Here is a 65,330-nt window from a genome sequence, read left to right as displayed (position 1 = left end):
GACACGGAGACAGAGACAGGGAGGGGGGAGAGAGAGACGGGGGGGGGCGGGGAAGGGTGGAGAGAGTGAGAGACGGCGTGGGGAGACAGGGCGAGAGAGACAGGGAGCGGGGAGAGAGAGACGGCGGGGGTTGGGGGAGACAGGGCGAGAGAGACAGAAGAGGGGGGAGAGGGGGGTAGGGAGAGAGGCAGGGAGAGAGACGCGGCGGGGGGGAGACAGGGAGAGAGAAGTGGGGAGAGAGAGAGTCAGGGAGAGAGAGACAGGCAGAGAGAGAGACAGAAACAGGGAGACAGAGAGATGGGGAGAGACAGGGAGAGAGAGAGTCAGGGAGAGAGAGACAGGCAGAGAGAGAGACAGCGGGGGGGGGGAGAGACAGAGAGAGAGACAGAAACAGGGAGACAGAGAGAGATGGGGAGAGACAGGGAGAGAGAGAGAGTCAGGGAGAGAGAGACAGGCACAGAGAGAGACAGCGGGGGGGGGGGGCCTCCCCAGAGGTAAGGCTCGGCCTGGGTAAGGATGAGCTGCAAACAGATGAACACGTGCAGCTGATGGTCCTGGGACCTGGCAGGACATGAAATGAATTCCGTAAACTGTGAAACATTCATCACAGGACCGTGTGTTCTGAGATAGGATAAAAATACCACCAGCACGTGGGGACACGCGGTCCAGCCCCATGGGTCAGCAGAGGGGCCTCCCTGCTGTGGGAGTTGGCGGGGCTGCCAACCCGCTGTGCGGGAGCAGGTGTGGGAGGGAGAGAGTGGAGAGGCAGCTGAGGGGAGGGGGCTGTGGGCAGCTGTCCCCAGGGAAAGCAGGGCAGTGCCAGGAGGGGGCGGGGAGGGGGAGAAGGCGGGGGAGGAAAGCGAGGACGAGACCAGTGGAAAGAGGACCCCGGGAGGGAACTCCCCACCGTCCAGTGGCTGAGACTCCAGCTCCCAGTGCGGGCGGCGCACGTTCAGTCCCCGGTCAGGGAACCAGTCCCACCTGCTGTAGCTCCCACGCATGCCGAGGCTAAGACTCGGCACAGCCAAACACACAAGAAGATGCAGGGAAAGCCGAGTGGGAGCGAGAGAGGACAGGGCGGGAAGGCAGCGGGAGCCTCGTGGGGGGAGATGGTGGGGAGAGCAGGAGAGGCTGCGGGGAGAGGCAAGAGCGAGTGAGGGTGCTGGCCGCTCAGTCGTGACTGAGCAGACTCTGACTCTTCTCGACCCCACGGACTTAGCCCGCCAGGCTCCTCTCTGTCCCTGGGATTCTCCGGGCAGGAACACTGGAGTGGGTTGCTGTGCCCTCCTCCAGGGTATCTTCCCTACCCAGGGGTTGAACCCTGGTCTCCTGCACTGCAGGCCGACTCTTTACCATCCCCCTGGTCTCCTGCACTGCAGGCCGACGCTTTACCATCCGAGCCACCAGGGGAACCCAAAGCGGGAGGGGAACACGGTTTAGGGAAGAGAGACGGGGGCGGGCGAGGGAAGCAGTGTGTGCGTGTGAATTCAAGAGGAGGAAACTGAGGATGGGGTGAAAGGCCGGGTGAGAGGGACCTGGGGGCGGGCCTTTGTGGAGAGATGGACAAATGGACAGGAGGTAGAGACGAGGCTGAAGAGAAAGGCCTCATCAAGCGGGTGTGAGCAAAGGAAACCAGCGTGGGGGAGATTCACGCAGGAAGGTGTGTGTGTGTCAGAGAAACTGAGGCAGAGGAGCAGGCGAGAAAGAGAAAAAAGATGGGGGGGCAGAGAGCATGAGGCACAGAGAATGGCAGGGAGGAGAGAGAGACCGGGGTCAGAGGGAGAGGCAGGGAAGAGAGAGAGACCCCGGGAAAGAAGGGCCCTCAGCCAGGCTCACGGAGGGGGGGAGACACAGGCCCCCAGTGAGTCAGGACTCAGAGAATCACCCTCTTCAGAGCCTCGGTTTCCTCAGCTGCTTCCTGAGACGGGGGAGGGGGTGGAAGAGTGCCAAGAAGGCGGCACATCGGGGAACTAACCACCCAGCTTCACCACCAGAGGAAGACCGAGCACTTTCTACCCTGCTTTTCCCTCCTGGTCTCCTTCGCCCCTCCCCGCCCAGACAGTGGCTGTTATGACCCATACATTCTCCCCCAATGAGGAAATCCAGTTGGAGCCCCATCGTTCATCAGTTGGCCTCACCCAGCACCACGAGGCAAATACGATGGGCCCTTCCTACAGCCACTAGACCCCTTGTGTCTGGAAAATTGAGAGCTTCCACTGCTGAGAAGGAAGAGGAACAGGAGGGGAGGGGTCAGGGGGAGAACACAGGATCTAAGGAGAGGTGGCAGTGTGAGTCGCCCAGCAGCCCAGCACGCAGTTGGTGCATAATTAGTGCCCCTTCCCTTCCCTTTTCTGGGGGAGAGTAAGAGCAGGAGAGAAGAGAGGAGGCAGCCAAGTGTGTGGAGGGCAGTGGGACACTGGGCTTTATGAAAAGCATGGCACACAGTTGGTGCTCAATCAATGCCCACTTATTCCCTTCTTCAGGAGAGAGAAGCCAGGTCAGAAGAGAAATGAAGAAACCACCACCAAGGAGGAAAAGCAGAGCAAGAAACAGCCTGAGGAGAGAGGGCCGGGGTGGCAAGAGCCAGGCATACAGTGGGTGCTCTTAACTGTTCGTTCTTTTCCTAAGAGAATGAAGACAGGAGGAAAAGGAGAGGAGAGAGGAAGCCCCAGCAGAGAAAATGGAAGCTGTGATGGAAGGAGATAGTGTAGGTAAAGCAGTGGGAATACAGTAGGCACTTAATAAATACCCACTCCCCTCCCTGGCTGCAGGGACAGAGGAGGCAACCAGGAGGAGGAAAGCAAGCCAAGAGGGTGAGAGAAGAGTGAGCAGGGCTTGTGAGGCAAGCCAGGACAGACAGACAGCTGATAGGAGCAGTGGCACACAGCAGGCACTCATAAATGCCCAGTCCTGCCCCAGGAGAGAGCCAATGGGGCAGAGAGGACGGGGAGAAGCTGGAGCAAGGAGCTGGGAAGAAGAGAGAAAGTGAGGAAGGGGATATGCTGTTGTGCAGGTGAAGTACACAGGAGGTACTCAATAAATGCATGTTTTCTTTCTTGGAGGAGAGAGACAGCAAGAGGAAAAAGAAGACACATGTGAAGCAAGCCTGGCCAAGGAGGTGACAGGATGGAGCAGAAGGGTGGAGGCAATGGCAGAGGAGGCAGCACAGGCGAATCATGGGGCAAAGAGGAGGCACTCAGTGAATGCTGTTCCCTTCCCAAAAGGGCCTAGAGAGCACAGGAGGGAGAAGGTGGCAGAAAGAGAGGAGCAGGAAGAAAGAAGCAAGAGAAGATGAGCCGGGGGGGCTAATTGCCTGGTATACATGACCCCATAGATATACAGTCCATGGAATTCTCCAGGCCAGAATACTGGAGTGGGTAGCCTTTCCCTTCTCCAGGGGATCTTCCCAACCCAGGGATCGAACCCAGGTCTCCTACATTGCAAGCAGATTGTGTACCAGCTAAGCCACAGGGGAAGCCCTGGTATACAGTAGGTGCTTCATAATTGCTCTTTCATCCCCAAGAAAGGGCAGGCAGAGCAGAAAAAGGGGGAAGTCAGAGATGAAGGAACGGAGAGAGTCAGGGGGCAGGGGGAGTGGAGGGAAACTGCCAGGCACACAGTCGGTGCTCCATAAATGCCCATTTCCTCTCCTGGCAGAGAGCAGAAAGAAGCATAGGACAGCAAAGACCACAGGTCAGTGGAGGAGAGAGGGCGAGAGGAGAGTGGAGAAAGAACAAGCAATTGCTTGGTATACCATAGGTGCTCAATAAATGTGTGTCCCTTGCCTTGGAAGAGAGCAGAGAGCCCAGAAAGACAAGGAGAGGACAGGGGAGGAAGAGAGTGTGAGGAAGGGAGAGAAAGTGTGTAAACTGCCTGGCACACAGTAGGTGCTCAGTGTATGTTCATTCCCTCCCTAAGGAGGAAGCAGAGTCAGAAAGGAGAGGAAATGGATAGAGAGAGAAGAAAGGAATTGGGGAAGAAAAGAGTGTAAGAAGAGTCAGGATTTGTAATTTCCCCAGCATACAGTAGGTGCTCAATACATGCCCATTTCCTTGCAGGAGAGACCAGGCAGTTCAGGAAGAAGGGAAAGGAAACTGGGTGGAAGGGATGGGAGAACAAAGAGAGTAGAAGGTGCAGAGAGAGTGTGTGGAAACTGCCTGGCAAACACTAGGAACTTAATAAATGCCCATCTCTTCCAAGGAAGAGAGCTGGAAGTTCAGGAAAAACAAACAGGGCACCGAGGAAGGGGCTTGGGGAGACAAGAGGGTGTCAGGACAGGCACAGAGGCATTCCACGTGCATCCAGCAGGTGCTCCATAAATGCCTGGCTCCTTCCCCTGCAGAGCAGAAAGCAGCCTCAAGGGGGTGGGGACCCCAGCAGGAAGAGGCCCGAAGGCGCGTGTAGGGGGGTCTGAAGGTGGAGGCTGAAGTCAGGCTTTTGGTGGCCCCCCCTCAGCTGCCCCGAGGACCATGGAGTCAGACAAGGGCCCGTTGTTCGGGGCCTGGCACCGCCTGGCGGAGGTTGGGGGGTGGCTACCAGCCTCGTCTGCTGTGTCTGGGGGACTCAGGCACTGCTTGCTGTCTGTCTGTCAGCCTCTGAGTCTGTGTGTCTGCTGCTCCGGGTCTCACTGTCTGAGTCTCCGGGTCTTGCACCCTCACCAGCCCTCCCCATCTCTGAGTCCATGGCGCCCAGCTGGTCTGCCTCTGTCTCAGTCCCTGTCCCCTGCTGTCTCTGGGTCTCCCTCTGCACACATCTCTCTGCCTTTCTCCCCATCTCCTCCATCTGGCTCTCAGCCCCTGTTTCTGGTGGTGTCTCTGGGAGGCAGGAACCCTGACCCCAGCCCCGGGTACCCGGGATCAGGGCCCGGGGCGGTGTTGCTGAGCTCAGAGGCAGAGGGGTGAGAAAGGAAAGGAGGCGAGAGGAGTTGGAAAGGTGAGGATAGACACAGCTTTATTCAGCAGAAATCGCAGCAGAGGCCCCAGGGTGGCTCCATCCGGGGCGCTGGAGAGGGGAGGTCAGAGAGAGAGGAGAGAGAGTTGGGGAGAGGGCAGGAGAGATGGAGAGAGACGAAGAGAAGCGAGGAGAGAGAGTCAGACAGACAAGGGGAGACGGGAGAGGGATGGGCAGAAGGGTCGGAGATGCAGAGAGAGGTGCAGAGAGAAGGGCTGGGCGGGGGACAGAGAGAGAGAAAGCGAGAGAGCGGGGAAAGCCACAGAGACAGAGAAGTGGAAAGAAAGAGACAGGGCGGGCACTTCCCTGGTGGTCCAGGGGCTAAGACTCCGGGATCCCACTGCAGGGTGTGCCGGCTGGATTCCTGGTCAGGGAACTGAGAACCCGCCTGCTGCGCGGTGCAAAGGGAGAGAGAGAGATGAAGAGAGAGGAGAGAGCCGTGGGAAGACAAAGCCCAGAGAGATGACGGGGGGAGAGAGAAAGAGAGAAGGACAGAGGTGGAGTCGGGGACGGGATGAGGAGAAATAGTAGTGGGGGCGGGGGTCCGAGATGCGAAGAGACGGAGAAAGGCAGAGGGAGAGAGACGGGCGCCGCAGGGAGAGAGGAGAGAGCCGGAGAGAGAGGCAGCGCCGAGAGGATGGGACGCGGGGAGGCAGGAAGGAGCGCGGCCCCTCTCACCTGGCATCGCCGGCGGCCGCCCCGCCCCGGCCCGACCGCGATTTAAGGGGCGCCCTGGGGGGCGGGGCCGCACCCCCCCACGGCCTTATCTGGCCAGACCCGGGCTCAGAGAGCTAAATCGGGCCTCAGCTGTCGGCACCCGGCTCTCGGGGGGCGGGGGGGAGGGGTGCGGGACAGCTGTCACCTCCCCCTGCACCTGCCGCCCCCTCCCCCTCCTGCAGCCCCGGGGCACTGAGACTCCCGGTGGGTCTGCCTGGGCCGCCCGTAACGGGCCATCGGGGATCCCCAGGGGCACCCCACCACCACTTGAAGCTCTGGGACCAGCGTGGCTGGGCATCCTGGGACAAGGAACAGGCTTGTGAGAAGCGCAGGAGAGCGGTGAGGGGGGGTTGCAGGGTCAGCAGGTGGGGGCCAGAGAGGCTGTGTGGGGTTGTCCTGCATCCACCCAAAGGGGCAAACAGTAGGCTCTCAACACGTGCACCGGCCCAGCCTGCTGGTGCTCTAGCCTGTGCAGAGCAGGAGGGGTGAGCACTTGAGGTGGGGCTGGGAGTAGGAGGAGGGTGGCTACCCGGACCCCTATGCCCCTACCCATGCCCACCCCCCAGGGTCCCACCCCCCAGGGTCCCACCCCCCCTGCCCTGAAGGCTCGCGCTCCTCAGACCATATTAGGCCACCACGAAGAAGGCACCTGGGGAGATCACTCAGGCCCAGGAATAGAAACACTCAGGGAGCCCCGCCAGGCTGTCTGGGGCCTGACAGGACAGGAGACAGGCACGGTGTCGGGGTGGGGATTGGGTCGCAGAGGGCCCAGGGAGACAGACAGACAGACAGACAGAGGCTGAGAGAGGTACACCCGGAAAGAGCGCCCAAGACAGGGGCACCAAGCAGGGGCCAGATCAGAGACTGGAGGAGGAGTGTGGGGGCCCGGGGGTCACCCCCAGAGTTGGGGTGTCCTGGGAGCCCGGCAGTTTTCCTGCATGTGCTGCTTGACCGCGTTTTATATTTATACATTTGGCTGCTCCAGGTCTCACCTGTGGTATATGAACTCTTAGTTGCTACATGTGGGATACAGTTCCCAACTGGGGAGACCAGGGATTGAACCTTGACCCCACCCCCACCCCTCCACCCCACTACATACCCCCACTGGCATTGGGAGCCTGGAGTCAGCCACTGGACCACCAGGGAGGTTCCTTGTGCAGCTTGACTTTTCACTTTTACTAGTTGCCCTTTGACCTCTGAAGCCTTGGGAGCCAGAATCCGAGTCTCCCCATCACCACGGGCCATTGCATCCTGCCAGTATTTGCTCCCCGCATTCCTCCTTGTGTCCCTCCACCCCCTTGGATGAATCTACTGCATGGGTGGAGCGCAGCCTGAGGCAGGGGCGGGAGACACCCTGAGTTGGGGCCCTGCCTGCCTCTCCCTGCCCACAGCCTCTCTGTGCCTCTGGGTCCCCCATTTCTGCTTGGCACCTAGTGAGGTGCCCCACGTTTGCCTCCTTCTTGTGCTTATGCTCACGCCTCCTGGGTCAGGCCCATGACCCCTAGAGCCATCTCCTGAGTCCCTGACCCTGGTCCTCTTCTGACGTCACCCAGCCTGTTATACCCCTTGCATCCCATCGAGGGCAATGTGCCCCCCGCAGCTGCTCTACCCCAGGGTCCTGTCTGTTGGGGTGGCCCCATGGTCCCTTAGGGCCAGACCCCGGGGTCCCTCCTTCCCTGCCCGCTCCCTCACCCCCACAGCGTGCCTTGACCCTCTTGTCAGTTCTTTTCTGCCCTCAGGGTCCTGGCTCAGCCTCATCTCCTCCCACGGGGACCCTCAGCCTCCTCCTGGGCCTCCAGCCTGCCCCCATGTGGCCCCAGAGAGGTCTTTCTGTATCCAGGACTGATCTGCCCAAACCCTGCTCACAGCCTCGCCCTGGGTCAGGTCCAACTGCTCTTGGAGGCTCTATGGGCAGTGGGCCTGCCAGGATCTACCCTTATCTCTAATCACCTCCTCCGATAGATACAGGAGAAATCTCCCTTAACATTCCAGGTCTCCTTGGGAGCTGTTTCTAATTCTGGAATGGCCCTTTCCCACTGGCTCCCTGGAGAGGGCCCCCCCAGCCTCCTAGAGCCAGCCTTGCCCAAGACCCCTCAGCTCAATCAGTTAAGAATCTGCCCGCAATGATGGAGACCCAGGTTCAATCCCTGGGCTGGGGAGATCCCCTCGCGGAGGATCCGGCAACCCACTCTAGTATTCTTGCCTGGAGAATTCTAGGGACGGAGGAGCCCTGCGGGCTGCAGTCCATGGGACATGACTAACACTTTCATTTTCACACTTCCAGCTCCTAGAGGCTACCTGTTTCCTGGCTTGTGACCCCCTCTTGTCTTCAGACACCCCCAGCCCCCCACCCCGAGCGTCCCATATAGCATCTTCATCACCTGTCTTTCTCTGAGTCTCCTCTCGTGTCTCTTCCTTTTTTTTTTTTTTTTTAAATTTTTGGCTGCACTGCACCGTGTATGGAATCTTAGTTCCCCAACTAGGTACTGAACCTCCTCCAAACCTGCAGTGGAAATGCAGAGTCTTAACCATACTTCACCACCACGAGGGAAGCCCCACTGCCTCCTTCACTTTTAAGGACGCTTGGGATTATATTGGGCTGACCCAGACCACGCAGGACAATTTCCCACCTTTGAGGTCAGCGGATTAGCCAGACTCACAGGTTCCTGGATAAGGTCTTTTGGGGCCACGACTGCCAGTTGGTGGACAAGCTGGGCGTTGAGAAGTCAACCCTCGCCTTCTCCGTGGGGCTCATCTCCCAGTACACTCTGGCCTGCACCGATTTGTTTCTTCCTAGTCTCCCCCTTGCGCCTTCAGAGGGCAAGGATTTGCATTGCTTTTCCCCTGTGCGTCCCCGCCCCACCCCCATGAGGAACCCGAGGCCCTGAGAGGTGAGTGTGTCGCAGGAGGTAGCCTAACCCGGTTAGGTCTCTCTGATAAACTGAAGGAGAGGGGTCCCCGTGAGACACGGGCCAGACTGGGAGCAAATTACTGGGTTTATTGAGGCAGCAGCAGCAGGAGGCCGGGCAGGGGGCGGGGCGTACGGGGCAGGGGGCGGGGCCTCCGCTGGGTCCACGAAGTGTCCTGCCCCAGCCCTGGTGCTTGCTCGGAAGGCTGATGTGGTCGTGGGAGCCGCTCCGGACGGGCAGCCGTGGGCCCCTCCTCCTGGGGTCAGTCTGCCTGCAGCCAGGAGCCCTGCTCCTCCACCTCCTTGGTTACCACCAGCAGCACCTCACACAAGCCCTGAGCCAGTGCGGCCGCCAGGAAGGCCCTGTGCCCAGACGTGGAGGGGGATGAGGCCTGGCGGAGGTTGGGTGGGGAGAGGGGAACAGGCCGCCTCCCCGTGGCCCCTCACCTGACGCCATCCTCGTCGCCCAGCACCTCGGGCGCCTGCAGCTTGGAGTCCAGGTTGTAGTAGACACCGTCCACCTGGCGCAGGGCCACCCAGTGCCGCCGGCGCAGGGGCAGGGACAGCAGCCCCAGCGAGACCGGCGAGGGAAGGTTCAGGATCAGCCCCAGCACCCGGGGCAGCGCCAGCTGGGACAGGGGCCTGCGGGCGGGTAGGGGACGCTGCCGTCAGAGCCCCGACCCTGGGCTGGTGCCTGCTGTATGTGGGGCCCGGGCTGGTAGCGGCGGTGGGAACCCCAGCCCACCAAGGGACTCACCTCCATCAGCCCACCCTTTGCTTCCTTCCACTTACCTGCTGCCCACCCACCCAGACCTCCCAGTCAGCCACCCACCCAACATCACCCTTCACCCTCATCTGCCTGACCATTCGTTACCCACGCATCATGCACCCACCCAGCCAAGCCCCAAGCACCACCTGCCCAACAACTCTTCCATCCACTCCTGACGCATCTACTGCTGATTCTACCCATCATCCATCCATTATGCACCACCCACCCATCCAAGCCTCCTAGCCATAGAACAGTCACCCACCATCCACGTTCTTCCCTGACCCACTCATCCACCCACTGATGCAATCAACCCGCAGCCAGCCAGCCAGCAGCCCAACATCTCCTTCACCACCCACCCAACTCTTCATCTGCTCTTTCCATTCGTCCATCCAGCCAACCATCTTGGATGTTTGGTACCCACTGCCTATCAAGTGAGGGCTTCCCAGGTGGCTCAGGGGTAAAGAGTCCACCTGCCAATGCAGGGGACACGAGAGATGTGGGTTCAATCCCTGGGTTGGCCTGGAGCAGGAAATGGTGAACCACTCCATTACTCTTGCCTGGAACATTCCATGAACAGAGGAGCCTGGCGGGCTACAGTCCATGGGGTCGCAGAGTTGGACACGGCTGACTGAGCACGTCACACATATCAACGATCCATCCTTTATCTTTCATTCACTCAACCACCCATCCATTCATATATCCCATCACCCATCCTACCCATTCACCATCCACTTACCCATCAATCTGCCAATCATCCATCCATCGGTTCACACCCTGACCATCCCTCTACCACCTCCCGAGCCCTCAGTGGGCCAGCTCCCCGTTATCCATCGCTGCAAACCCTCCACCCACCTGCCCCTACCTTCCTCCTTCCCATTCACCCGTCCCCTCCCTCTGCTTCGTCCCCCACCGGCCACCATCCCACCGCACCCACCGCGCCCAGCTCAGCATGCCTGACGCAGCATTATGGCCCGCACCTCCTTCGGTCCCACCACACAGCAGCCAGGCCCTGCCCCTGCAGGGCAGCCATGATCACGTTGACGTCATAGTTGCCGGTGCCCAGGAGGCTGCGATGGGGGTTCAGCCGGGAGTCTGGGGCCAACCTGAGTGGGAGGTGATCAGGGCCTCCTGAGTTGGGGGTTCCTGAGAAGGCGTCCCCCTCCCTCACAGAGCCAAAGCGTCCCAGGGTCCGTGAGTCATCCAGCCATGGATTCTTCCCTCTCTTCAACCCTTGCCGACTCATCACCCCCAGCCATGTTCCTCCTGTCCCCCAACACTCTCGTCCTGTCCTCAGCGAAGTAGGCCCTGTCCCCCACCCACAGCTCTGCTCAGACCTTGCCCTCCTCCTCCTGGACCCTCACCAGCTTCCAATCTCACCCCTCCTGGGGGCTCCTTCTACACACAGCACTGCCCCTGCCCCAGCCATCCCTGGCACCCCTGTCACCCCAGGAGAGAACCCCAGCCCCCGGCTGTCCCTGGCAGGATCTGGGCCCTGCTGGCTTCCTGGCTCCATGCCCCCCCATTCCTTGCAGCCACCTGACCCAGCGCATCTCCTATGCTCCTGCCCCCCCCCCCTCGCCCCCGCCTTCTCTCCAGCTGTCCCCCAGCCCACTTGTCTCTGGGCCCCGCCTCCTTGAGACAAAGGCAACTTTGTTCTGTCTCCGGGCCTTTGGGGGGCAAGGCAGGGGGAGGGGCCGGAGAGGGGGAAAGTTGTGTATTCTTCCTCTGTGTATCTGTTTCCCTGGCTTCCCTTAGGGCAGGGGCTCACAGCGGACTCATCTCTGAGTCTCCAGCAAGGCCGAGCCATGAAAGAGTTGATTGATTCCTGTTCTGAATGATGGGAGGGGGTGAATACATTCTAAAATAATCAGTCTGAGGGCCTGGGACTGGCCTGAGGATGGCAGGGGTGGAGGCATGGGAGGGCTGTGAGCAAGAGATGGGGAGAAAGGGTCATCTGGGGGCGTAGGATCACATGGGGGACTGAGTGGAGGGGAGAGACTGGAGGCTGAGGAGAGGGTCCAGAAGGCAGTGGGGCCAGAGAGGAGCAGCTCAGGCAGAGAGATAACAAAGAAGTGATGTTTGAAATCCTGAATAGTGAGGCGGCACACTCCAGGCTGCCAAGAAGAGAGAGCCGTGCCAGGCAGAAAGAACAGCCTGTGCAAAGGCCCAGAGGCACCATGTGGGGCTCATTCAGAGACTAGAGGGAATTTGTCTGGAAGCAAGCAGTGAGATATGAAGCTGCAGAGGCGGGTGGGGAGCACAGCACACAGGGTTTTGGTTATCAGGCTGGGTGCGGAGCCCGGGGCTTCTGCCAGGGGTGCTGGGGGAGCCCTGGGAGTCGGGGAGGGCAGGTGCAGTGCGGGAGCCCTGTGTAGCCGGGACTGAAGGAGATAAACCAGAAGCTGGGAGGTGGGAAGAGAGTGAGGATGAGGGCCCAGGTAAAAGGCTGAGGCCTGGTCAGGGGCTGAGGTCAGCGGGGTGAGCAGACGCCTGGGTAACATCTAGGTTTCTGAGTCCCAGAGTCCAGCAGGGCAGGGGATGAGGCAGCAGAAAGCCGCACGGCTCTGCCCCGGGCCTTGCTTTGCTCCGAGACCCAGGTGGGTGTCCCCGCCTCCGTGAGCCCTGCTTCTCCAGGGGTTGGGGTGGGTGATGGTCACCTCTTGCAGATCTCATCGGCAGCCTCCTGGCTGAAGAGCTGCTGCTGCAGGACGTTGTTGAGGGCATGCACGGCACAGAGCTCCAGGCGTTGCCGTTCGTGGTACACGGAGGGCGGGCTTGGCTGAGCTCCTGGGGCCTGGGACATGCCGTCCTCGGCTCCTGCTTGGAGGGGTAGGGGGAGAAGGTGCTTAGGAGTCTGGGATCTGGAAGCCCAACCTGCCAGCAGGCCCTCGGGGGCACCGTCACTGAGTGGGGGCTCGGGCAGCCTGAGGGGCCCCTGACTCTGGCGATCTCCTGGCAACAGAGTACCTCCATTCCCTATTTCTAGGAAAAAAGCTCTCTCTTCTCTCGCTTAGCAACAGAGGACCACTCCCCCCGCCCCGGCCCCCGCCACATCCCTAAGTGAATGGGTCCCTGTGGTGGTCACCTAGCAACAGAGAACTCCCCTCCCCTGTCCCTAGGTAACAGGCCTACTCTCTGGTTACCTAGCAACAGAGGAGCCTCCTCGTCCCCCTCCTCGCCCCCTACTAGGTAACCAGGCTCTCCTCTGGTTACTTAGCAATAGAAGAAGCCTCCTCCCCGTCTCTAGGTAACAGGGTCTCTTCTGGTCGCCTAGCAACAGAAGGCTCCCCCCCTGTCACCAACCAACAGAGTTCTCTCCTCCTGTCACCTGGCAACAGGGCCCTCTCCCCGGACACCGAGTAACAGAGCTGTCTCCCCGACCTGTACCCCAACCATGGCGCTCGCCCGCTCCGCTGCCTGGAAATGCCCCTCACCCCGCCTGCCTCTCTGTTCCCCCAAACCGGGGGCTCCCGCATCCCCCCGGGCGGCGGCTCCGGGCTCCGAGAGCGCAGGGCGGGCGGCACCGCGCTGACTGGGCAGGTGGGGTGGACTACAGCTCCCGGCGGCCTCCGCGAGCCGGACTACGATTCCCGGCGACTCCGGCGAGAGCGAGAGCTCCTCACGGAACGTCCGGGCAGCGTGGCCCGGAAGTCCGCTGTCGCCCCGAGAAGCCGGGACTACAACTTCCGTCGGCCCTTCGAGGAGTCCCGGAAATGTGCCCTAAATCGGTCCTCTCCTTCTCACAGTTCCACCCCTCCTGCTGCTCGGAAGCTTCTGGGAAAAGTAGTGAGGAGGCTCTCGCGATAGCTTCGAGGGGTGTTACTTCCCTGTACGTCCGTTCCCTGGGCTGGCGTCATGCCTAGCGTGACGACGCAGCGTGACGTCACGGAAGGGAAAGTGATTAGACACCAGACCACGCAGGGAGAAGAGCGTCCAATGTTTACTGAGACCAGAGGGATGTCTGGGGACACTGAGGCCAGGGCAGCAGTGGGTCGGTGGTGGTGGGAGGTAAATAATGAGATGAGGATGTCCTCTTGGAAAGGGGGAGGCTTCTCAGCAGAGATGGATCCCCGGCTTGGAGGGGAGCTGGCAGCAGCCTGCGGGGGAGATACGGGGAATGAAAGGCTAAGACAGACAGATGAGGAGAGACAGACACCTGGAAGAAGGAACAGACCACCGTGGGGACGGAGAAAGACTTAAGAGGGAGGGACTGAGACTCAGAGGGGAACAGAGACCCAGAGAGGGGGCCAAAACCTAGAGGAAGAGGGACAGACACCTGGCGCGTGGAAAGACTCACATATGTGCTAGAGTCCCCGAGAGACAGGGACACAGAGGCTGGGAGAGGAGACTTGGAGAGAGAGATCTATAAAGACAACGTCGTGGAGAAGAAGGTTAAGGAGACTCAGAAATAAAGATCAGTCGACAGAGACGGAATTAGAACTGCAGACTCAGACAGCCTGAGACTCAAGTTCCGCCTGGGGCTTGCGGAGAGGGGCTGCTAGTGCCCATGAGGAGCCTGGCCGTACCCACGAGGCTGCGCCAGAAGGTGGTGACGGTGGCAGAGCCGGTGACAGCGCCTGGCTCTGCGGGGTTCTCTCTGTGTGTGTGCACAGCAAAGCGTCGGCCTGTGGGGCCCGGGGGTCCGCTCAGCTCCACATCCACCACGTGCACGTTCTTGAGGCTAGGGCAAGCAGGGTGGTCAGTCTAGCTGGCCTGGCCCCAGCCCAGACCCCTACTCAGCTCCGCTCACCTGAAATCAGCCACAAGCACCCCGATCACACGGTCGAAGCCCAGGCTGGGGGCGGCCAGGGCAGCGGTCGCCATGGTGTTGGAGTTTCGGGGGGCGTGGGGGCAGAGCCCGCGAACAGGGCCTTCATAGAGCACAGCGCGAGGCCCCGTGCTGCGCATCGTAGCCAGGGGTCCCTCGAGCCGGAAGCCATCGGGGTGTGTGGCCATGGTGACACGGAGGCTCTGGTAGTGAGAGCTGGGGTCAGGGAGCCTGAGTGTGCCTGTTGGCCGCCTCTCATTCCCAGGGAGTGCAGCGGGCCCTCACCTGGAGGCCCCGGGCTTCGTCCAACCTGGTGACGTCCTCCGCGCCCCACAGGGCCCCCCGGGCCACGAACACGGCGTGGCCCCAGCGATGTGAGGCTTCCAGGAGCTGCCGCTCTGTGGCCTGGTCAGCCAGGGCTGAGGGGGACCCCACCTGGGGCAGATGAAGCGGGGAGCTGAGGTCAGGAGACGGATCCCACTTTAGGGTGGGGTGGCGTCAAGGCGGAAGAGGCGGGGCTCACCAGGAGATTGGCGTAGCGCAGGATTTCTGCCCCAGATTCCTGGATTATTTTGGGATGGGCCACTTCCACCACAACGTCAGGGTGCCTGGGAGACGGGAGAGAGGCGGGGAAGGCCTCGAAGAGGTATTGGACCTCCCCCTGCTCCCAAGGTTCCCTGAGTCTGTGGAGGTCTGTCATGTTTCACTCTGGCCTGGGAGGGGAAAGAGGATGGAGGCTTGTCCTGTTTCATGTTTGGGCGAGCGAGGACCAGAGAGGGTAAGGACCTTGCCTGAGAGCACACAGCACCTAAAGGAGGCCCGAATAAGAGTTTCAGAGAGTCCTGCTCTCTCATGGCGAGGTCACTGACCTCTCCCCGAGAGCAGCAAGGTTCTGGAGCTGGAGAGAAGGGGGTACGCTCCCTGCCATACGTCCTGCGTCACGGTTCCAGACAAAAACAAGTTCTAGGCCCAGTTCTGGTCCCTGAGTCAGCAAGTGGGAGACCAAGGACTGTCCTGGGGAGAAGCAAAGAGACTGAGAGAGGGGGCACATGTACCCAGAGAGAGGGGGACAGGGCCTCAGGGAGAGGGGACAGAGACTCAGAGAGAGGGGGACAGGGACCCAGAGAGGAGGACAAGGACCCCGGGGGGGACACAAAAACCGGGTGGGGGGCAGAGAATCAGGAGTCGGAGGACAGAGACCCTGAGGGGCCGGAGCCCCACAGTGGGGAGTGGAACACGCTTAGGCAGAATCAGCCAGGCCACAGATCAAGACAGAGATGAAAGGAATGTTGGTGGAGGACACAGGCTTTTGAGGCTCCAGAAAGGGCCCTGGGGGAGAGGCCCCGGACAGTCAAGGACTCACCGAGGCGGCCGTAGCCCACTATCCCCACTTTCCTTGGGACCCTGTCGAGGGCCATGCCCTTGAATTCAGTGGTCTGCGTCTGAGCTCTGCTGCCTGCTGCCCCTCTCACGCCACACAGGAGGTTTGGGCAGCGGCTGATCTTTGGACTCTGACCCTCAGTCCTCTCCCGAACCTTCCCCCTTCCCTGCGGTGGCCCAGAGGCGGGGGTGAGGGAGTGCTGCTTTGGGGGAGAAGGAGGATGGTGGGCAAGATGGTTTGGGGTTCTAGGACCCTGCGTTATGCCCCCCCCCCCCAGTCTAGCCTGTTCTTTCTCTGCATCACATCCTCCTGTCTTCCTGCTGATGTGGAAAATTTCCTCTGCAGTCCCCCGCCCCCCTTTCTGGCCGGCCAGGTTGTCATGGAAACTGCATCCTGCTTGGGTTGGGGGTAGAGAGGGTTGGGAGCAGGGGAGAGGAGATGGTGACGCTGGACTCTGGGCTCTGTCTGTCCCCTTGCTTCTGCATTTCCAGTCCCCATCTTTGCCCCACCCCAGCCACCACCGGTGCCTTGGCACCCGGGTTTCTTGTCAATGTTCCTCCTCAGCATTTTCCTCCCCTGGTTCTCGTTCTCTGTTTCCATCTCGTCTCTCTCTCTCTCCCATCGCTGTCTCTCCACCTTTTCCTGGATCTCCATCCCTTCAGCTCCCACTCCTGCCTCCTCTGGGCTGGCTACCATTCTGTCCCCAGCTAGGCTAGGCCCTCATCTCCCGCAAAGTCCGAGGGAGGCCTGGCCTGGTCATGCCCACTTCCCCACAAGGCAGCAGGAGCTGGAGTTGCGTTCATCTTAACCTCAGTGACCCCCCCCACAACGTCCCCCAGCTCCCATGGAAGGGGTCCATTCCCGCAGCCTCTCTCCAGATCTGCCTCCCACCAGTCTGCTCATTCTTCTGGTTACATTGACTTCTCACCTTTTATCCTCCCTGCCCCCAGCCAGGATGCCAGCTTATATCCTCACTCCCATGCCCGCCCCTCTCTCGCCACCTCCCATGGCCAAGGAGGAACCTGCGAGGCCTGGGGAGGCTCCTAGTGACCCCCCACCATGAGCCCCCACCACCGCGCCTCGAGGGTGCCTGGCATCGGAAATGGCGGAGGCTGCGGCACTCTCAGCTCCCTGCCCCCAACCACCACCTGGTACCCGCTGCAGCGCTGCCATAGCAACCAGGATGGGGGGGCGCCTGAAAGAGGACGAGAGAGAAAGAGAGCCTGAAAGGGGGAGCGAGGGAGCCAGGCGTCGTTCCAGAGGAGAGTACCCAGCAGACAGGCCAGACAAACAGGGCCGGGGACCCCAGACACGTTGCAGCAGAGGCGGCTGCCACGGGTGATAAGGGAAGAATTTGCTCTAAGAGCTCCAGGTGGGGGAGAGATAAGATTCTATGGCTCAAAAACAGGCAGGGAGGAGGCGGAGGGCCAGGAGCATGGACCCAGTCCAGGCCCTCTGGGAGCACACAGGGCCTGGGTGGGGTCCTGGGGGCTTCCAGCCCTCCTCACACCTCACTTGCAGTTGTGGACGCCACGGGGCCCAGCTGTCCTGTGCATGCACCAGGCCTGCCCTGTTCGCGGACCAGGGTGGGCGCAGGGGAGAAAGGTGGCTGAGACCCGAGCCGCTGCTGGGGCCGAGCCCCGTGTGTGCGCAGCAATGTCTGCCCGGAGCAGTGCCTCATCCTGCTTCCACTGGCCTCTGCTCGTCTTCACAGCATGCAAAACTGCCCTGGGGGACCTCTGGAGGTTGAAACGCTGGCACCTTGGCCTCCTCCAGCCCCACCAGCATCTGCCCGCTGGCCTGGCCAACCTCTGTCATTTGCTCCCACTGGCTGGCTCGTCTCTCTGAGGACTCTGTGTGCGGCCCCTGCCCTCCTGAGCTACAGTGTGCATCCGAGCCTGCTAAATCACCTCAATCGTGTCTGACTCTTCATGACCCCATGCACTCTAGCCGGCCAGACTCCTCTGTCCATGGGCTTCTCCAGACAAGAATACTGGAGTGGGTTGCCATGCCCTCCTCCAGGGGATCTTCCTCAACCAGGGATCCAACCCACGTCTCTTGCATCTCCTGCACTGGCAGGCAGATTCTTTACCACTAGTGCCACCTGGGAAGCTACAGCATAGCCCCCGCCTACTCCCCTGGCCTGGACTCTGCCTCGTGCCTCTGAGTTAACCAGGCAGAAGTGCAGCCCCCTAATGCCCAGCAGGCCCCAGCTGTAGTTTGAGCACCCTTCATGGCCCTCCTTCCCTCCCCTGCCGGCTTTCTCTGGAGGCAGTGTCTCCAATGGGTTTGCAGTGGAGACGGACCCTCTCAGGTTTGGCTCTGTGATGAGCTGAATTGTGTCCTTGCCTCCAGAAGCTGTGAATATGACCTTAGTAGGAAATGGGATCTTTGCAGATGATCGAGATCATGCTGGAGTCGGTGGTCCCCAATCCAATGTGGCTGGCTGTCTTCATAAAGAGGGGTCCCCAACTGGCTCAGTGGTAAAGAACCTGCCTGCCAAGCAGGAGACGCCGGTTCCATCCCTGAGTCGGGAAGATCCCCAGCAGGAGTGCATGGCAACTCACTCCAGTATTCTTGCCTGGGAATTCCCACGGACAGAGGAGCCTGGAGGGCTACAGTCCATGGGGTCACGAAAGAGTTGGACGTGACATAGGGACTAAACAACCACCTCATAGAAGGCGGGGAGTTGAGCACAGATGCAGAGGAAAGGTGACGTGGAGAAACGGGAAGAATGGCCTGCGGAGACTGGGGTGACACTGCCACCAGCCAAGGAGCATCTGGGGCCACCAGAAGCCAGAAGGGGCGGAGAAGGACCCTTCTCTACCAGAGAGCACGGCTCTGCCCCTACCTTGACTTTGGACTCCGAACTGAGACGCTATATTTCTGTGGTTCTGAGCCACCCACTCTGTGGTACCTTGAAAGGGCAGACCCAGGGAACAACTCCCCTGGCTTCCTGTTGTGAGGGGGGAGGTGAGGGGAGAGGACCCCCGAACATGCCTCCTAAGAGGTGCAAGGAGATTAAGCACAATGCCAGGTGCGCTGGGCGACCCAGCCCTTCTCTGGGGCCGCAGGGGTCAAAGGGCAAGGGTCTCAGAGGGCCTGAAGGCGCCACCTCCCCACTGACCTTCCCAATGGGGCCTGGAGTTTTCCTCTTCTCATACAGCTGCCCACCCACGTTCCCTTTTTTCTCTCTCCTCCATGTTTCCATGACCAAAAAAAATTTTTTTTTTTACTTTTTCCGTGTTTTTTTTTTTTTAAAGTAATTACAGAGCAGGTAGTCGTTGACGCAAACCTCCCTTCAGTATCAAAAGAGTCTGTGGGGCAGGAGAAGGTTGGGGATAACGGTTGCGGGCGGGCTGACGCCGCCCCATCCCCGGCCCACGGGGGCCAGGGGCTGGGAGTGGACTCCCCCGGGGCAGGGCCAGGGTCTCCGGAGGCTCTGACCGCGTGGCTGTCTCTTCAGTTTCCAGGGGGTTAGGCGTAGGATAGGGCGGGGGTGGGGGTGGGGGACAGGCGTCAAACTGCAAAAAATGAACCGTAAAAGGAGGGCTGTTGGGGACGAGGAGGGAGGACGCCCTTCAAAAAAGCTCCTCTCTCCCCTGGAAGGCGGAGGGCGGAGAGCGAGGAGGAAAGGCGGAGGCTTCCGGCCACTCTCCTCCTGCTTCCCCTCCCATCGCCAGGGAGGGGGGCGAGGCCCGGAACCGCTCGGGGGGTCCATTCCCGGGGCCCCACCCTGTCCTCGCTTGGAGAGCCGCCCTGGGGTCCGGACGCGGGTGGGGGCCTTGAGCTGCCTGCCCCAACCTCCCCTGTGCGGGGCTGGGGCTGTGGGGAGGGTCCCGGTCCGGCCCCAGCCCCTCCCCCCTAGGGTGGGCCCACTCCCCCAACCCCCCAACCCCCCAACCCCGGCTTCAGATCTGCGTCTCTTGCACGTTCTCCTTGGAGCCGCTCTTGAAGAGCAGAGGTTCGTGGATGGAGTTGAGGCCGGGCGGGCCCTTGCCCCCGCAGCCCCCGCCGCTGGGGTTGCTGCTGTAATGCGCCTTGAAGGCGGCCGCCACGTAGTGGTGGTGGTTGAGGTGGTCGCGCTCCAGCGCGGGCAGGGCCAGGTGGCTGTCCCCGCCCACGCCGCCCCCGCCCGCCACGGCGGCGGCGGCGGCCACGGACACTGCGGAGGCGGCGGGCAGCTCGTCCTCCACGTTGATGATCTCCACCGTGCGCGTGGGCCCGTGGTGCTTGTGCAGCTGGTGCTGCCTGCGCAGCTTGTAAAAGGCCACGAGCATCACGGCGGCCATGAACGTGATGGCCACGAAGCAGCCGATGATGATCTTGGTGGTCTTCATGACGTCATCCAGGTCCTTGAGGGCGTTCTCCGTCACGTCCGTGATGGGCACGGTGAACGCCTTCTCCGTGGGCCGCGAGGAGCGCGGGGCGGGCGCCGTGGTGGACGAGGAGGCCTGGCCTGCCCCCTCCCCGGGCCTGCCCCCGCCCCAGACGCCGTCTGTCGTGGGCCCCGGTGGCTCCTTCTCGGTCCCGCGCGGCTGCAGAGCCTCCTCTCCGGGCTGCGTCTCCAGGGTCTCCACCGTTACGGTGGTGAAGTAGGTGTAGCCACCGCCCCCGCCTCCAGGGCCGCCCCCGGGGCCGCCCCCAGCGCCGCCGCCGCCCGCGCTGCCGGCACTTCCAGCCGCCACGGGGTCCACGGCCGAGACGTTGAGTGTGGCCGAGGCCGTGGTGTTGCCGGCCGAGTTCGTCACCATGCAGGTGTACTGGCCCGTGTCCTGCACAGTGACGTTGGTGAAGTTGAGCGTGCCGTCGTGGAGGACGGAGATGCGCACGCGGTACGAGCCGTGGGTCATGAGGGTGCCGTTGGGCGTCAGCCAGTTGACGGAGGTCATGGACGTGCCCGTGCGGCACTTGAGCTCGGCGGCCATGCCCTCGGTGACGTTGAGGTCCGTGGGCGGCTCCACGATGACCGGCGCGTAGCAGGTGAAGTGCGACTGGTCCAGCTCGCCGATGTAGCGCCCTTTGAGGCCGGCGGGCGCGTGGCAGCGCGCGCAGCATGTCGTGTTGCTGGGCACCGTCTCCTTGAGCCACCAGCTGAGCCACAGCACGTCGCAGTTGCAGTGCCAGGGGTTGTGGTTGAGGTGGACGCGCTCCAGGCGGTGCAGGGGCGTGAAGAGGTCGTGGGGCAGCGACATCAGGTTGTTGTGGGACAGGTTGAGCTCCTCCAGCGACTTGAGGTCGTCGAAGGCGTTGCGCTCGATGGTGGCCACCTGGGCGTGCATCAGCCACAGCTTGCGCAGGCTGGTCAGGCCCTGGAAGGAGCCCGGGCGGATGAGGTCCAGCCGGTTGCCGGACAGCTCCAGCTCCTCCAGGCGCACGAGGGCCGTCAGGTTGGGGATGTCCTTGAGGTTGCACATGCCCAGGTTGAGGTAGCGCAGGTTCACCAGGCCCTCGAAGGCCGCCTCCGAGATGTACTCCAGCCGCTTGAGCTCACCCAGGTCGAGGCGGCGGAGCGAGGGCACGCGGTTGAAGGCGTACGACGGGATGCTCTCGATGGGGTTGTTCCGCAGCCAGAGCTCGCGCAGCTTGGACAGGTACTCGAAGGCCTGCGTGGGCACCGTCGTCAGCCGGTTGTCAAACAGCTCCAGGGTGTTGAGGCTGGGCAGCCCGTTGAAGGCGCCCACCTCGATCTTGCGCACCAGGTTCTTGCTCAGCTGTAGGATCTCCAGGTGCCGAAGGTGCTTGAATGTGTCCGTCCGGATCACCTGAGGTGGGGGAGGGGAAACACCATCGGTGATACTGACACTAACCTGGTGGACCACAGAGGATTTTTTAAAAACATTATTTTATTGAAGTATGGTTGGTTTGGGCTTCCTTGGTGGCTCAGACAGTAAATGCCTGTAATGCTGGAGACCTGGGTTGGATCCCGGGGTTGGGAAGATCCCTTGGAGAAGGGCATGGCAACCCACTCCAGTTTTCTTGCCTGGAGAAGCCCATGGGCAGAGGAGCCTGGCCGGCTATATAGTCCAGGGGGTTGCAGAGAGTCAAACACCCTGAATGACTAACACTTTTCATGGTTGGTTTATTTCTGTTGTAAACCAAAGTGATTCAGTTATATATACATGAAAAATACATGTATATAGTCATATATATGAAAAAATATATATACAACACACATTCTTTTTCTATTCTTTTCCATGATGGTTTATCACAAGATATTGAATATAGTTCCCTGTGCTATACAGTAAAACATTGTTTATCCATTCTATATATAATCATTTGCATCTTCTAATCCCAAACTCCCAACCCATCCCCTCCCCGTTGGCAACCAGGAGTCTGTTCTCTATGTCTGGATCAAAGAGCTCTGAGTGCTGGCTCGGGCGATGACTCCCCACGTCTCCATCTTTGCTGTAAGACCATGAGGTCACTGGGGAAAGTAGTTTGAGGCTTTCTTCTTATAAAGTGAAACAGAGAGTTAGTTACCTGGGACCTGGCCCCTCCAGTTCCCAAGTATTTCCCCATGAGAAGGGACAGCAGATGTCCATCCAAAAGCCTGTGATGGGCGCTCACACCATCTGTGTTCATTGCAGCCCAAGCTGGAAATGAACCAGGGCCCATCAGCTGGTGATGGAGCCATGGTCTGTGTCTGCAGGATGGGACATGATGGCTCAGCAAGGACAAAGAACAAACTTTGGACACAACAACTTGGATGGATCTCATGGGCATCAGGTTGGGTGAAAGCAGCCAGACCCAAAGGAGCATGTGCCACAGAACCCTGTCCATTCCACGTGTGTGTGTATGTTTCAGGGCAGGGGGAGGACAGTCTGCCAAGGGCCACGAGGAAACAGGATTCCTGGGCTGATAGAAATGTCCCTAGTTGGGGTGGTGGCTACAAAGGTGAGTGCAACTGTCAAAAGTTCCCAAACTGTACCCATAACACAGTGAAGTCGCTCAGTCGTGTCCAACTCTCTGTGACCCCATGGACTGTAGCCCACCAGGCTCCTCTGTCCATGGAATTTTCCAGGCAAGAGTACTGGAGTGGGTTGCCATTTCCTTCTCCAGGGGATCTTCCCTACCCAGGGATTGGACCCAGGTCTCCAGCATTGCAGGTGGATTCTTTACCAGCTTAGCCACCAGGGAAGCCCACATGGGAGGCATTTTATCCCATATAAAGTATTTAATCAAAAAAGATTAAATATAGGAAATCCCCTGGTGGTCCAGTTATTAGAACTCCAAGCTCTCGCTGCCAAGGGCTCCAGTTTGGTCCCTGGTCAAGGAACTAAAATTTCACAAGCTTTGTGGCATGGCCAAAAAAAAAAAAAAAAGATCAAAAAAAGTTAGGGACTTCCCTAGTGGCCCAGTTGTTGACTCTTGTGCTGCCCTCGCAGGGGGCATGGGTTCAGTCTCTGGCTGGGGGACTAGATTCCACGCGATGCATGGCATGGCCAAAAGATTTTTTAAAAAGCTATGCCAGCAGCTAACATGCCTTGGATACTTCTTGGGTGCCAGAAGCTGTTCTAAATGCTTTACAGCCAACAACTCAGTTAATCCAACAAATCGCCCTGAAATCCACAGAGCAACTATGAAATCCATAGAGCTCCAAAAGCCAGGTTTCTCAATAACTTTGGCACCAAACCCCATTTGGTGGCAAAACCTGATCAGAACTCATGTGAAGCTGTTTAAAGCTTTTATTGATCCCCTTCTTGGGACTAGTCAAACATTCCACTCTAGAAACATTCCAGATTTAAGAAGTATGAGATTGTTGGGGGGGCTGTAAACCTATATGCTATATATGAATACCTTTCTAATATCAGATGGCCAAACACATTCAGCCTTGAGGGTGTCACACGAGGGTTTATGAATTATCTCCATCTAAATGGGAAGATGAGGGTGAAAGAGGAGAGTGGGAAAGCTGGCTTAAAACTCAACATGCAAAAAATTAAGATCATGGCATCCAGTCCCATCACTTCATGGCAAATAGATGGGGAAAAAGTGGCAACAGTGACAAATTTTCTTTTCTTGGGCTCCAAAATCACTGTGGACAGTGACTGGCAGCCATAAAATTAAAGGATGCTTGCTCCTTGGAAGAAAGCTATGACTAACCTAGACAGCATATTCAAAAGCAGACATCACGTTACCCACAAAGTTTCATGTAGTCAAAGCTATGGATTTTTTCCAGTAGTCATGTACAGATGTGAGAGTTGGACCCTAAAGAAGGCTGAGCGCTGAAGAATTGATGCTTTCGAACTGTGGTGTTGGAGAGGACTCTTGAGAGTCCCTTGGACTCCAAGGAGATCAAACCAGTCAATCCCAAAGGAAATCAATACTGAATATTCACTGGAAGGATTGATTCTGAAGCTAAAGCTCCAATACTTTGGCCACCTGATGAGAAGATTTGACTCATCGGAAAAGACCCCAACGCTGGGAAAGATTGAAGGCAGGAGGAGAAGGGGATGACAGAGGATGAGATGGTTGGGTGGCATCACCGACTCGATGGGTGCGAGTTTGAGCAGGCTCCAGGAGCTGGTGAGGGACGGGGAGGCCTGGTGTGCCGCAGTCAGCGGGGTAGTAGAGAGTGGGAATGACTGAATGACAGAACAAGGACAAAGCGGGAGGAAGTGGAAGCACAGAGAGACGCGGTGACTGGCCCAGGGATGCACAGGAGGGGCTGGCAGATCTGGGATCCGACCGAGGCTGTCTGGCTCCAGAGTCCCAGCTCTTCACCCTTGCACTCGGCTGCCACCTGTCAGGGTGGAGGGTGATGGACCACCGAAGGGGCAGCACTGGGCTGGGCTTGGGACACAGAATCTAATCTTACCAGATTCTCCTCATCAATCACCGTGCTGCTTACACCAAGGCACGGGAGACCGTGCAGCCATCAGCTTTTCTGCAGCCTAGTTATGCCATGGAGATGCTTGCATTTGAATTTTGAGGGGATAATGGAGAACCCTAAATAGCAGACAGTGTGCTTATGACTTCATAGAACTTGAAAAAAAGCAGCCAAGGAACTGGGTGTGTGCATATACACAGCAAGAAAAGGCTGCAAGGACATGCCCTAGCCACTTCTTGGCGGTGAACTCCAGCATCTGGGGCTTATGGGCTTAAGTTGTTTTTCTTAAGTTATGCTTTCTCTTTAATGAAGAAAAATTACTTTTAAGTAGAAAAACACTTTAAAAACTTGAAAAAAGAGACTCTAACCTGGGAGGCACCCCAGTATAAGGAACAATGTTATTCCTGGTGCAGTTATCATCGTAAAACAAGAGCCACCATTCCTGCTGGCACGACCCAACAGAAACATGATGCCCGCTACGTGTTTAATCATAAATTTCCTAGAGGCCACATTTAAAAAAAAAAAACAAACCCAAGACAGATGAAATCAATTTAATGATTGATTAGCTTGATAGTTCCAAGATAGAAGGGGACAACAGAGGATGAGATGGTTGGATGGCATCACTGACTCAATGGACATGAGTTTGAGCAAACTCTGGGAGACAGTGAAGGATAGGGAAGCCTGGTGTGCTGCAGTCCATGGGGTCGCAAAGAGTCCGACACGACTTAGCAACTGAACTGGATTCCCTGGTAGCTCAGCTGGTAAAGAATCTGCCTGCAATGTGGGAGACCTGGGTTCGATCCCTGGGTTGGGAAGATCCTCTGGAGAAGGGAACGGCCACCCACTCCAGTATTGTGGCCTGGAGAATTCCATGGACTGTATAGTCCATGGGGTCGCAAAGAGTTGGACACGACTGAGCAACTTTCGTACACTCACTGGTGGCTGAACAGCAACATTACAATTTCAACATGTAATCCAGGGGAGAACTTACACATGAGATATTTTACAATCTTTTTTTAAATTTTATTTTTACTGAGCTGGGTCTTCATTGCTACGCGGGCTTTTTCTCTAGTTGCAAAGTGGGGGCTACTCTCTAGTTGCGATGCTCCAGCTTCTCATTGTGGTAGCGTCTCCTGGTGTTGAGCACAGGCTCTAGCTCACTGGCTCAATGGTTGTGGCCCACAGGCTTAGCTGTTTCGCCGCATGTGGGATCTTCCGGGACCAGGGATCGAACTTGTGTCTCCAGCATTGGCAGGTGGGGTCTTTTACCACTGACCCACCAGGGAAGCCCCTATTTTACACTCTTTCCACACTAAGTCTTTGAAGTCTGATGTGTGTTTGACAGGCCACGCCCTTAGCAGCCGGTTCCTGCCTTTCCCCTCAATAATAGGATATTGTGAGCCTTCCCCACGTCATAAATATGCTTCTAAAACCTGACTTCCGTGCCCACCTAGAATCTCTTCCTGGAGCTACACCTGCTTTGGTGATGGAACTGACAAGGTCAGTTTTTCTTTTCCTTCGTATGCTCCTGCCTCGTCTCATTTCCTGTAGTGAACAGGCTCACCTTTAGATCTGAACTCAGCTAGGGAGGACTGGCCTGGGGACCCTGTAGCCAGCCAGGTCTGCGCCTGCAGTTGGGACTGAGAAGAAGGGGGGCCCGAAAGCCTTGGCCTGGCAGCTCTCGGGGGCCCTGGAGCCCCAGCCCTGCTGCGTGGGCCGCGGGAGCCTGGGTTTCCTTCCCTAAGCGACCCCAGAAAGAGCCCAGTGTGTTCTCTCGCCCGCCCATCCCGCGAGCTTCGAAACAGCAGCATGACAAAAAGCTTTCCCGATCAAACTGGCCGGCCCTTTGCTTTGCTCAACGACTCTGAGTTTCCCAAATATAATAGCCACAGAACCCTTCTCACAGGCTGCCTTTCCTCATCACCCTGGGAAACGCTGGCAAAGCCCCAAGCAGGCCTTTTAGTCGCTGTTTCTATTAATAGCAACAATAATAATAACAACAGTAATATGCAGTCATTACTAATCACCAGGCAGAGAATGAGGTGGACTCTTCAAAGGTCAGACTTGAGGGTTTAGACTGAGAAGCTGAGAACACGGGTTGCTGGCCCAGGTGCCGGCAAGATCCCCTGGGAGGATCTTGTGGCCAAGGTCCAGTGGCTAAGACTCCACGCTCCCAGTGCAGGGGGCCGGGTTCCATCCCTGCTCAGGGAACTAGATCCCTCACGCCGTAACTAAGAGTTCGCATGCCGAAGCTAAGACCAGGTGCAGCCAACCAAACCAACCAATAAATAAATGAAAAGAATTTCTGGGAGCTGCCCCATCGCCCCCTCACCCTGTCTGAGTCACACAATGCCCTGCGGTCCTCCCTAGTTCCCAGCAAATCTGTCCACATGCCCCACCCTGCCCCACTCCTTCCAGGGTCCCCGTTCTCAGCAGGGCCCCTCCAGCCCGCCTTCCCAGTCAAAAGCAGGAATGTAGCTTTGCACCCTGCATTGTCCACAACCTCCCCATGTTAGGGCTGGGCGGCCAGCAAGCCAGCCAGTTCTGTCCCTTTTGAATGTCCCACGCCTCCTCTGTTCCCATGGCCCAGCTTATGTCTCAACCTTCCCAGCCTCCAATCTCTTTCCCTTGAGTCCATCTGCAGGGCTTTGCCACACCTGGAGCTGACCTGGCCTCTGCCTTCCTCTAGAGTCCTCCATGGCTCCCCAGTGCCCTCCGGGGAGATTCAGCCTGCCTTGGAAGCCTGGCTTGGCCCCCTCACCTGCAGCCATCACTCCAGCTGCATTTCAGCCAGTATCAGCTTCTAGAACTATCTCACAGGCACTCCACCTTTGCATACACTCTTACCCTGCTCAGAATGCCCTACCCTTTTCATCCACCTAGAAAACTCCCGCCCACCCTCTTGTGCTACAGTCCATGAGGTCGCAAAGAGTTGTACACTACTGAGCGACTGAACTGAACTGACCCTCTTGTTCTTGTTCAGTCACTCAGTCGTGTCTGACTCTTTTCGGCCCCATGGACTGCAGCACGCCAGGCGTACCTGTTCCTCACCATCTCCCAGAGTTCACCCAAGTTCATGTCCATTGAATCAGTGATGCCATCCAACCATGTCATCCTCTGTCGTCCCCTTCTCCACTTGCCCTCAATCTTTCCCAGCAACAGGGTCTTTTCCAATGAGTCAGCTCTTGGCATCAGGTGGCCAAAGGATTGGAGCTTCAGCTTCAGCATCAGTCCTTCCAATGAGTATTCAGGGTTGGTTTCCTTTAGGATGGACTGGCTTGCTCTCCTTGCAGTCCAAGGGACTCTCCAGTGTCTCCTCCAGCACCACAGTTCGAAAGCATCAATTCTTCCAGGTTCATCAGCCCTCTTTCTGGTCCACCCTCTTGAACCCAGCCCAAATGTCTCTCATTCATTCATCCATCCTTTGCCTACTTATTGAGCCAGGATAGCGCAATTCTGAAGGAGCAAATGGAGGAGGACCGTCCTCCATGGAAGGGCACCTTCAACACCTTCATGAGGTGCTCTGTGAGATTCGCTCGGCACAAGGCTTGGCACCCGCAGGCAGCATCTGAGCTGCAGCGATGAGTGCCAGGCTCTGGGCTGGGCATCCCCAACCACCAGCCCGGCTTGTCCTGCCCAGCCCAGTGGGGCCAGTGCTGTTAGTGCAGCAAGGTCGAGTGACTCAGCAGGGCTGCTCACCGGGCCTGGGGGAAGCCCACAGCTGGTAGGTGTGCCCAGGTCTCCCTGGTTCTCTGTACAAAGCAACTGAAACCACACCACATCCAAAAGGTGCGTCTGGCTCCGCCCAGGGCTGCGGCTGCTCCTGGTCCACGTGCTTTGTCCCCTTCGTGCTGGGAAGGGGGTGTGTGATGGGAGCTGCAGGGGCACTCCCCAGGCGGGGCTGGGGGGGAATCTCCCCGCCAGTCCCTTTAATGATGCACTCAGGAATAAGCAGGCCACAGGCTGGGGGTGTGGCAGAGAAGGGAAGCCCGGGTTTACTGAGGAGGCACTGTAGGCTTGCTTTAAATAGTGAGTCCCTTTATTTGTAACCGGATTCCAATCTTTTCTCCCTCCTCCTCTCTGCAGGGTGACTGGGGAGCACCCTCGTTGAGGGTGGGGCTGCGAGTGGGAGTCAGCGCTGGCTGGGTTCGAATCTCGGCTTTGCTGCTGACCAGCGGTGCGTGCTTGGCCAGGTGGCCAGTGCGTCTCTGAGACCATTTTCCTTGCAGGTCCTGCAGCGTTGTGACGCTCGGACAAGATACTGAGTGCCCAGGACACGGCAAGCAGGCAGTAATAACATATTTTTAAATTGTTGATGAGGCTGATGATGACCGTTAACAACTGTCGTACCTCCAGGCTTCCGGCTTCTTCCCCGGCCGTTTTCTCTACATCAGCTGCCAGAACTGTCTAAAGTGCAGTTCAGATCCTGCCACATCCCTCCTCACAGCCCTCCCACGGCTCCCTGTGACCCTCAGCCTGATATCAGAGGCTCTGGACCTGCCCCACTGCCCGCCCCCTGCTCTGGCCACAGGGAGACATACGGGGTTCTATATGTTCACCATGCTTTGCCCAGCCTGTTTGCCTTCACACAGGCTGTGCCCTCCACCTGGAATGCCTGCCACCGCTGTTCAGTTGCTTCAGTCGTGTCCAACTCTAGGCGACCCCAAGGACTGCAGCCCCCCAGGCTCCTCTGTCCGTGGGATTCTCCAGGCAAGAATACTGCGGTAGGTTGCCATGCCCTCCTCCAGGGGATCTTCCCAACCCAGGGATCAAACCTATGTCTCTTACGTCTGCTGCGCTGGCAGGCAGATTCTTTACCATTAACGCCACCCGGGCTTCTAGTTCCCTGGAACATTCCAATCGCCTTCTGCCAGGAGTCTCTCTTTGGCTTGTACTCACTGACTCGTCACAGGCATTCTCTTAGAGACCCTTATCGTGCTGGTTCAGTGCGTATGTCTCCTTGTCTGGGCTGTGAGTCTTCATGAGTAGACTCCATCTGAATCATTTCTGCCTTCTCTGCATCCTGTTCAAAGCTTAGTCAAGGCTTAGAATGGACAAGGCTTATTTGGAGAGCAACCAGCTGTGAGTCAAAGCTATGGTTTTTCCTGCAGTCATGAATGGATGTGGGAGTTGGACCATAAAGAAGTCTGAGCGTCAAAGAATTGATGCCTTCAAATTGTGGTGCTGGAGAAAGACTCGAGAGGCCCTTGGACAGCAAGGAGAGCAAACCAGTCAATCCTAAAGGAAATCGACCCTGAATATTCATTGGAAGGACTGATGCTGAAGCTGAAGCTCCAATCCTTTGGCCACCTGATGGGAAGAGCCAACTCATTGGAAAAGACCCTGATGCTGGGAAAGATTGAGGGCAGGAGAAGGGGACAACAGAGGATGAGATGGTTGGAAGGCATCACCGAATCAATGGATATGAGTTTGAGCAAACTCCCAGAGATAGTGAAAGACAGAGAAGCCTGGCATGCTGCAGTCCATGGGGCGCAAAGAGTCAGACACAACTGAGCGACTGAACAACAACAACCTAAAGATCAAAACCAGTTAACTCCTCTCCTCTTCTTCCAGAGAATACAAGGCTGATCCCATCTCTGACTCTAACAAAGGACCATCCAAGGCAGGTTCCTGACAAGTCAAATGGAGAAACTAGTATTTGTTGAGTGCCTAGCATTTTGCAGACCCTGTGCTAAGCACTTGGAGGTTGTGATCTGCTTTGATCCTTGTGGAAATCTTGTCACATGGAGATGACCAACCACATGCCCTTGCCTTCTCTCTGCACATTTGGTGGTTTACAGCTAAGGACATGGAGGTTCATTGAGGTAAAGTCATTTGCCCTCAGTCTCACAGCTCCAGAGTAACAGATCAAGGACTCAGTGTCTGCGTCTCCTGAATCGAAACACCAGGTCTCCACCACACCCACACCTAAACCGAGAGGGCTGGGCTTCTGTGGGTTCCAACGCATTTCTCTGAGCTGCAGAGCCCGTCCGTTGTTCACGTTACCCATCTGCTGACTTGCTCATTCGGAAGATACTCTTTGAGCGCCTGCTATGTGTCAAGCACCGTGCCAGGCTCTGGGAATCCAGCAGGGACAAGACACAGCCGACTTCCCAGAGCCCGACCTTGAGAGGGGACCAGAGATACCCAACATACTAATTATGCAAATGATCATTTAAGGGGTGATGGTGTAAACAGATCTTGGGAGGTGCCCTGGCCGCAGGGGAGAGGCAGGCCTGCGGCCCCTTCACCCAGCACCATCTGAAACCCCTCCCCAAACCCTCTCTGATGCTAAGGGCCGGCTCACCCTTGTGTCCACTGACACACACTGGGATGGACAAGGTGGGGACTGGCTTCTCGGAGCAGGCAAATCTCCCTGCTCTCCGAGCCTGATGTCTCTGGCTTGAGGGAAAGCTGACATCCTGCCAAGCCCTCCCGCCTCCCCCCCGCAACCCGAGAGCCTGGCTCTGTGCTAATTGTCATGGATGCAAACAGCAGTCAGGCCGGCCTGGGAACATGGTCTCATCCCTGACCACCTCCCTCTCCGCCAGGGACTTCTCCCCAGCTCCTTCCATCCTGTAACCTCGCCTATAAATTAGGGGACTTTCCACTTCAGTAGTGGTAGATAAATGCTATTAACGTTGGAGGGAAAAAAAAAAACCACCGTGCTCTGTTGGGATTTTTAAGAAAATAAACTGTCAAGAAATCCCTTATTAAAAATTTAACTGTGGTTGGAGAATCATGAGGCGAATTGTTCATCTGAACACTAGGAAGATAAATCGCTTTTATAGGTTTTGAACGTAATGAACCGTAAACAAAAATTTAGTAAGCTTCTCGGGTTTTTTTTTCTCGTTAATTATTTTAGGTTCACTTTTTTTTGTTTTTTCCCCTTGGGCTGCGTTGGGTCTTAGTTGAGGCACTTGGGCTCAGTAGCTGGGGCACTTGAGCCTAGTTGCCCCACGGCATGGGGGATCTTAGTTTCCCAACCAGGGATCGAACTCGCACCCCTCTGCGTTGGAAGTGCAGAGTCTTAACCACTGGACTGCCAGGGAAATCCACATTCACAGTTTTTTTTTTTTTCAATTGTTCTTTTCTCCTGTACCCACTGCTTTTATACGACTCCTCATATTTCTTGCTTCTCTGAGGTCAGGGACTCATGCGTCTCATTTTCAGTGGGGATTTGTCTGACTGCGAGGATGTGGCCAGAGCTGGGCAAGCGTGCAGACCACTGAGGGCTCCCATCTTGTTCACTGAGCCCCACCAGGCCTAAGACTCGGCCTTCTGGGACCTGAGTCCCCTCTGGAACATGGGAACACGGGCCCTGAGGACTGAGAACCAACATGTATCACGACAACACGGCCCAGCCCAGGGGCCACCCAGAATGCTGCATCCTCTCCATCACCGCTCCTGCACTGCCAACAGATCCAGCCAAATTGTCCCTGCTAAGAGGTTCCAGGCCGTACCAGGTACCGCTCTAACAGGGGCTCCGAGAGGCTCCAGGGGGGCCGGGGCAACTCTCCCCTGCTGTCCCCCAGGAACCATCATGGGAGAGGGCGGCTGGAACCAACCTCTCAGCATGCTCCCTGAACTGGCTGTCCTCAGCTACACGGGGCAGCCAGGGGGTGCTCAGACCAGGGTGGGAGAGGAGGCCGCCTGACGTCCACGTGTCGGCTGCCCGGACAGCCACCGTGCTCAGACAGACCCTGCCCAGCCATCCTTACAGGTCGACCCTGCAGCCCGGTGGGTAAAGCTCTGGGGTTGAACAAGGACCTCCTGTAGAGCACAAGGAGCCTGGAGGGGAGGCGGGGGGTTTGGGGGAGAATGGATACATGTGTATGTGTGGCTGAGCCCTTCGCTGTTCACCTCTAACTACCACAACACTGTTCATCGGCTGTGGGCATGCGTGCTAAGGCGCCAGGCGCTCTTCCCTCATCAGACCTGCTGAGGCGCTGAGTCCAGGGCCCCAAAGCCCACCCGGCACACAGTGGCGCTCAGTACATGCTGGTCCAAAGGTTAGAGACATGGAATTTCTTGACAGCTGTAAGATGGACCATTATCCCCATTTTGCTAATGACAAAACCGAGGCTCCAGTGGGTTCCATAATGTGTCGGAGGACTCGTGAGTCAAATCTCAACAGTCCCCCACCATCCTAAGTGCTGGGTTTGCCCAAGTGAGTGGCAGAGTGGAACAGCATTCCAGAAAAAGGGAACAGCGCACGTGAAGGTGCTGAGCTAGGAGGGAGCAGGAAGGGCCAGTGTCCTGCCCAGGATGCAGGAGGCTGGAGAGGGGAGAGATGGGTGGGGGCCAAGACCTAAAGGATTCTGCCTCCATCAGGGTGGGTACCAGAGGGAACACGGGGGTGCCTGATGTTCAAAGAAGCGGACCAGCTCGCTGGCACAGGACTTGCCCTGTGAGGCCCGAGGTGTGTGGCATCATTTCCTGGGCCCGCTCACCTATAAACCTGAGTCTGAGGCAGCCTTGCCCCCCCTCCCACCCCAGCCCAAAGCAGGCAGCCCACTCTCAAGGGATAAATGGGGGAGGGGCTCCACCCACATCTCCTCCCACTCGGGAAAACTAAATTTAAAAGCAGGCAGAGTTCTCACTCTGCGTGTGTGCTCAGTGGCTTCAGCTGTGTCCAACTCTGTGCGACCCCATGGACCTCACCAGGCTCCCCTGTCCATGGGATTCTCCAGGCAAGAATACAGGAGTGGGATGCTATACCCTCCTCCAAGGGATCTTCTCGACCCAGGGAGTGAACCCATACCCCTTGTGACTCCTGCACTGGCAGGCTGATACTTTACCTGCTGAGCCAGCAGGGAAGCCTGTGAGAGCCCTAACCTGGAGACAATCCAAATGCCCATTAACAGGACTTCCCTAGTGGTCCAGTGGTTAAGAGTCTGCATTTCCAATGCAGGGGGCGTGGGTTCGATCCCTGGTCGGGGAACTAAGATCCCACATGCTGCTTGGTGTGGCCAAATAACCGTCAACAGAAATGCAAAGCGGAACTGAGGTATCTGCAATGGATAGAACGTGACCCAACAATACAAGGGGAGCAGCCACGGCTACAGGAAACCCCAGGGATGCATCTCAGCAGCTGGGCAGAGCAGAAGCAGCCAGATGTGCAGGAGGGTAGCTGCCCGGAGTGAGGACTCTGGGGGAGGGTCCAGAGGTTCTTTATGTTCCATTTCTTGTCCTGGTGGTGTTTACGTGGCCCTTCTCTCTCTCTCTCTCTTTTAAAACGTTTACTTTTTGGCTGTGCCACACAGCACGTGGGATCTTCATTCCTCGACCAGGGATCAAACGCTCACCCCATGCAGTGGAAGCAAGGAGCCTTTTTTTCCCCACTTTTCTATTTATTTTTGGCTGCATTGGGTCTTCATTACTGCATGCGGGCTCTCTCTAGCTGCAGAGAGCGGTGGTTACTCTCCGATGCAGGTACTTGGGCTTCTCTTTTTGGGACCACGGGCTCTAGGGCACTCGGACCTCGGTAGTTGTGGCTCCCGGGCTCCAGAGCTCAGGCCCAGTAGGTGGGGCACATGGGCTTAGTTGTCTGGAGGCACGTGGGATCTTCCCAGACCAGGGATCTAACCCGTGTACCCTACATTGGCAGGCGGATTCTTAGCTACTGGACCACCAGGGAAGTCCCAGCCCTTCCCTTTCTGATGATCGTTTTGAGCTGGACATTCACGTCCATGTTCTTCTTGTGTGTGTTACATGTCAAAATGAAAATAAGTCAGGAAGAGTCTTCCTGACTTCCAAGGCTTCCAGAGTCCTTTCTTGACAGATGCGGAAACTAAGTGTCAGAGAGGGTGACGGGAAGACCCAGGGTTCTGGGGGGCGATGGGGTGATCCAGGGTTCTGGGGGGTGATGGGAAGACCCAGGGTTCTGGGGGGCGCTGGGAAGACCCAGGGTTCTGGGGGGTGACGGGAAGACCCAGGGTTCTGGGGGGTGACGGGAAGACCCAGGGTTCTGGGGGGTGACGGGAAGACCCAGGGTTCTGGGGGGTGACGGGATGACCCAGGGTTCTGGGGGGTGACGGGATGACCCAGGGTTCTGGGGGGCGATGGCGTGATCCAGGGTTCTGGGGGGGCAATAGGATGACCCAGGGTTCTGGGGGGCGCTTCCAAGGGAAGTAAGGAAGAAATGGGAGTCAGGACGGAAGCTGGGGAGGTTGAGTTAGGCATCCAGTCCTGGGAGCCTGGGCGTGGCCCTTGAGGCTGGCTGTCCTTTCTTGCCCCAGTGACCCAGGGTGGGGAGTCCCACCAGCCTGTCCTTGCTGACCTCCAGAGACGGTGCTTCTGCACCCACTCTGCTCACCATTCCCTTCCTTCAAGAGCTCTGGCTGGGAAAAGTCCATCCAGTCAAAAACTCCCTGTGTTTCCTGATGCTGGTAAGGACTCGACTACCCAGAAAATCACAAACTGCCTCGTAACTGCAAAGCCATTTCTGGTGCTTGCCTTGGTCATGCACCACGGTGGGTTCTTCTCTGCAACAGACTGACTTTCTTGAAGCCAATGCCTGGCCCGGCCGGCTTTTCTGGGCTGGCTCCTGGGACCTGGAGCAAGCCACTGGGGTCACCACGATTTGGGTGACACTGGACAAGCAGGGGGACAAGCTGCCTGTGCCCCTGCTCCCGCACCCGTCATGGGTGCAATCCCGCTGTTACAGGAACAAACGAGTCAGGGCAAATCTTCCACAAACTCTAGTCCTTTCTCCCTTCTCCAGGGAAAGGTGAGCAAATCCCAGTGTAGACTTTTTCCTTCGGCTCATGTAACATTTTGTACTTATTTTTGTTTTTATTTTGGACTCTGCTGGGTCTTGGTTGCTGCGTGGATTTTTCTCTAGTTGCTGGGAGCGGGAGCTACTTTCTGGGTGCGGTGCTTGGGCTTCTCCTTTCGGTGACTTCTCTTGTTGCGGAGCACGGGCTCTAGGCAGGAGGGCTCAGTAGTTGCAGCTCCCGGGCTCTAGAGCACAGGCTCAGTAGTTGTGGCGCACAGGCTTAGTTGCTCCAAGGCGTGTGGGATCTTCCCGGACCAGGGATCGAACCCGAGTCTCCTGCATGGGCAGGCGGATTCTTAAACAAGCCCTGTATTTGTTATTTTTTAAGTTCATTTTTTTCCCAGATACAAAAATTATTAACCTCACTGTAGAAAATTTAGAGAATGAACAAGACATCAAGAAGAAATTAAAGGGATTCCCTGGCGATCCAATGGTTAAGACTCAGTGCTTTTACAGTTGTGAGCCCAAGGCCGCACCCTGTTTGGAGAGCTGAGATCTCACAAGCAGCAGCGTGGCCAAAAAATAAAAAGAACAGGCACTGTTAATACATCTGGGTGGTCCCTGGATTTCGTTTTAATTTTAAATTAAATTTTAAAGACACATTGGACATACTACTTGCATCCTTTGAAAAGTTCAATATGATCTTCTGAGCATTTCCTGGTGTCCTTCAATAGTCTTCGATACTCCATTTTCAACTTTTATTAATTTATTTGGCTGCATTGGGTCTTAGTTGCGCATGAAGGATCTTTTGATACGGCACACGGACTATACAGCTGTATGCTGGCTCTGGAGCGTGCAGGCTTTAGTAGTTGCAACGCTTGGCGTTTAGTTGCTCTAAGGCACATGGGATCTTAGTTACCTGAACAAGGATCGAACCCACGTCCTCTGCCTTGCAAGGCAGATTCTTTACCGCTGGGCCACCAGGGAAGCCCCTGAAACTCCATTTTAAATCGGTGCATGGATGTTCTGTCATTAGGATGCTCAGTGATTCACCGAACCGATGTCTGATCACCGGGAGCCCAGGCTGCCTCTCTGTTTTGGCTGTTGGGCCACACAGCCTTCAGCACAACTCTGAGCATCTCCTTAGGATGGAAGCATATTTCCACGTCGCCCAGAGGACCTCATGGTGGGCCCCCAGAGGGACCAGGGCAGCCCCCAGAAGCCTGGGCGGGTCAGTGTACTTTGTGAGGTCAAATGCATCATGTCCTCTGAATCCCCCTGGCGTGAATTCTGAAGACATGATCCTGCCACAGCCCCCAAGGGGCTCCTGAGGGAGGGCTTGTGGTGGGGGCAGCTTGAAGCTTCCTGGGGGCTGGGGGGGGATTGGTGGGGGCGCCCATCAAGGGAATTCTGCAGCAGTTAAAGCAACCGAGTATACACACACAGACACACACACACAACGACGTGGAAGGCTCTTAACAACCCAGGCCTGGTGAAAACAGTGAGACAAAAGAAGCCAGCTATAACGCAGCTTCATTTACATAAATTAACAACGCATCCACACAACGCAACAATAAGCATTTTGCAAGAACGCACACAAGCAGAAAGATCCAGAGTAAACACATGCGGATGGTCGGCTCTGGTGGGGGTGGGGAGGGGAGCAGAGAGGAGATGAGGAGAGGAGGTAGAGGCTGTGACTGAGGGAGGGGTCCCAGGGAGGACCACCCCCCACCCACCACCCCCTGCCAGGGCTGGGAAGGGGTGAGCTGGCTGAACTCTGCTCAGAGGCACGGCTTCTACCTGGAAGAGGATCCAGGGGAGCAGAGGTGGCCCTGAGCCGGCCAGGGTGGGCATGTACCCAGCCTGAGTGGCATCAGGGCTGAGAGAAGGCGAGTCCCTAGGGCTCTGCCTAGAAAGCATCTCTGAGGGCCTGGCCCGTCCTCACAGCTACACGGGCACTGCGCTCCTGGTGTGGTTCTCGCCCTCGCTGGACCGCAGGCTGGTGATTGAACCTGAGGGCTGCCCCCAGTTCTTAGGGCGAGGGGCTGCAGGACTGGCTTGCTACAGCTCACGGAGGGTCCCTCCGGGCTGGCCTTCTATCCTTAGACAAACACCTGCTGAGCGCCTAGTGTGTGCCAGGCTCTGATCTGGGTGCTGGGGAAGCAGAAGGGAGCCGGGGAAGTCCCTGCCTTCAGGGAGGTGACCATCTGGCTGGGAGCCCAGATGACAAGCAGGTGACCACGGACAAGGGGGTGGGGCTCCTGAATCTCCCAACCCCGGCCACCTCTATGGGGCCAGGCCTCGGGTGTGTGCATGTGTGTTTGGGGAGGTCACAGCCTCCGACCTGACCATCTCGCTTCTAGGGATTTATCCCCAAGGCAGAATCCAGAATGGTACAAAGAACAAGCCTTGAGGACGCTCACTGCAGTATCGACATCAGTTAAAACATTGGAAATAAGAAGGGACGAGTATCCCAACGCCCACATATCGCAATCCAATGTGGTGGTTAAAATACAAATAATAGACAGAGGAGCCAGGAGGGCTACAGTCCACGGGATCACAGAATCAGACGTGACTGACCACACACAAAACGTACAACAGACAAGTATCAGAATCAGGGAGAAAGATGTTCATGGTTAAACTCCTAGGTGCCAAAAGTCAGTTGCAAACCAGTATGAAATGGGGTGATTCTATTTTTTCTTTTAAAAAATAAAAGCAAAATCTTTCTTTAGAGACCTGAACCTGTCCTACGCACGGAGGTGCACGTGCTGAGCCTCTGAATGAAAAGACACCACATGTTAATAGGAGTTACCTGTGGTTGTCGGATGACACTTGACTTTTGTCCCTGTGTTCTTATTTAGATATCTTTCCTAGTTTTCCTAAATTAATTTGTATTTATTCTAGAATAAATAATTTAAAACCACATTTACATAGGCACAGAAAAGAGCCAGGAAGGCTTTAAAACAAAATGTAAACAGTAGTTATTTATATCTAGGTGGTGGGACTAAGGGTGAATTATTTCAGTTTTTAAAATCTGAATAATTAAAAAGTTATTTGGTAACTAAGGTGACCTCACTTCTCTTGCTATCTGCCTGTGTCCACCAAGGGTGTACGATTCCACTAAATGTTTCAAATCATCTGCTTTTGTGGACTGGACACTCCCTGACCTCAGGGAACATGTGGCTTGGGGTTGGGGGTTAGTGCTCTTCAAAGCAGGGGGGTGCAAGAACCTCCAGGGGTGAGACACGAAAGTGTTAGGATTTCAAGACATGCCTGCCATGCTTGGGGACTTCCCTGGTGGTCTAGTGGTTAAGACTCCAAGCTTCCGCTGCAGGGGGTGTGGGTTCAATCCCTGGTCAGGGAACTAAGATCCCACATGACACATGGCTCAGCCAAAAAAGAAAAGACATGCTTGCCATCCTTTAATGGGCTTCTCAGGTGGCTCTGTGGTAAAGAATCCGCCTGCCAATGCAGGAGGTGAGGGTTCGAGCCCTGGGTCGGCAAGATCCCCCTGGGGAAGGAAATGGCAACCCACTCCAGTATCCTTGCGTGGAGAATCCCATGCACAGAGGAGCCTGGTGGGCTGCAGTCCATGCTAGGGTAACAAAAGAGCTGGACGTGACTGAGCACACATGTACACCATCCTTTAACGGCAGCCGTTTTTGTATAAGCTTTATAATACATGCAACCCATGGATGCTGTAGACGTTTGCATGACTTTTGTAATAAATTCATATATGTATAATCTGACAGGGGTGTGGGTTACATGGTTTGCTGGCCAGTGGCCTGGGAGAGGGGGTGACAGACATGAGCAGACAGAGTCGTCCTCTCCTCCTCTTTTCCCGGATCCACTTGGCTGAAAAAGTCTGTGGTATCCATCTCCCAAACAGACCCAGGATCTGTCAGCTTCTCTCTACAGCCACCGCAACCAGTCCGGGAGTGTGCTGGGCCACCAACCTGTCTCTCCTGAGTTCTGCACCAGCCTCCGAACAGGCCTGCCTGCCGTCACTCTTGCCTCTGGGGTCCCCACACCTTGGCCAGAGAGAGACCCAAGTCAGGGCCCATACGTCCTCTGCTCAGAGCCTCCCCTGGCTCCTGTCTCCGGCAGAGAAGAGCCAAGAGCTCACTGTGACCACGCGACCCCTTTGTCCGCTCTCTGTCCTCACCCCCCGCCCTTTCCTTGTGGCTCACTCCATTCTGGCCACGCCAATCTCCTGGCTGTTCCTCCTACGCACCAGGCAGGCTCCACCCCAGGGCCTTTGCACCTGCTGCTCCCTGCCCAGACGCCCCCTCAAGGCTCCCATCATCACCTCCTCCAAACATGTACTCAAGGAACTCTCTGCCTGTTCAGCGGTTAGGACACGACGCTTCCACTGGAGGGGGCTCGGGTTCCATCCCCTGGTCAGAGAACTAAGATCCCACAAGCCCTACAGCTCAGCCAAACAAAACACCTGAAAACAAACATTTGCTCAAACGTCACCTTCTCCATGAAGCCGCCCTGACCCCTGTGCCTACAAAGCTGCAGCCACCACCCCTCACCCCCATCCAGCCTCCTTCCCCACAGCCCTTAACATCTTAAACACAAAGCACATTTCCTCCTGGGCTTCCCAGGTGGTGCTCGTGGTAAAGAAACTGCCTGCCAGTGCAGGAGATGTAAGAGATGTGGGTTTGATTCCTGGGTTGAAAAGATCCCCTAAACCAATACAGTATTGTAAAGTAAAATAAAGTAAAAATAAAAATTTAAAAAAAAATAAAAAAGAAAAAAAGAAAAGATCCCCTGGAGGAAGGCTTGGCAACCCACTCCAGTATTTGTGCCTGGAGAATCCCATGGACAGAGGAGCCTGGCGGGCTGCAGTCCATGGCGTCGCAAGGAATCGGACATGCCTGAAGCGACTTTGCACGCATGCACATTTCCTTTAGACAGAGGCCTGGAATGCGGGTGCTGGGAGAGCGCACCTGGCTGTCAGTTTTGCTCACTGATCTGTCCCAAGCCTCCCTCGTGGAAGATGACCAGGTGATAGTAAATGATGGAAGCATTAAGAGGGAAGGCCAGGGATGTTGGGGGGCTGTGGATCCAGAGGGAAGGCTCGCCTGGGGGACCTCAGGGCCCAAAGAGAGGCACGTTCAGGCGAGAGGATGGCCTGAGCAGCCTCTCAGGGCTGGGAGAGTGACCGGTTGTCGCAGAAGAGCCTGGACTCTTTCCAGAGACCAGGGGGTTTTGGAGCATTTTAGGCAGAGGGCTCCAAGACTGTGGCCACCTGATGCGGAGAGCCGACTCACTGGAAAAGACCCTGATGCTGGGAAAAACTGAAGGCGGGAGGAGAAGGGGATGACAGAGGATGAGATGGTTGGATGGCATCACTGCCTCCATGGACATAAATTTGAGCAAGCTCTGGGAGCTGGTGATGGCCAGGGAGGCCTGGTGTGCTGCAGTCCATGGGGTTGCAGAGAGTCAGACACGACTCAGCAACTGAACAGCAACCAGGCAGAGGGCACCGCCAGGCCTGTGTGGAGGCCCCTGGGAGGATGGGCTGGGTGTGCGGAGTTAGCAGCTGGCGGGGCTGGGGCACTGGTGCTGCTTGGTGGCTGTCCAAGGCCAGTGCCCTGTTCGGGCTGGGGGTGGGGGCACCTGGGTGGGGACACGCCCTCAGCAGCTGTTGGAGGGGTGAAATTTTTCATCGAGCTCCCCACAGTGGTCTGCTCCCACCACAGGGAGGCCGCTGTGGCGTGCACTCCGCAGCTCCGTCACAGACAGGATCCTTGACGTGCTCACCTCCCCACTTCAGGCTCCCAGTTCCCAGCTCCCCCAGCCTGCCATCAGTCAGCTATGCCTTCCTTCCCTCCCGGAGTGGAAGCTGCCCAGGGAGAGGGAAAGGCCTGGCAGCATCGGTGTGCCATCACAGGGGTGCCAGAGGACAGGGCGGGGGGGCAGGGGGAACAAGGGCGAGGATGGAGGACCCACTTAAGGGAGAGCTGGACAGAGCGGTGAGACTGAAGCTGGACTCCAAGATCAGGGGCAGGAAAGGGAGCCTCTTGTGGGAGGCGGCTGGAGAGGCGGCCTGGAGCCCGGGGGGACACAGTCCTGCGGGAGTAGGGCTGGGCGAAGGCGGGGGGACACAGTCCTGCGGGAGCGGGGCTGGGTGACGGGCGGACTCTGGCTTCGGGGTTTCTATCACCACAGCCACCCAGGAAGCAACAGCCTGGCCTTTGGCATTTCTCTTGCCACTGACCACCCTGCTGCAGCAGCAAGAGGTCCCCTCGGGGCCCCAGTCCTCACATGGTCAGATGGGGGGTCCCTGACCCCTCCCCGTCCTGGGGTCAGGCCAGGAGGTTCAGTGGGAGCAGATGTTTAGCTCAGCCCCCTCTTGTCTCATGGCTCTGCGGGCTGGGATGGGAGAGGCCTGCATGGGGACAGAGGACTGACCAAAGGCCTTTAAGAGAGGGTCTCCGACTTCCCGGGGGGTCTAGGGGTCAAGACTCCGTACTCCCGAGCAGAGGGTGTGGGTTTGATCCCTGGTTGGGGAAGGTCCTGCCTGCCCTGCCACAGGGCAAAGCCAAAAACAAACCAACCAACCCCAGTGGTTCTCAGGGCTTCCCTGGTGGTCCAGGGGTTAAGACTTTGCCTTCCAACACAGGAGGTACAGTCTGTTCCATGGGTGAGGAGATCCTACATGCCTCATGGCCAAAAAAAAGAAAAAACCACCCACACAATCCCTCCCCCGCCATGGTTCTCTACCAAAGGGGATTCCCTCCGTCCCCAAGGGATGTCTGTGGGACGGGGAGGTGGGACGCTACTGGCTTCTGGTGCTCAGGGATGCCACTCCACATTCTACAGCCCACAGGACACCCCCCTCCAAGTAACGATGACTCCCCCAACCAAGGATGATCCTCCCCAACCAAGGATGACCCCTCAACCAAGTTTGACTCCCCCAACCAAGGATGATCCAGCCCCAGACTCTAACAGAGCAGAGAAGGAGACACCCTGCTTCAAAACAGCACAGCTCTGCCCCCAAAGCATCCTGGACGGTCCATCTTAACCACAATAATAATCGGATGGCACCTGCCCCGTTCCAGCACGAGCCAGCACGAGCCAGCACCTGGGAGCGCTTGGCTCTCGTAAAGACTCCGTGGGGCCGGGAGACCCGAACCATAAGCGAATGAGCGCTACCCGTGCCAGAGCAAGTGTACACTCTTGACAAGTATGAAGTCCAGCCGCCCTCGCACCCACCCTGCGGGCAGAGCTCTCATCATCCCCATTTTCCAGATGGAGAAACTGAGGCCCAGCATCATGTGCCCAATGCCCCAGGCGGCAGGCGCAGCAGTGCAGATGGCACGGGGAGCCTCAGCAAAGGGTCACCCCCAGCACAACCTGCAGCTAATGTGCTGTGGGAGGCAGGCAGGTGGTCCTGCCGCAGCCCAGACATATGGAGGAGCCTCATGCTGAGAAAACCCAAGACACAGCCTTGGCTCAAGGGACGAAGATGCACACGGCGTCCGAGAAGTGCTCAGGGGACGGAAGGATGGGCACGAAGAGCTGGTGGGTCAGGTAGGAGGGACCGGCCGCCTGGCCACCATGCGCGACCCTGCCCCAGGGCCCCCACAATGGCAGCCAGCCTGGCTCACCTGGATGCCGTTCTCCTGCAGGTTCAGGTACCGTGTGTTGACGGGGATGCTGGCCGGGACTTCTGCCAGCTCTCTCCTGGTGCAGATTACCCGACTGGCCTGGTTGCTGCAGGAGCAGGCTGCAGGGCAGGAGGTGGCCGGCGGGGCGGCCCCTCCGGCAGCGGATGTCAGGGCCACGCCGCCCCCGCCGGCCCCCAGGGGCGGGGAGAAGAGCCAGAGGAACAGCAGGGCCCCATGGGGCCAGGACATCCTACCGGGCGGCAGCGGGGGGCACAGGGAGCCGCGGGCGCGCGCCATCCTCAATGTTCATGCTCCACCTGCGCGCCGGGGGGCTGTGGTGTGGGGGGAGAGAAGAAGAGGCTCAGTGAGGGAAGCGACCTCCCCCTCCAGAAGCCCAGCTCCTCCCCCGAGTCCAGACAGCTCTCTGCTGCGGCTGCCACCCAAGGCTCAGGACCACGGTCCCAGGTGATGAGGGCCCAAGAGGCCGAGGGAGGCAGACAGCGGGGGCTGGCCCTCAGCTCACCATCTCCGTGCTGGGAAGACTTTATGCCCATTTCCCAGAACAGAAAACTGAGTCTAGGGGGAGAGGATGTGCCGACAGGTGGAGACAGCAGCTAGGTTAAAAACTTGCTTCCTTGTGTGATTTCACAAAGGGATATCGATAGGTGGAGATGGAGTGAGAGACGAGACAGAAGTGACAGACAAAAGGTGATGAGCCAAGCTGAGAAAGTCAGAGCTGGGGTCTGGCACCTGAGTCAGCATCCACCCAGGTCCCCTTGCCACCTGCACGCGCCTCTGGACGCCCCCTCACCCCACTTCTCCCTCCAGGGAGTGCTTGCAGAGGCCAGGTATCCCAGGGACCTGGACACCCCACCCACCATCACACACGGGGCTTCTGTCTCCCTTGCGCCTCCTGGCAGCAGCTGGAAAGACTGAGGTTAGACTCAAAGGGGGACCTTGAAGGAGAAGGTGAGATGCCAGACAAGGCAAGTGGGGAAATGCCGGGTGTGGGCAGGTGAAGCTGGGAGGAAGCCCGCGGGGAAGCAGGGGACTGGCGGCGATGACAGGGGAGGAGGTGGCCCAGGGTGGCAGGCGCTGGAGGCCACGATGGCGGCTGGTGGGTATGTGCCAGTGGCTGCCGCAAGATAAGGCTGAGCCGCTGCTGGGGTAGGGGCTGGGTGACTGGGGACTCCCACCCGGAGCTCTGGGAGGGGAGGGGGCGGCGTGGGGTCAGGTCCTCCCACCCCCATCTCCTTTGGAGGAGAGACGGGCTAGAGGGAGATGGGCTAGTCATGACGGTCGCACCGAAAACAATAACTTGGGAATTGTGAGTCAGCCCCTTCTTGCGCCAGACTCTGCACTCTCCTTGGGAGCCTCGGGAGGAAGCTGTGAGGATACCCAATTGACGGATGAGGCCACTGAGGAGCCTGGGGCTGGCTGGGTAGTGGCAGAAGGGGACTGTGGTCTTGGGTTTATCCCTGGGGCGCCCGGCCCTCCCTTCCAAGCAGCATCTCCATCCCAAGCGCACACACACACGCGCGCGCCCACGCCCGCGAGCTCTGCTTCAACACGGCTGACCCGAGAGTTTCCCACGCTGGAGAGTCCAGGGGGACCGGGGATATGGGGCGGGTGCGGTCAGCACAAACGCGCGCACCCTCAGCGGTGACGGGGCGCGCCCTGGCGCGCCCAGACCGCGGACCAGGGGCGGCTCGCCCCCGCACTCCGTCACGCACGCGCTCCCGCTCCCGCCCGCGGTTCCCAACATCATTGTAACTCGGATTAAAAAAAAAAAATGCACGTGCGTGTGTTCGTGTGCCTGCGTGCGTGTGTGAGGGGAAGAGCAACAGCTAGACAAGAGAGCGGAGAGACAGACACGGGGTGGGGGTGGGGCGCGGTGGGGGGAGGGCTGGTCCTGAGTCTACACCCCAGACTCATCTTTCTGCCCGGAGGGCTAGGGAGCTGCGAGCGCCTCTCTCTGTGTGCCCTGCGAGGGCGGTGGGGTCCTCGCGTCCCTACTGCTCGGTCCTCGTCCTGTGCCCACCATGCCCGTCCCCACCTCATGAGACTGGTGAGAAAAGCCAGCCACCCGCCCTCCCCTCTCCGCCGCCCCCCTCCCCCGCCACCGAGCCTAGAGGCCGCGCAGCCCGAGGGGGCCAGGATTCAAGGCCGGGGAACCCCCAGATCGCGATGCCCCTCGGGCGGTGAGAGCCTGGTAGCGCCCACCCCAGGTCCAGACCGCCGCTGCGTCTCTCTCTCCGCCGCCTCGGTGCCCATCTCGCCCGCTGCCAGCCCGCAGCCACCCCCACCCGCTTCTGCGGCGCCTGGGCCTCCCTCCCCTCCTTCCTCGCCCTCCGCCATCTCTCCGTCCTTGTCTCCCTCCCGCCCCCCGGCCCCCGACACACACCGCGAGGGACACTCACCCCAGTGGCTCGGCTTCCGCTGGGCCTCTCCCTGCGCCCCAGGCCCCCCCTCTGCATGCCTCCAGCCGCCGGGGGCTCTGCCTCCCCAGTCCTCCAGGGTTTCCCGTCGAGGTTGTGGGGGGGGGGGGGTGGGGGGTGTTGGGGTCCCCCCCCCCCCCCCCCTCCTCGCCTGTCGCCCTTCCCACCCCCCCGGGAGGCTCGTCTAGGCCACTGCAGCAACCGTCTCCTCCTCCCCTCCCGGCTCGCCTCCTCCGGTCGGCTACCCCCGCCCCCACCTCCGTCCGCCTCCTGTCTCCCCCCGGGGACCCCGGCCCCCTGCTCTCTCCCTGACACCCCTGCCTCCTCCAGTCCCCCGTCCACCTCTTCAGGGGCCCCCTCCAACCCCCTCCTCAGGCGCCCCCTTCGCTGTCTCGCTGCCCTTGGGACCACCAGGCCCCCCTCTCCTTCTCCCCCATCTCCTCCTCACTCTCGCTGCGCCCCCATCACCCGCTCGTAGGTCGGTCGGGGAGCGCGTCTCGGTCAGATTCTCTGTCCGTCGGTCCGTCCGTCTCGGTCTCCCTCGGCCGGGCTCCGTCTGTCTCTCGCTCGCTTTCTCCGCGATTACAATTTCTAGTCACACGGCAGTGCAGAGCCAAGCTGTGCGCCTCGGCTCCCTCCCCCCTCCCCCCATCTTCTTCCTTGCTTCCTGCGCGGGGCGGGCGCCTCCCCTCCCTCCTCCTCGCCCGCCCCCCCCAACCCTTTCCTTGCGCCGGAGGCCTCCCCCTCCCCCGCTAATCAAAGGCTCTGTTATCTAATTAACCCATTGGTTCTGGGCTGCCGGGGAAGGTCGAGGGAAGCGGGGGAGGAAGGTTGAAGGCTGGGCTGCCCCGGGAAGAGGGGGAAGGGGGGCTCTGGGCCGTGCCAAGCCCGGCCTCGTGGTCCAGACAACCTCACGGGCTGCAAAACCAGGCTGGGCGGGCGCTGGCCGCCCCTCCACCCCTGGCCACACCACCCCCTCCCACACCTGCCCCCCAGAGTGCAGACAACCTAGCTAGGGCTCCTCTGCCGGCAGGCGCTCCCCTCAGCACCCCAGAAGCTCCCCCAAGCGCTCCCCCCACCACATGGGCACAGACCTCCACCCCAATATACCAGCGAACCCGGGTCCACGTCACCCCAATCCTTCAGCCCGAGGGCTAACCCCTGCTCATATCACAAAGAAACCCACCCCCAGGTGCAGTCCCCTCCTGCTGGACCTCAGCTGTTTCCAGCTACCTGCCTCCTGATACACTTATGCAAAATGGGCAGGGCAGCCTCTTCCATTCATTCCATTCATCCATCAGTCAATGAATCCATCCATCCAACAGATTTTTCCCCTCATGTCCCTACTATGTGCAGACGCCTGTAGAGATGTTGACAAACGCTACCCCCACCCTCCAGGCCCCAACGTCAAGCAGCAGTAGTAGAAAACCATAGATCAAGCACCAGGGGGTCTGGGTTTGAGTCCTGAACTTGCTGTGTGACCTCGGGCCAGTGACTTCATTTTTCTGAGGTGCAGAAAAACGCGGTGAGACAGGGATAATAATAAAATCTATCTCACGGGGCCACTGGGGGACTGACTGGCTCAGGAAATGGCTCTCTCTTGACAGTACATGCAGATCTGACCACTTCTCAACCCCACCACCAGCTCCCTGGGTGATCAGAGGTGCCCTGGTCTCCCTTCTCTGACTCTCGCTCTCCCTCCCAGACTATTCCCACAGGTGGCCTGAGGTGGCCTGCCCCTCCTCTGCTCACCAGCCTCACACTCTGGGCAGGTGGAGGGGGTCGAAGTGGGTGGGTAGGTGTGTGTGTGTGTAACCTGACCAAGGTCAAGCAGACCCTTTGCTGCGCCCCTGCTCACTTAACCACTTCAGGACACACTAACTTCTTGCTGCTTCCAGATCCGGGCACACACTCTTGCCTCAGGGCCTTTGCACAGGCTCTTCCCACTGCCTGGACCCTCAGGTGTCCCATGCTCCTTCAGGACTTTGCCCAGAGGTTGCTTTTTCAGTTCAGGCCAGCTTGAACACCTGTCATCACATAGCACCCCCGCCTCACACCAGAACATTCTCTGCTTCGTCTATGTTACATTTGTTACCCCCTGACCAGAGCTTCCCTGGTGGCTCAGTGGGAAAGAATCTACCTGCCATTGCAGGAGATGCAAGTTTGATCCCTGGAGGGGGGAAGATCCCCTGGAGGAGGGCGTGGCAACCCACTCCCAGTATTCTTGTCTGGAGAATCCCATGGACAGAGGAGCCTGGCGGACTACAGTCCTTGGGGTCACAAAGAGTTGGACTTGACTGCGGTGACTGAACAACAACTCGACCTCTTAGAAGCCCATGAGTGTAAGCCCCTCAAGGGCAGGGACTGCGTCTATTGTGTGCACTCTGGTTCCCGGCACTTAGACGGCGCCTGGCACAGGGTAGGTGCTCAATGAACCCCGAGTGGAGGCATCAGCAGGTAGTTATCTGACTCATCATCTAGAGGCCTTCCCTCCTACCGTCACCCAGCGATGCCCCTCTCTGCACACTCAACCCAGATACGCACCCCCAGCTGCACATCTCAGGCTCACCCCCTACAACGTCCTGGATCCCGACGTTCCCTCCCATCCCAGGAGGCCAGCCTGGTGGAGGCAGCACGTCCGTATACCTTGAACACAACCACCTTCAGCTGGACATCCGTGCCCACTCCGTGGTGCCACCTGGCTGATCGGCTCCCAGATACTCTACCCAAAGTCCCCAGGGCAGCTGCGCGCACCCACCAAATGCAGGCCAATCTGAGGGGAGCCACACCTCCAATGCCACCTGTGTGGGCTACACCGCTGTGCGCCGAGGGGACACCTGGCCCCAGATACATCCCTCTAAACCAGCTAACAGGAGTGCTGGCTAACCCTCTTCACGGATGAGGTACACGCCTGACTCACACCATCTCCTTGAATAATGCCACCACAATGCACGAATGTCCGCCATGTATCTGGCCCAGTGAGATCTCTACCCGTCGACCCCAGTGGCTCGTCACTGAGGTTGGTGCAGCAGTTGCCCCAGCGACCCCCTCATGGCCCTTCCTGCAGCCTTGCCCACCAGGGCTCCCTCTGGCTTCCCCTGGGTCCCCCCGGCTCTCCAGCTCCTCCCTTACCCTTTACCTCAACTTCTTGGGGTTTTCTTCATTTCTCCCAGCCACTTCTCCCAGGCTCCTCAGGCCAAACAGCTCGCTCCCTTTAAAGACAGTTCTTCCTTGCATTTGTTCAAGACCTTCACACCCCAGCTCTGGTCAGTTGTCAGTATTTGAGTGACTGGGCTCTGTGCTGGTAGGTTGGCTAGCATTTACCATAGCTCTTCCATTGGCCCTCTGACAGGGGACTGCTCTTACCCCCATTTCACAGACAGGAAAAGTGAGGCAGAGAGAAGCAAAGTCACCTGTTCAAGGCCAAAGACACAGCTGGGATGGGGCCCCTCCCTGTCAGCCTCCCCAGAGCTGAGCGGCTCCAGCCTTTCCAGTTTGTCATGATAGCAGGGACCATTCTCCTGGGGGACCTGCTCAAATGTGACCTGCCTTCTGTGACCGCTACTGGCCAGGGTGCACCCGTGACAGTGACGGGGAGCTCCAGTGAGCTTTCACTATGGGCCCAGCGCCGGCGGAGTGCCGCCTGCCGTCGCCTGGTATGTGTGTGCTAAGCCACGCGGTCGTGTCCGACTCTTTGCGACCCTGTGGACTGTAGCCCGCTAGGCTCCTCTGTCCATGGGGATTCTCCAGGCAAGAATACTGGAGTGGGTTGCCATTTCCTCCTCCAGAGGATCTTCCCCGACCCTGGGATCGAACCCGCGTCTCTTAATGTCTCCTGCATTGGGAGGCAGGTTTTTTCACCCCTAGTGCCACCTGGGAGGCCCCCTCCCCTGGAGCTGCTGGCTTCTCCCGGTGGCCCTAGGAGGTCATTGTCCTTGTGCCCATTTCCCAGATGGAGAAGCAGATTCTGAGGGCTGAAGGCACGGCTGATGGTCATGGAGCCCGGAGGCGGGACAGTTGGGATTGGAACCCGAGCCCCAGGTGGGACAGTTGGGATTGGAACCCGAGCCCCAGGTCACCGTGCTGCCTCTCTCACCCCAGCGCCCTGGAGAAGCCTCAACACTAGGATCCTCCACCGCTACGTGGTGCAAGAGACAAAGCAGACACAGAGCTGCAAGGGGGCCCGGAGAGAAGAGGTGTGAGAAGCACAAAGGGACAGACACAGAGTCGGAGAGAGGAAGCAGAGACCAAGGGGAGCCTGGCGAGGGGGCAAGACAGAAAGCGTGCTAGTCGCTCAGTTGTGTTCGACTCTGAGACCCCATGGACAGTAGCCGTCCAGGCTCCTCTGTCTACGGAATTCTCCGGGCAAGAATATTGGAGTGGGTTGCCATTCTTTTCTCCAGGGGCTCTTTGTGACTCAGGGATCGAACCCAGGTCTCCTGCATTGCAGGTGGACTCTCTACCGTCTGAGGCACCAGGGGAGGGAGAGGGGGAGGCTTCAAGGGGGAACAGAGGAACCTAGACAGGAAGCTGAGATCCAGGGGGAAAGTGGAGGCATGGAGGCACAGGCGCTCGAGGTGTGGGCCGAGGCCTCACCAGCTTCCCCATCCTCCCAAGCCCCAGTCCTGAGAACTCTCAGGGCATCACACCTAAGAGGATTCAAGCAGATGGCAGCTGGGAAATTCAGGGGCCCAGGAGAGGCGGAGTGAGGAGAAAAGGGAGGCAGGGAATATTCCTGTCGGGTGTACTCGTTTTTCTTTTCTGGGGGAAGTTCAGAAGGTGAGAGAAAAGATAGGAAATTGACTGCTGTCGCAGCAAGAGAGATGGAGGTTAGATCTAAAGAAGAACTTCCCGGCTGTGAGGGACTGGATGGGGGCGGGGGGGAGAGGAGCCTGGAGCCAGGAGGGTGGAGAGACATCAAAGCCGGGCAGAGAGGATCACTTCCCTCTCTGGATGTCTGTCCTGCGGGGGGGGGGGGGGGGCCGGGAGCTGTTAAGGGGGGGAGAGGGGAGGGTGCCGGCAGGCTTCAGGGATGGATGAAACAAGTCCACATGTGTGTCTCTCTGAGCCAGTCCGTGTCCTGAATGCTTTTAAAATAAAAGCACCCCAAAGCCTCAGGAGTTGACAGTCGCCTAATTTTTGAGCTAGAACCACCCTGGTAATAGGGCGGCCCAGACCCCTCACGATTGCTGCTGGGGACAGTTTGGGGTCTCAGATCAGGACTGGCCCAGGCTCCCCCTGGCAGGGGTAGACTAGGGAGGGGTAACTTGCTGGGTGAGGGAGCCTATATTTTCCTGTCTTCCCCCAACACCCCCCTAGAGATGCACTGGCGGGGTCATTTATTTGATCTTTCATATATTCATTGAAGGGGTATTTACAGAGGGGCTGCCCGCACTAGCTCCTGAGGTTCCACCCACATCCCAGGCTTGTTCCCTCCCCTGGGCCTTGGCTCCTGTTGTTGCCTCTGCCTGAAGCAGGCCTCCTTGGGTCTGCGTGTCTCCCTCTGTCTCCATTCCAGTCTCTGTTCCAATGCCACCTCCGGGAGGGTGTCTTGGCCCTCCGCTCCCCATCCCACCCCATACACTTCACTTCCTTCCCTTCACAACCCTCATGGCTGGCCCGACCTTGTCTGATGGATCACGACTGGTCCTGCTGACTGCCTGTCTGCGCACTAGGAGGTGAGCTCCCCAGGCAGGGGGTTCCTCTGTCCAGCTGTATCCTGGATGCCTGTAACCCTCCAGGCGCCCACAGAGCCTCTCCACACTCAAGGAATGGAGGTGCCAGCAAGCGCCGCCTACCGCCGCGTTCCCTGCAGGCTTCTGGGCCTCAGGGGCAGAGGAATCTGCCTTTGGGGGGAGTTAGCGGTCCAGAGGGGAGACCCACAAAGGGCTGAGTGAGCGTGAGCTCAGGGTTGAAGGCCCTGGAGCGTCTCCGAGGGGCTCCAGCCCTGGCCGGGAGGAGGTGATGGCAAAGCTGAAAGCTGCAGGACCATCTCGAGGCTCGAAGGTGAAGATGGGCGCAGTGCGTGGGGTGGAGGGACCCCCTGCGTACAAAGCCGTGGGGACCAGATGGGAGCCAGGGATCTGCAGAGTCCAGCTCCGTTACAAAGACGTCCTGCTTCCACTGCCCGCTGAGAGGCAGGGGTGTGGACGCTGGGGTTGGGAGGCTGTGACAGGGGAGGGTGGGGTCTGCTCTGGGTTGGGAAGTTCCCCCTGAGTGGACTCTTGGGAGAGACTGGAGGCCAGGGGTGAGCTGGGTCAAAGGTCCAAGGGGAGAGGATGAGGCTGGGGCAGGGGGACCACAGGGATGGAGAGGAGGAGAAGGAAAAGATACTGCCAGTTTGCAACAGTGGCAGAAGCAGGCTATGAGGCAAGAGGAGAGGCCTGGGTCTTCTGATCCATCCAGGGTTCAAATTCTTAGAGACAGAGAAGTGGAGAGGGTGGGGAAAGGGGTTGAAGAGGGGAGGAGAATGGTGAGGTGGCTAGACACACCTCCTAACCCCAATCTTTACTTGTAGGTGGCAGACCAGCCATGCTGCCGGAGGCACTGGTGGAGGGACCCTGGGCTGGGTGCTCTGTGTCACTGGCTGTGCTATCTTGGGCCAGCTCCTCCCCATCTCTGGGCTCCCATTTCCTCCTCTAACACAGAATGTCAGTGACAGAGCAGCTCCGAGCTGGAGCAAGATGGCCCAGGCAAGGGTGAACTGGGACTCGAAGTCCAGGTGGTGAGTAGGGAAAGAAGTGAACCCACTCTAGTCCCAGGCTGCTGCCAATTTTCTGCTGGGAACCATACTTTGCACCTCTGTTTCCTCATCTGAGAAACGGGGATTGAAAACAGGTACCCTATGAAAGCTGAGCGCTGAAGAATTGATGCTTTTGAACTGTGGTGTTGGAGAAGACTCTTGAGAGTCCCTTGGACTGCAAGGAGATTCAACCAGTCCATCCTAAAGGAAATCGGTCCTGAATATTCGTTGGAAGGACTGACGGTGAAGCTGAAACTCCAATATTTTGGCCACCCGATGGGAAAAGCTGACTCATTTGAAAAGACTGATGCTGGGAAAGATTGAAGGCAGAAGGGGACGACAGAGGATGAGATGGTTGGATGGCATCACTGACTCAGTGGACATGAGTTTGGGTAGACTCCAGGAGTTGGTGATGGACAGGGAGGCCTGGCGTGCTGTGGTTCATGGGGTCGCAAAGAGCTGGACACGACTGAGCAACTGAACTGATCTGAACTGAACCCTATGACAGAGGCTTCCCAGGTGGTGCTAGTGGTAAAGAACCCATCTGCCAACGCAGGAGATGTAACAGACAGGGGTTCAGTCCCTCATGGTGGGGGTGGGGAGGGACTGGCCCAGAGATGGGGAGGAGCTGGCCCAAGATAGCACAGCCAGTGACACAGAGCACCCAGCCCAGGGTCCCTCCACCAGTGCCTCCGGCAGCATGGCTAGTCTGCCACCTACAAGTAAAGATTGGGGTTAGGAGGTGTGTCTAGCCACCTCACCAGCTCACTCCATCCAGTATTCTTGCCTGGAGAGTCCCCATGGACAGAGGGGCCTGGCGGGCTACAGTCCATAGGATCTCACAGAATCGGACAGGACAGAAGTGACTTAGCATGCAAGCATGCACCATATGAGAAAGGGCTGGGAGGGCAAGGGATGAGGAAAGAGCAGCAGCTCTTTGCCAGCCGGTGTGGGACCAGTTCAGTATTTGAATGGGTCACTGTCCCCCAGCACCTTCTCTCTGCGCTGTTGGGTGTGGTCACCAGCACATGTCACTTCGAGCACTTGCCACGTGGAGAGTGCAACTGAGGAACTGAACTGCTGATTTACTTTAAATTTATCTAGAAAAACAATTTTTTTTTTGGCTGCATCCTGTGGCACGTGGGATCTTAGTTCTTCGACCAAGGATCAAACCCATACCCTTGCAGTGGAAGGGCGGAGTCCTAACCACTGGCTTACCAAGGAAGTCCCACTTTAAATTAATCTAAATGTCGATGGCCACACGTGACTGTAGCCGTAGTGGTTCCTGTGTTGGGTGGCGTGGCACAGCCACCCCAGTGTCTCCATCCCAGTGTCTCCCAGCTCAGCCTCAGTCTCACTTGGAACCAGTTCTGAGTCCCCAAGACTTGGGCTCCTGCTCAGACACCTTGCCCGACAGCCTCACAGCACTCTGGAAGGACTCCGAAGAAGGTCAAAGCTGGAGAAACAAGCTTAACTGAGAGCAGGGCACTCAAGCCAGGCTGGCTCCACCTGTTATACAAGGCCTACTCTATGCCAGGCTTCTGCTGAGGGGTCCTTGGGCCCACTTCACAGAAGAGCATACTGAGGCGCAGTGAGATTCCCAAGTCCTCAATGTACCCGTGACCACCTGGTCCTAGGTAGGAGCCCAGAGAGGGAAGGAAGCCGAACCTCCAGGCCCCCTATATTCTGCGTGACTCTGGATGTTGGGGTGGGGAGGAGCTAATACCACTGTTGAATTGAATCTACCCAGGAGAGAACTAGGACCTAGCCTGGTATTGATGGCTTTCAAAACAGTGGCCACTGCCAAAGCTTCGCAGGGGTGCATGGGGGTGAGTTTGCAGGCGGGGAGGGCCCTGGTGTGGGCCAGCCTGCGTGTGACCTCCCTCCCCCTTGCTTCCCTTGCTGTCCCCTGGAAGGGTGATGTTGCCCTCTGTTTTCCATACCAGGGTGTGCAAAACTACTACATTTTTTTTAAAAAGGGGAAGAGGAAAGAGGTGGTTCTACTAACAGTGACCAGAAGTTGAAAATTCCTTGAATAGGAGCACATTCCTTAGACATCGGTGCATCCAGACCCACCGAGGACTTTGTGAAAGTGTAGGTTCTGATTCGGTGGGTCCAAGACGAGGTGGAGATTCTGCTTCTCCCAGGGACGCTGGTCCTGCAGCAAATAGTCAAGGGCCCCTAATGAGCTATGTCATTAGAACTTAGGAAAATAGCTAATGATGAGGAAAAATAGCTAATCAGCGTCCTTGGATGGTGGGGAATCGGTGGTCCCATATCTGTGATGGTATCTGTGATGGGCTGAGCGCAGTGCCCGACACATAGGAAGGTCTCAATAAAGCTCTTCTGTGACTGTGACCATCCTTCTCCTCCTAGATAGCGTCGCACTGTCAGAGTGGGAAGAGCATGGCTGTCAGGGAGGCCTGGGTCTACGCTGACTTGCTCCTTTCTCTCCATGTTCCCCTCCGGCCCCCCAGGTGGGGACTCAGGATGACCTGTCTAGTGCTCGGTACAGTGGTAGTGGTAACAATCATTATTGTTGTTGTTCAGTCGCTCAGTCGTGTCCCACTCTTTGCCACCCCATGGGCTGCAGCACCCCAGGCTTCCCTGTCCTTCACTATCTCCGGGAGTTTGCTCAGACTCATGTCCATTGAGTCAGTGATGCCATCCAACCACCTCACCCCCAGTCACCCCCTTCTCCTCCTGCCCTCAGTCTTTCCCAGCTTCAAGGTCTTTTCCAGTATTATTATTAGTAAATAATTAATAACCGTTATTGTTTATCCTTACTGGGTCAGAAGAACAAATCTTTTTCTCATTGTGACTCCATCCCTTACCCCCCCCACCATATGTATATCCAGCATTTCTAAATGGATCAAAAATGTCCATTTATCACTGGGTGGGGGGGCCCACAGAATCACCTGAGGGGCCTTTGTGCCCTGCCCAGGCCCAGCTGGACACCCCCACCTTGGCAAGGGAAGTCATTTATGACAATGGGCCCCAGGGGATAGGATATGTCTTATCTCCTCTAGGGTTTGAAGGGCATTAACAAGATTGGGAGGCCAGAACCTGTGAGTTACCAGAACTCCAGTGTCTCCTTTGAAGTCTAACCTTCTGAATTGATTATTATTAACAATCTCATTATCATTATTATTAACAATCCTAATTGCCACTCAGGGGCCTGATGGGCCAGCACGTTGCCCTCTCTGGGTCTCAGTTTCCCCCTCTGGAAAGCAGTGTCTCAGCTGGGACAGGCAATCCACAGGGTGACCAGTGCCTGGGTTTGGGGTCCCAGCCCTGCCATTGTTGGCTTGGTGATCTTGGGCACAGGACCTCATCTCTCCCAGCCTCAGTTCCCCCTTTTGTCAAACTAGGGACGATGATTGTGCCTCCCTCCCAGGACTCCCAAGAGGAGATAACAGGACGAATCCACATGGAATGACCCGCACAGATCCTGGCCCAGAGTAAGTTCTAATGAATGTCAGCTCTTATCACTATCTCCAGCTCTGTGTTTGAGGGTTCCAGACAAGCGGATGGCAGATCCCCACACTTGCTGCCTGGGGCTGGCCCTCTGGGAGAGCTGGAGCTGCTGCTGCTTTCTGACCCTTGTCACAGTGTTTGAACAAGAGCTCTGGGGTGTAAGCTCAACACTTTGACAGGAGTGTGGGCTGAGGGGTTCAGGGGGACCCAGCTGGAGACAGGAAGGGGTTGGCCTGGGTCGCTGCACCAGCCCCACCTCGCTCCCTCTCTACTCTCCCTCTGGGTCACACACGGGCTTCTCAAATCCCCCTTCCACACACGCAGACCAGGACCCAGCGTTCTCACTCTCTGCAGCTGTCTTGGGGAACCAGCTGTCCCCTGGGATGGACTCCTGCCTGCAAAGCCCCTACCAGCCCATCCCTCAGGTGTCAGATGCAGCCTGTCCCCTCCACCTGCCATGACAACAGTTGCACGTAGGTTTCCAGGCAACAAGGGGGCATTCTGCCACTCTGTTAACTCTCCTGCCACCCCCCTCTCTGGCAGAGCCAACCCACTCTCAGGGACTGGGAAGGGAAAGGGGGTTCTTCCTAGCAAAGAGGAGGGGGTTTCTAAAGTCAAAGATGAAGAGGCTTCCTACATCCTGCCAGAGAGGAAACACAGTCACTCTCCCTTCACCCCGACAAGGGTGATGGTGGAGCAATTGATGGTGGGGCCGGGCACGGTCACGGCACCAAGGGGACCTCATGTCACCCTGACTCCAAGACGAGACCAAGAGAAGCCCCTCCTCCCCTGGAACCGAGCCCCATGTCCTCTGTGACCTGCACTGGCACCAAGTGAGCTTTCAAGTGTGTAGTTGCCCTTCCTTCAACACACAGGCAAGCCCACCCCTGCCTTTGGGCTGCAACCTGACCCACGGGGGACACGGGTAGGGTCTGGGGCCCACCCTGGCTGTCAGTAAGCAAGGACGGGCTATAACATGGTGGCTTCATGCAGCGCTGGCTCTAGACTCCTCAAGGGGCTGTGGCCATGGAGAATTGTGTGTACTCTGCAGCCTGGTGGTCTTACGAGTCTTCCCTCCCTTGGTGTGGCAGGGAGGCAGCCCCTGGCTCCATGGAGGCTCCGAGCTGGAGCAAAACTGCCCCAAAGAATGATGGAGCAAGAGGGACAGGCAGAGAGAGCCCCAATTCTGGAAGAAAACGAAGGGAAGAAGTGTAGACAGTGTGTGTGTGTGTGGGGAGGGTGGTAAGAGCCACTTGGAGGAAGAGAAGAGAAAATAGCAGAGGTGGAAAACTCAGCTGACTATAGCACTAGGTAGGGAAGACAGATGGATGAAGCAGATTAGATAAGAGTAGGGAGGGCTGGCCCTCAGGGCACCTGAGCACAGCCCATTGCTACCCAGAGGTATGAGGTTGGGGAGAAATATTCAAAAGAAGCTGATAAGTTGGCTTTTTTTTTTTTTTTTTGAGGTATAATTGAATATTATATTATATTAGCTTTAAGTGTATAGCACAATGGATTTCCCAGGTGGCTCAGTGGTAAAGAATCCATCTGACAAGCAGGAGACACGGGTTGGATCTCTGGGTCAGAAAGATCTCTTTGAGAAGGGAATGACTACCCACCCCAGTATTCTTGCCTGGGAAATCCCAGGGACAGAGGACCCTAGCAGTCTAAAGTCCATGGTGTAGTAAGAGTCGAAGACGATTTAGCGACTAAACAACCACAACACACAGCATAATAATTCATTATTTGCAAAATAAGCGCCACAATGTCTAGTTACAAGTCACCACATATAAACACTTTTTTTCTCCTGATGAGAATGAGTTTTTTATGTGAAATCGCTAATTAAAAAAAAAAAAAGTTGGCAACACATTAAACACTTTAAAAGTACTGGGGGAATGAAGACTCGTGGTCTTCAGGACACCAGTGTAACTGCTCAGGGTTGTGGGGAGGGCGAGTGCATGGAAGAAAAAGAAGAAGGGTGCAGGAAGCCTGGCTGAAGAGAAATGGAAATAGAGGCAAACGTAGACAGAGGAGCTAGGACCCGAAGGCACTGGGCTGGGAGCGGGGAGGTGAAGGGTCAGCCGAGGGGAGGGACAGGACATGGAGGTGCAGAGATAGGAGACAGGAGGTCCAGGCGCCACCTTGGGACAGATGAACAGCCAGGGAGGCCACGGAGGGTGTGAAGGAGGGGGAGGGTGCGATAGAGAGCAGCCCCACTGTCCAGGGAGAGGAGACAGGTGAGTCAAGAGGGTAGGGAGGGGAGACACAGACACCGGAAGACGCTGAGACCTCCGCGCTTCCGCTTCCGCCAGGAGACGTGCCTCTCTCCACCGGGCCTCGGTGCTTGTGTGCGTGTGCGCGCTGGACCCTGGCTCCATTTTCCAGAGAGGCATCAAAGGCCCTGTAATACCTGATGTCTTAATTCCGCCGAGCTCTCTGACTCGGGGCACCCGGGCACTCTCCTACCTTCAGGGTGGGTTGGAGGGCGATTGCTTGGGTCCCTTCAGCGCACACACACACACTCACACACTGACACGCCTGGCCCCTCGAGCTGGGCTCTGATACTAGACCAGAAGCACATGGGGTTGCACCTTCACAGCTCTGAGGCCACCGCCTCCGCGCCTCGACATTTGTGTCTCTGTGAGTGTGAGGTCCCAGGGCTACCAGGTGTGAGGGCCTCTCTCTGGCAGCTTCGTCTCTCCCTCCGGTCTTCCTCCCTGGCTCTGGGTACCAAAGCAGAGTGTTTAACTGGGTCTGTCTGATTCCACATCTGAGTCTCTGGCTGCGAGTGAATGACTCTGTGTGTGTGTGCGTGCACGTGCACACACACTCCCGTGCACCTCTGCTTGCACAAGCCTCTGTCTTTGGCACACTCTCCCTCTTGCCCTCCACCGATGGCTGACTCTCTGCAGCAGGCTGGACCCTGTGCCCCTTAGTCGCCCCTGCAGCTTTCTGGTGTTGGGGTGCCCCCAGACCCCCTGTCACCTGTGCCCGGGTCTGTCCCCATGCTCCCAGAGTCTGTGGCTCCCTGTGTCTCTGCCTCGCCTGCTCCCTGTGTGTGAGGATGGTGTGTGTTCCCTTCTCTCCCCGACTTTCCTTTCTTTTGGAAATTAACTCCGTGTCTGGCTCCGTGGTGATGCGCCCTAGTTGTGTGTGTGTGTATTTGGGAGTCGGGGCCCCCTCTCTCACTCTGGCTGTGCCTCTCTCTGTCTCTTCTATCTCCCTTCCCCGCCTCGTCGGAATCCCTCCCGCTCTGCTCTGTGTCCCTCTTTCCTGAGTGTGCTTTCGAACGCTCCGGTGCTAGGATCAGAGGAGACCCCAGGGAAGAAGGACGGTGGGGAACGGAAAAGCAGGTGCAGGTGAGAAGGAGCAGAGACAGGAAGAGGGAAGGGGGCCGATCCTGGCCCAGGTCGTGGGTGGGGGGCGGGGAGTTTTTTAAGCGGGGAAAGGATGCCGCCCGCGGCCTGGACCAGGAGGGAGCGACGAAGGCTACTCCCAGCTGCCGCCGGAGCCCGAGTTCCTGTCTGGCGGCTGCGCGGCCGGGAACTCGGGATGTGAGGCGCATAGCAATGGGGCGCTGCGGAGGCTCGACTGCAGCTCCCAGCTGGGGAGGGGGGGGGGAGGGGGCCGCGGGGCGGCCCTGAGGCTCCCTCCCCCTCCCCCTCCCCAGCTGGGCTCTCCCCAGGGGATTTCCTCACCCTGAGAAAGTCTCTTCCAGAAAGCCTGGTCTAAGGCTGCAGGGAGCGGGGCGGGGAGAAGGGCCTGGGGCTTCGGAAGAGGTGGGGGTGGGGAGGGAGGGGGAAGATGGGAGTGCCCGAGAGGCCGGTTAGGGGTGGGCGTGAGGGGCATCCTGGGCCTCAGGACCCCGAGGCCTGCAAAGAGAGTGGCTGGACCCCTGGCCTGAGAGAAGGAGGAGCCTGCGGGTGTGGGGGCTTGAAAACGTGGGCGGAACCCTGGACAGAGGAACCCTGGACAGAGCCTGGGTCTCGGGCTCCCGGGGACTGAAGGGGAGTCGGGAAAACCTGAGGGTCCGAGGAGAGGTTCCAGAGAGGAGGCCCCTAGGACCGGAGGACGGGGACTAGGGGAGCCCTTGAAGTGAGGAGGCGAGGATGGAGGCCCTGAGTAAAGAAAGGTCACAGAAGGGGGTCCCGGACAGAGCAGGATGGGGCGAAAGAGTCTGGGAGTGCTGGCGAGGAGCTCCAGACCCCTGCCCAGGTGAGGGTCCTGAAGAGAGAGGGGAAGTGGTAAGGGTCCTGAGGGGAACTAGGTAGGGACTGGGGGCTAGAGGAGAAAGATGCTGAAGTTGGGGTCTCCTGGAGAGGGGGTCAAGGGAGGATATTGGGGAGAGAGTGAGAGACGGGGGTAGGAGGTGCGGGGGGAGAGAAGAGTGGATCCTGAGGGGAAGATGAGGAGCAATTAGAAGGTCCTAGAAGAGCAGGTATGAGGGAGGGAAGGCCTGGGAGGGCAGCAAGTGGGGGCGGAGAGGGCCCCAGGCGGAGAAGGCTAAGGACGGTGGGGGGCAGGTAGTGGTCCCAGAGAGACACGTGCCTGGGGATGCAAGGCCCCACGAAGCAGAATGGGGTCAAGGAAGGAGGTCTTGGGAAGAGGGAGGGACCGGGGTTCGGTGGCCCCGCAGTCAAGATTGGGGGACCCCAGAGGGAGAAGGGCTGCAGGTTGGGGAGGGGGTGTCTCATTCCCCAGTCACCCCTCCGATTTTTCCCATTCTCACTTCCCAAACTCCCCGGTTCTCCCCGGTTGCCACGGCAACCGCTCCTGCCAGGCGCGGTCACCAAGGAAACCCCGTGCCCGCCTCTCCCCCCCTCCCCATCACTGGAGTGCCCCCCCACCCCAAGCAGCAGCGGTGTGGAAGGTGGGAGGGGCAATGGGGGGAGAACTCGGACTCCCCGACCCAGAGAGGGGGCCCAAACCTACATCCAGCGAGGCCCCCCGCTCCCCGCAAGCCTCCATCCTCAGCCCCACAGCTGGATACGCAGCGACCGCCAGACGTGCATTTCCACCCCCCATCCCTCGGCGGCGGCGACCCCCTACACAGAACTAAGAACCCCCACCCGACCGCCTCTCCCACCGGCTTCTGCTCTCCAGCAGGCCCCGCCCACTGTCCTCTGCCGCCCCCGCCCCCATCCCGGAGGAGGCCTGAGACCACGGTCCCCTAATTAGAGAATGCCCCCCCACCCCCCCAGCGCCCCCGCGGTTCCTCCTCCCGCCCCCGCCCGGGCCCTTCGGCGGCTACTCACAGCGAGGAAAGGGGCTCCTTCCGGGGGACAGCATGCCCGGCCAGCGGGGGGAGGACCCCCCCAATGAGGCACCGGGATCCGGGGTGCGAGGCCCGCTGCGGGGAGGCGCGGGGGGGCGGGGCTGCGGCCGGGCCCGGGGCTCTCGCGTTCTGCGCCCCCCTCCCCGGCTCTTGGATGGGGAGGGGGCTTCCGCAGCGGCCGCGGTGGGGTTCGGCGGGGGGTGGGGGGCCGCTCTGCCTCCTCGCCCGCCCGCCCGCCCGCCGCCCGGCCCGGCGCCCTGGTCCGCCGGCCCGCCTTCCTTCTTGCCTTCCTTTCTTCCCTTCTTTCTTTCCTCGCTTCCTTCCTTCCAGCCTTCCTGCCTGCTTCCCTCCCTCCCTCCTCGGGCCGCCGGCGCCGCTCTCCCCCCACCCCACCCCCCCCCAGGCCCCGGCCCCGGCCCCGGCCCCCGCCTCGGACGGTGCGGCAGCGACCGGGAGCAGCCGAGAGCGGCAGAGACGGGAGCGGAATACTGATGATGGAGGGGGAGCGGGAGGGAGGGGAGGGAGGGCGCCGGGAGGGGGGAGGCTGCCCGGGAAGGAGCGGAGGGGGGAGAGGAGGGAGGAGAGGAAGAAGTGGGGGGAGGAAGGGAGGGAGGAAACGGGGGGGGAGGGCCGAGGGGGGAGGGGGACGGCGGAGGGGGGAGGGGAGGGGTGAAGCGGGGGGAGAGAGAGAGACCAGGAAGAGACAGAGGGACCCGGGGACGAGCCAGGAAGGATGGAGGGAAGGGGAGAGGGAGACGAGCTTGTCCTGCCCGGGATGGGAGGCTGGGAGAGGAGCAACTCCTAGCGCACCTTTGGTAAATATTTGCAGGGGCGAATGCGGGAGGGCACGGCAGGGCCAGAGCGAAGGGGTGGAGGGGAAGCGGAGCTGGGGAGAAGGAAGGGGGCAGGCAGAGGGCAGGACAGGCACCGCGAGGGGAGAGATGGTCGGAGGCCTGGAGGAGCCCCGGGAGCTGGCAAGTGGAGAAAGGAGGAGGAAGGGGAGAGGTGGGAGAGGGCGGGAGGAAAGGTCAGGGAGCTTTGGGAGGGGCGGAATATGGGGACAAGGAGGGAGCCCCGTGGAAACCGAGCCGGACCGAGATGAGAGGACGGAGACCGAGGGAGGGGTCAGGGGAGAGGGGAGGTCCAGGGCAGCGGAGGAAGGAGCCTGGCAGCTAGAGCCGTGAAGGCAGGCTGGCGGAGGGAGGGCGGGGGCCTGGGCAGGACTTGAACCCCACGGGCTGCCCGCCTCGTCACCCCTTCCCCACTCAGCACCTGAGAGAGGATCCTCATACCCACTTTCCGGATGAGGACACTGGGCTTTCCGGGGGACCAGGGCGGCAGCATCTCAGCGCGGAGTCCGGGCTCTGCACGGAGTATCTTGGAGGAGCAGAGAGGACGTCGGGCCCTGGCAAGGAGCCCCTGGCCCAGATCTGTCGGGTGGCAGGGCAGAGGATGGGCCCACACCCACCCCGACCTCCACCGCGTTCTCTCACCTCCCCAGGTGTTGGCAGCGGGTGCTGGGGATACATTTAGAGCTGTGAACCCGCTCTGCACCTTGGGTGCAGGGAGGTGGGGAGAGGCCGCAGGGGCCTCTGAGAGGTCACCTCGCCCTCCTCCTGCCTCATCAACTCCCCCCCAGCCCTGCCATCTGCTGCCCCTAAAGGCTCAGGGACCAAGGATGGGGGGCATGGGGGATTAGGGGGCAAAGAAATTCAGAAGGGGGCTCAAAGGAGGCAGCCCCTGTCCCCGGCACTGAATGTCCTCCCAGGCAGGAAATTTACCTCTTTGTCCCACCCCCTCCCCCAAAGTCCGGCTACTAACTTTGGACAAAGAGAGAAAAGGTACAAGTTCCCTTAGTAGCAAGGTCCCTAGAGAGACCGACTCCTCTCTTTTTTCTGAGAGCCCCAGGAGCAGCTGATGTACCCCCTTCTTCCCCACAGGCAGAAATGGGGTGAAGTGGAAGCCTGCTTGGGGAAAGAGAGGGGCTGGGAGGCAGGGAGGGAAAGTAGGTCACCTTTGGGTGAATAAGAAGCGGCTGTGGGTCGTGACTGGTTAATGAGATATGAGCACTACAGAGAAGGGAAACTGAGGAAGGGGAGAGAGAGGGGCTGGGGCCTGGGAGCCCCAGATGGGTCATGGAGCACTGGGTCCCCACCTTGGTGCTGCTACAGAAACCGGGTTTAGGAGATGGGAGGTGTGAACACGGCCACCCCAGAGCACAGCATAGTACAGGCTCAAGGTCAGTGGTGATAACGGTGGTAAAACAGTAATAGTAATAACAGCCAGTGTTTCCTGGCTTCGGTGAGACTTGGACACTGTGCTGAGTACTGCATGAACATCTAGATGATTCCTTATAACCAGCCTCAGCTGGACTTTCAGGGATGCTTGGGCACTGGTGGACACAGGCTGAGCAGGATCTGGGGGGCCCCTGCTGTGCCCAGAGTTAACCCTTCAGCTCCTGGAGGCTTGCTGGTGAGAGGCCAGAATGGGGAAGTACAGAAGAATTTCCACATCTTAAGCCCAAGCCTTCCTGGCCTGGTCTGAACCTATTTCAGAGAAACAGAAGAGCACTAGGCCAGGACTTCCCTGGTGGTGTAGTGGTTAAGAGACTCTGCCTTGCAATGCAGGGGACGTGGGTTCAATTCCTGGTCAGGAAACTAAGATCCTACTTGCCACACGCTGTGGAGCAGCTAAGCCTGTGTGCCACAACTGGAGAGCACGTGCACCGCCAGTAGAGAATCATGCGCCGTCATGAAAGATCTCCAGTAATGCAACTAAGGTCCCATGCAGCAAAAAAAGAAAAAATACTAGGAAGACAGAGGCGGGTGGGGCGGCAGGCTGCAGGTGATGAGGATGCCTCTCGGAGGAAGTGGCATTTGAGCTGAGATTTAAATGATGAGGAAGCAGCCACCTGGGTGTGCAGCAGAGAGTCCATGGGCAGAGTCCATGGGCTGAGGAGGTATGGCGAGCAGAGGCATGGGGCTGGCTGCAGGCTTGGCCTGTTTGAGAGAGGAGATAGGACAGGTGTGGCAGAAACAGGGCAGACACAGGGAGAGCAGAAAGGGAGGAAGAAGAACCCCAGATTAGTGCAAACACAAAACCAAGCCCAGGGGACCGTCTGTCCCCTAAACTTTGCCCGAAAGCTGAACTCTAGCGGCAGTTCTGAGCAACCTAAACCTCGATCCCCATTTTTTTCATGCACGTTTTCAACACTGAGTGGGGCTTATGATGGACCAGAAACTCTATTACCTAAGAAGGAGTGGCAGTGACCCCAGGACCTCCCCCTCCCCTGAACAGTAATGGACAGTCAAAAGGTACGTTTACCATTTCAAAAAAAAAAAAATGAAACATAAAGTATACATTTCCTTTGGGATAGCATTTCAGAGGCTAACCCCAAATCAAATTTCTCTGCTTCAAGCTGTTAAAAAAAAAAATTTTTTTTTTAATCCACTCTGTGTGTTAACTGGTCATCTCACCCTGATCAGAGTTCTCATGGACAGTTAGCTTTACCTTTGATAAATAAAATACGGGCCAAGGAAGGAAATTTTCACTTAAAGTAGTTTGGTTTTCCCAGAAAACTCTTTCTAAGTGGGATCCTCCATGGGAGCTAAGGGCTAGAGGTATCACATACACCCCCACCTCCAGCTATGTTCCTGTATTTTGTTCAATACACTTGCACGGAGCAGCTACTGTGGATAAACAAGTCATAAACAAGATCGTCATTGACTCGGAGAGTACTAGGAGTGGGAGAATGTCACAGTGGGTGCTCAGGTAAGCTCTGATCTAGCCTCCAGTTCTGACCTTCACTATTTGTTGTTGTTCAGTTACTAAGTCACGTCTGACTCTTTGCAACCCATGGACTGCAGCATGCAAGGCTTCCCTGTCCTTCACTATCTCCCAGCGTTTGCTCAAATTCATGTCCATTGAGTCAATGATGCCATCCAACCATCTCATCCTCTGTCTCCCCTTCTCCTCCTGCCTTCAATCTTTCCCAGCATCAGGGTCTTTTCCAATGAGTCTGCTCTTTTCATCAGGTTGTCTAAGTATTGGAGTTTCAGCTTCAGCATCAGTCCTTCCGATATATATTCAGGGTCAATTTCCTTTAGGATTGACTGGTTTGATCTCCTTGCAGACCAAGGGACTCTCAAGAGTCTTCTCCAGCACCAGACCAGCCCTAAACATGTAATTGAACAAAAAGCATAATGTGTGCAGAACAACTGTGTCCAGCTGTAGCCTGCCAGGCTCCTCTGTCCATGGGATTTCCCAGGCAAGAATACTGGAGTGGGTTGCCATTTCCTCCTCAAGGGGATCTTCCCGACCCAGGGATCAAGCCTGCATCTCCTTCATTGGCAGGCAGATTCTTTACTGCTGAGCCACCTGGGAAGCCCTGACTTTCACTGTGCCTCCAACCTAATCCCTGATTCTTTGGAGAGATGGCAACTGCTGACCCAGGAACACAGATTTAGATGCAGAACAACATCCCCGGGAGCTTGCTTGTCCAGTTTCTAACACATCTGTGTTTGTCCTGAGTCAGTGTGACTGGCCACGTTTCCCAAAGGTGGCTGCGACACCCCCTCCACTCCCATCCCGCACACTCTGGTCCTCCTCTATGTGCATGTCCCTCAAAACTGCGAGGGCTTTTATGACCTTTTAGACCAATGGCGTGGCAGAAGCAACACCACGTGACTTCCGAGGTTAGGGCATAAAAGAGATGCACCTCCTGCTGTGCTTGC

At 57.9% G+C, this 65,330-nt stretch overlaps 3 protein-coding genes across 4 annotated transcripts; all 3 read right to left on the bottom strand.

Annotated features, from left to right (window-relative positions):
• Nucleotides 1-7,867: 7,867 nt before the first annotated feature.
• On the bottom strand, nucleotides 7,868-13,175 carry JOSD2 (Josephin domain containing 2). Of its 2 annotated transcripts, none has more exons than XM_040252196.1 (5): nucleotides 12,779-13,175; nucleotides 12,002-12,164; nucleotides 10,322-10,447; nucleotides 9,023-9,217; nucleotides 7,868-8,938 (listed from the first exon to the last, which is right to left on the bottom strand). In XM_040252196.1, the coding sequence occupies exons 2-5, from the start codon at nucleotides 12,145-12,147 to the stop codon at nucleotides 8,839-8,841; spliced, it is 567 nt and encodes a 188-aa protein (XP_040108130.1). In that variant the 5' UTR covers nucleotides 12,148-12,164; nucleotides 12,779-13,175; the 3' UTR covers nucleotides 7,868-8,838. The 2 variants fall into 2 exon arrangements, with proteins under 2 accessions (XP_040108130.1, XP_040108129.1); XM_040252195.1 differs by having other exon boundaries at nucleotides 12,002-12,161.
• Nucleotides 13,176-13,269: 94 nt separating this feature from the next.
• ASPDH (aspartate dehydrogenase domain containing) lies at nucleotides 13,270-15,748 on the bottom strand. Its single transcript, XM_040252162.1, has 7 exons — nucleotides 15,476-15,748; nucleotides 14,982-15,126; nucleotides 14,636-14,720; nucleotides 14,398-14,547; nucleotides 14,095-14,315; nucleotides 13,871-14,025; nucleotides 13,270-13,441 (listed from the first exon to the last, which is right to left on the bottom strand). Exons 1-7 carry the CDS (start codon nucleotides 15,528-15,530, stop codon nucleotides 13,398-13,400), a joined length of 855 nt encoding a protein of 284 aa, XP_040108096.1. The 5' UTR covers nucleotides 15,531-15,748; the 3' UTR covers nucleotides 13,270-13,397.
• A 2,980-nt stretch (nucleotides 15,749-18,728) lies between these two features.
• On the bottom strand, nucleotides 18,729-42,992 carry LRRC4B (leucine rich repeat containing 4B). Its single transcript, XM_040252026.1, has 2 exons — nucleotides 42,666-42,992; nucleotides 18,729-21,258 (listed from the first exon to the last, which is right to left on the bottom strand). Exons 1-2 carry the CDS (start codon nucleotides 42,960-42,962, stop codon nucleotides 19,405-19,407), a joined length of 2,151 nt encoding a protein of 716 aa, XP_040107960.1. The 5' UTR covers nucleotides 42,963-42,992; the 3' UTR covers nucleotides 18,729-19,404.
• Between the last annotated feature and the right edge of the window lie 22,338 nt (nucleotides 42,993-65,330).

This window comes from Oryx dammah, unplaced genomic scaffold, assembly GCF_014754425.2.
Source record: "Oryx dammah isolate SB20612 unplaced genomic scaffold, SCBI_Odam_1.1 HiC_scaffold_13, whole genome shotgun sequence".
NCBI lineage: Eukaryota > Metazoa > Chordata > Mammalia > Artiodactyla > Bovidae > Oryx > Oryx dammah.
Note: the sequence above shows the minus strand (reverse complement) of the source record. Positions and strands in the feature narration are given on the sequence as shown.

Excerpts from the sequence above, each read along its gene's own strand:
- JOSD2 (XM_040252196.1), bottom strand. The coding sequence starts at position 12,147 with ATGTCCCAGGCCCCAGGAGCTCAGCCAAGCCCGCCCTCCGTGTACCAC. Across the intron at positions 10,448-12,001 it reads GCCGATGAGATCTGCAAGAG|GTTGGCCCCAGACTCCCGGC; the intron begins GTGACCATCACC and ends CCTCCCACTCAG. Across the intron at positions 8,939-9,022 it reads GGCGACGAGGATGGCGTCAG|GGCCTTCCTGGCGGCCGCAC; the intron begins GTGAGGGGCCAC and ends GTCTGGGCACAG.
- ASPDH (XM_040252162.1), bottom strand. The coding sequence starts at position 15,530 with ATGGCCCTCGACAGGGTCCCAAGGAAAGTGGGGATAGTGGGCTACGGC. Across the intron at positions 15,127-15,475 it reads AGTGGGCTACGGCCGCCTCG|GACAGTCCTTGGTCTCCCAC; the intron begins GTGAGTCCTTGA and ends GCTTCTCCCCAG. Across the intron at positions 13,442-13,870 it reads CTTCTGGCGCAGCCTCGTGG|GCTGCTGCCAGCTCCCCTCC; the intron begins GTACGGCCAGGC and ends TCTCCCCCGCAG.
- LRRC4B (XM_040252026.1), bottom strand. The coding sequence starts at position 42,962 with ATGGCGCGCGCCCGCGGCTCCCTGTGCCCCCCGCTGCCGCCCGGTAGG. Across the intron at positions 21,259-42,665 it reads TGCAGGAGAACGGCATCCAG|GTGATCCGGACGGACACATT; the intron begins GTGAGCCAGGCT and ends CCCCCACCTCAG.